Here is a 66,381-nt window from a genome sequence, read left to right on the forward strand (position 1 = left end):
CCCCTCCTCCTCTGTGAGGGCGGTGAGGATGCGCCCGGCCCGCAGCGGCCCGAGCCCCACCTCCCACAAACTCGGGTTCTCCGTTCGGAGGCTGCCCGGACCCTGACCCTGCCAAGCCGGTCAGCCTTCCTGCTGCCCGACCCTTCCCCGGCCGCGGCCTGGGTGTGGGGCGGGGCAGGGCGGAGCCAGGGGCGGGGCCTGGGGCGGGGCGGGGTCAGGGGCGGGGCGGGGCCGGGGCGGGGCCGGGGCCGGGGGGGGGGCCGGGGGCGGGGCGGGGGCAGGGGCGGGCCGGGGCCGGGGGCGGGGCCGGGGCCGGGGCCGGGGCCGGGGGCGGGGCCGGGGCCGGGGGCCGGGCCGGGGCCTGGGTGGGGGCGGGGGCGGGGGGCGGGCGGAGTCAGGGGCGGGGCCGGGGTCCGGGGCGGGGCGGGGCCGAGGGGCGGGCCGGGGTCCGAGGCGGGGCGCGCCCGGCCGCTGGGGGCGCCGCTGAGCAGCGGGGAGGTCGGGTGTTGACTTTCTCCCGGGAAACGGACCCGGGCGCGGCGGCGGGGGGACGTCCCGGCGGCGCAGCCTGCGGACCCTCGGCCGCAGCCGCGCCCACCGCCCTTCCACGCGGCCGCGCGCGCCCTGCTCAGCCTCGGAGCACAGGCGAGTGTGCGTGTCTGAGTGCGTGTGGGCGTGCGTGCATGCGTGTGTGCCTGTGTGGGTGTGCGCGCGAGTGGTCTTTGTCGCAGGGTGCTTGTGCGGGCGTCTGTGTGTTGGACAACAGGTACTGGGTGGGGCTTGTGTGCAGGCGCTCCGGGACCCGAGAGAGAATGTCCCCAGGTACCCTAGTCAGGACTTCAGGTTGGGTTTGGGAAGGGGGGGGCAGGGGCTAGTCCCCAGGACCAACCTCAGAAGTGACCCCCTGGCTTGGGCCGCTGGGGCTCCCCACCCCCACTCAGGAGCCAGGCAAGCTGCCCAGAGCACCCACGTGGAATGGGGGCCTGGGGAGGTGGGCAGAGGTGTGACCTTGAGTTTGGGTGGGTCTCTGGAGATTCAGACAGCTGAGAAGGTGGCCTGTGTGACCAGGACAGGGAGGAAGTTGGGGTGTTTCACCCTCCTGAGGAGTCCTCTGCCAGGAGGAGACTGGAGGGGGGGGTAGAGTCCCTGACCCCCCAGGCCACTCGGCTCCTCACGTGGGTCGCTGAGCAGGGTAAGGGCCCCGTTCTGCAAAGGAATTGAGCCTGGCCTGGTGGACCCTCGCAGACACACCCAGCCCCACCCGACTTCACTGAAGGGTGCTCTGCACTGACACTTGGGTCTCAGTGGGGAAGGGTGCAGACTAACCACACCCCCACCCTAGGTGCCCGTGAGGACTGGGCACAGACGTGATGTCGCCCCAAGAGCTTGTGGCCTGCCTCTGCCAGGAGGGAGACCGGCACCTGGCCCTGGGAGAGCCCGCGCTGGCCACCGCCTTCTACCTGGCTGCCTTCAGCTGTCACGCCCCCTCGGCCGTGCAGAGCGTCCGCGCTGCCCTGGCGGAGGCGCGGGGGGCGCCCGTGGTGGCCACGCTCGAGGCCTGGTGCCGGGGCGACAGCCAGATCCCACCCATCCACTGGGACGGCATGGCGGTCGTCTCGCTCACGGGGACCCTGGCCTCTGCTTTCCTGGCCGCCCTCCGCCCGGACCACCCGGCCGCGGTCCTGCACTCCCTGGCCGGGCTGCTGGCGCGCGGGCGCCACGAGGAGGTGGTCGGGCGCTGCGGCGCCCTGCTGGGCACTCACGGGCAGCAAGCGCTGGAGCTGCATCTGACCCGCGCCCTGGCCCGCGTCCTGTCCGGGCGGTGGGTGGGCGCGGGCGTGGCCGACTATCTACAGGCCTTTGCCTCGAGCGAAGACCGGACCGTGGCCTTTGTCCGGACCCACCAGCGTCCCTACCTCCCCGTGCTGATCAGCACCCTCCAGGCCTACGTGTCAGGGCGCCAGGAGGCGGAGGGCGGCCCCGGCCGGCAGGAGACCCACTGCCAGGGACTCCTGGAGGCCCTGGACCCCGGGGGCGCCTGGAGCCACGCCCTGTCCCCGGAGGCCCTGCTCCGCAGCGGCAGGTATGAGGACTGCCGGGCAGCGTGCAGCCGGGCCCTGGAGCCTGACCTGGCGGGCAGCGGACCCCAAGGTAAGAGCATGGTTCTCGTCCCCTCCGTGCGGGGTGAAAGCCGCCCGGCCGAGCCTTCACAGCGTGCCTCAGGGCTGGTGATGGGGGGGGGGGGGGGGGGGGGGGGGGGGGGGGGGGGGGTCCAAGAGTGGGGACAAGATGGACAAGCCCCTGCCCTTACAAAGCACCCAAGAAAAGGAACAAATAACAAATGTGCTTTGAAAACTGGACCCTAAAAGGTGCTGCTCAAGCTGGGTGATCAGGGGAGGCTTCTTGGAGGAGGTATCATTTGAGTTAACACTGAAGGATTCCAGGCGGCAGAAACAGAACATGGCAGGTCCCTAAGAGAGAAAGAACTTGGGGTGTCCGTGCCACTGAATGGAGCCATAGTAGCCGTCAGGGGACAGGAGCGGGGGCGGGGCACTGAAGAGATAGCTGTGGCCAAAGCCCTGGGGGCCCTGAAGTGACTTTGAACTTTACCCTCAGAGCAGCAAGGAGCCATAGAAGAGTTTTAAGCTATGGAGCAACGTGCTCTAGGCTGCATTTTGTCTGCTGTGTGCAGAATGTGCAGGAGGAGCCAGAGTGACCACAGAAGATGTGAGAGGCTGGGAGGCTGGGGGAGGACCAGGCTGGGAGGAGCACTAAGAGCAGACGGGCAGGGGGGCACCAGGGGATGCTGGCACCCCCCGTTTGAGATACTGCTCTTCTCTGGTCCCTTTAGGTCCTCCTCCAGTGGGGGGCCTGGGGCAGCGGGTGGGCCAGTTCGTGAAGACCCAGGAGCCCCACACCACCCTACCCCAACCCCTCTAAGATCCCCCCTGGCTGTGCAGCCTCTCTGTGCCCCTCCCCATGTGCGCGCAGGGATGGTGGCTGCCCTCGCCTCTGAAGCTTGCTGTTGCAATTCAGTGAAAATATGTATCCAGCCCTGAAAATGGCATCGCCCATTAAGTGGTCAAAAACTTGTGCCGATCACGTGGACGTGGCACTTGGCAGCTGAGCACATGAACCTTGAGATGAGAGGGAGCTTGGTTTTAGGAAGGGGTTTCAGCATCCAACGCACAAAGAAGGGATTCAGAGCCAAGGGTCTAGACAGGGAGGCAGGGGGGCAGCCGGACCCCTAGAGAGTGGAATGCGGTGCTCGCTGAACACGAGGTGGCCAAGCTGCACTTCAGGTTTGATGTGCATTCTCACCTAGCGCACACAGCACCCTTGGGAGCCGATAGCGCTGCACCCCCCAGTGCTATGTTAGGAAGCTAAAGCAATGAGCCACGAGGCACACAGAGAGGGAGGCCCCAACCGTGGCCACCACCAAGCCCCCAGGCCTGGGAGTGAGGCCATCTTACACTTGCCCAGGCAAGCCACCAGATGACTGCAGACATGAGGGACCCCAGGTACGATCAACAGAACTGTTCAGCTCAACTCAACTCAGCCCAGACTGCGAGAGAATCACGGGTTCTTCTGGCTGTTGAAATGGTCATTGTTTTAAGCCACTAATTTTTGGGGTTGCTTGTTATACAGCAGCAGTAACTGATACAACTGCTGAGTCATGGCAACCATTCTTGATGTGTGTTCTAGACAAAGTTCAGAGTGAATACAGGAGTTACAAGTTCATGTTTCTGTAATAATATCATTCACTACCTTCATTAATGGAAGAAGAGCATATGATCATCGCAGTGAATTCAGAGGAGGCAATTTATAATATTTTTAACACAATTTTAACAAATTTAAAAACAAAGAATAGAAGGAAACTTACTTACTTGAGAAAGATACTATCTATCAACACCTTACCGAAATATCAACTTACTGGTTGGTAGAAGTCTTCTGTTTAAAGTCAAGAATGGGGTAGCTACCCCCTCTCCCATTTATTCGTGATTGTACTAGATATTCTAGCCAATGCAACAAGATAAAAATAAATAAAAGTCAGACCAGAAAGGAAGAAACAAAGTTATTCCAGACAATGTGATTAGCTATGTAGAAAGTCAACAGATACGGCAAAAATGTATTAAGTATAGGAACAGAATTTAACCGGAGCACAGAAAGCATTTATACTTATAGACACCAGCAACAAACATAAACTTTATAATTTTAAGATATACCATTTACCGTAGCAACAGAAAAGGATTGATTTCAAAGAGCCATAGAACTTTGTGGAAAAATTATAAAACTGTATTAAAAGACAATAAAGAATACCTGTATAAGTAGATATCCAATGTCCACTGTTAGAAAGATTTGATGCTATAATAGAAGAGAAAAAAAAAACACACAATAGTAGACAAGACAAAGAAGAAGAGAAGGGGAAGGAGATGAGCAGGAAGTGGGGGAGAGATGGGGGAGGGGAGACAGAAGGAGAAGCCGCAGAAGGTGTGGTCTAAAGGTTTCATCTGCCAGTCAGCACAAAGCTATACCAACCAACACGAAAGGTTACTGACAAGGGATAGATAGAAAGAACAATAAAATAAATTAGAAAGGCCAGCACAGACCCACTGGTATCCAGAAGTTAATATGTGAGACTGAGCATCGCAAATCTATAGGGAAAGAGAAGGACCGCTATTCAGTGGATGCTGTTGATTCTGGAGGAAAAAAAAAAAAGTAAATTCCAGTGGATTCTGTGAGAGCTACGTTTTATAGTTTCTAAAAGAAAACAATACCATTATGGTTTCTGTGAGTAGCTGGACTTCTCAAGGTACAAAAAGTGGAAACAAAGGGAAATTGGTTGTTTGATTAAATTTAAGATTTTAAGCTTACATTTTGCCCATGACTATAGAAAATTCAAGGAAAATCCACATCAGAGAGAAAATATCTGCAAAATATACAACAGGCAAAAGCTTAATACTCGGAGTATTTGGAGAATTCCTATATATCAATAAGAAAAAACATCCAGTATGAGAATTGGCAAAAGCATTTCCCATAAGAGAAAACACAGATGGCAAAGAAACATGAAAAATGTTCAGCCTCCCAGTAATGATATGAATGCACATTAAAACAATGAGATACCACTTTCCGCCTGCCACATTAGAAAAAAATAATTCAAGAATTAAATAAATTGGCCTCACTGGTAATCAGGAAAATTAAAATTAAAGCAACAATGAGATAGCATTTTACATCCCCCGCATATCGTCAAAATGTTTAAGTCTAACAATACAGAAGTCGGGCTTCCGTAATGGTGCACTAGCTTGACGGGACTGAGTCCCACAGGTAACGGTGATAAAATCTGGCCAAAATATAAAATGCAATCATTTGAAGGCACTGACCAGCAACCAAATGTGGACAGAAACCAGAAGCTGAGCCTTGAAAAGTGGGGACCGCACACGGCGAGATTCATAGGCTTATGGCTCTTTGCCAGAGGACACCCCTCGATCCATGTTTCATCCGCATAAATCAGGACGCCGCAGTTTTACTGGCTTGAGATGTTATAGGACGGAGTTCAGGCTGAGAAAAGTGGCTGGGAAGTTTAGAAGGAAAATCCTGAACAGGGGGTGGGGGAGTCACAGGAGGTCAGCCCTCAAATCTGTGTATTAAATCCGTTTGAATCCTTGACGGATCACCAGACTACGCATATGTGGGAGAGACTGGGTGGTCTGAAACAGCAGCTGCTGGAAGCTTCAAGAACTAACTGAAGATTTAAGCTGTGCCCAGCAAAGAGAAGACAAAATCTGGGGGTTGATCCTTTCCAGTGTAGCTGCCTGCTAAAACAAAATCCTCTTCAGAGGAACATAACCAAATCCAGAGTCTGTACAAACTACCAACCGGGTGTCTAGAGTATAACAAAAAACAAATTACTAGACATGCAAAGAAACAGAGAAATAAAATGTAAGCCACAGTCAGGAGACAAAAGAAGTCAATAGAAACTGACCCCAAGACGATCCAGGTGTTGAAATTAGCAGACTAAGGACTTTAAAGGAACTATTAGAGATATATTCAAGAACTAAAGGAAAATATGGTTACAAGGAATGAACAGATGTGGAATCTGAGCAGAGAAATGGAAACCATTTTTTAAAAGAATGAAACAGAGACTCTAGGATTGAAAAATTCATAGCACATCGGAGAAAGTGGAAGAGTCAGTCAAGCTGAAGATAGAAGTTATCCGGTATGAAGAACATGAGAGAAATGAGCAGGATCGTGGTGACGGGTGGGACGGTGGAAGGCGGATTGGGTGGTTGGAACCTCGGAAGCAGAGCAGAGAACACGCTTCCGTGTGGGTAAAGGGGTAACAAATCCCACGGGCCCCAAGGGCTCTCCTCCCGCATCTCCCTAGGACATGCCGTATGATGAAAATCAGACGTAGAATAGTTCCAGGAATCAGTGAAGGACGGGACGGGCCCAAAGTATCTTACTTTGCCACCAGGACTAGACAGGGTGACCTGGCTGGTTGGTTGGTAGGTTGGCTGGTTGATCTCAGGGTGCGAGGTTTTTCTTAACAAGACTCTGGGGTGTGGTGTGACGCTTGCCTAAAACGGCAGCAGGGCAGGGCGGTGGCAATTTTGTTACCATGCAGAAGTGAAGGTGTTCCGCCCTCTCCTGTTGCATGTGAAGGACTGTCATCGCCGTGGCGATTGTTAGGTTAGGAGGGAGCGCTCTTGGACAATTGTGAAGGACCCCGTGCCAGGGGCTCTAGAGTGAGATTCTGAGACCCGGGATAGGAGCCCGTGGGGCCTGGGAGCCTCCCCCCCATCAGGACTTTCCTAAGCTGTACGCAACGGTGGGTGCCCACGACCCTGCGCTCCGGCCGGCACCGGGTGCTCTGGGATGCTCTCAACGGGGGGCACCTGTTGGGACTGGGTGGCTGGGCTGTCTTTACCGATCGCAAAGCCCCCTCCTCAGGAGCTCCGGCAATTGCTCAGACATAAAGTGGGGCAAAGTGTGGATGCTGCTGCAGACGGGAAACCTCACTAAGTAAAACGCCCCCAGGCCCTGTTCTCGGCACTAGACGAATCTTAGTCCATGTCATCTTCACAGCCCTGTGAGTGTAGACCGTTTTTAACCCCATTATAAAGCAGAAAAGGAAACCGAGGCACAGCGAGATCCGGTAAATGGCCCAAGTCCCCTGCTGTGTGCGCGGCACTGGCTGTGTCTTCCCCTCTTCGCTGGACCTGCCCCCGGGCTCGGTTTCAGAGGGAAACCCGGCCCAACGCGCCCAAGAAGGCCAGCAGCGAGAGGCTGAAGCCACAGCCGTCCCCTGTCACGTCACGGGGTCAGAACCTCAGCGCTGACCTGGGGGCGCTGATCCCACGAGAGGGAACGCAGTCCCAAAACCCATCATTAAAGAGTAAAGAGGTTTTGTAACTAAATTCCCCTGGTGGCCGGGCGGAGCGACTGGACCCTGGGCAGAGAACACTGCCCGGCAGCTCGGAGCAGCTGCCGCCCGGCTGTCCGGCCCGGTTCTGCCCTGTCGCCAACGGTCCATCCTCCTGATGCCACGGCCGGGCTGCTGGGACGCCTTGGGGAGATGCCATGGGTGCTCCGGAGGGTCCGGAGGGTCCGGAGCGCCAGCGACCCCGGGGGATGGGCCGCAGGCAGGCCCGGCCTGTTTCCCTCCCTAGGTGAGCGTCTGGCTGCGCTGCTGGTCACGCGCGCGGCCGCGGCCTTGTTCCTGGACGGCGGGGCCGCGGACCTGCTGCGGGACCTCCACGAGGCCTTCCGCCGGAGCCCCTCGGGCGCCCGGACGCAGCTGCGGGCCGTGCTCTCCGCCGGGGACCGAGAGCGCGTGCGGGCGCGGGCGCGGGAGGCGGCGGACACCGGCTTCGCCCGCTTCCGGGAGGCCGTGCGGAGCCGCGCCGCGCTGCGCGAGAACTCGGGGCGCGAGCTGCTGGCCCCGGTGGCCCGCGCGCTCCGCGTCCTGCTGCGCATCGCGCCGCCCGGGGCGCGCCCGGCCCTGGGCGCCCGCTTGGCCGAGTGCCTCCTGCTGGCGGGGGACGCGGCGGGCTCCCGGGCGCTGTGCGAGCGCCTGCTGCGGCCTGCGCGCCCCGGCGACCGCGAGGACCCCGGCGACCGCGAGGACCCCCGCCCCGGGCACCGCGAGGACCCCGGCGACCGCGAGGACCCCCGCGCCGGCGACCGCGCGCCCCTGTTGGCGCTGCGCGGCTTCTGCGCGCTGCACGCCGGCGACGCGCGGCGCGCCCGGGAGGACTTCCAGGAGGTGGTGGAGCACGGCACGCCGCACCTGCGCAGCTGCGTGCGCGCGCTGTGCGGCCGAGGGCTGCTGCGGGTGCTGACGGGAAGCGGGTTCCTGGGCACCCTGGACTACGTCACAGCCACCCGGCTGCAGCCCGAGGAGGCCCTGCTCGTCGCCAAGGCCTTCGTGCCCCGGAACCGGCGGGGCCTGCTGCTGACCGTGCTGCGGGAGGAGGGCCGCAAGATGCTGCAGCGGGGGCCGCACCCGGGCCTCGCGGGCGCACCGGGCTGCCGGAGTCGGGCCGCCGGGCCGGACGGCCCCGCCGCGCAGGAAGGGTAAAAACTAGCCCGGCGCCCCTGCCCCTCCCCGCCCCGGGGCTGCTGCTTCGTTCTGGTCCCCTGCGAGGTAGCTGGGTTTGTGTGTCTTTCCATTTTACGGATGAGTAGACTGAGGCAGGAAACGGCGGGGGCGGGGTGCCCCTAAATCATGGAGCGCTGGAGCCCAGGCCTTAGGACCCTCAGTCCCCAACAATGTCATGCTTTGTGGGCCGAACGGTCCTAGAAATTTACGAACTCAAAACTGGGAGCGGGAAAGGACCGCTTGCCCACCACCCCACCGATGGCATCCCTTCTAGTTCCTTCTCTCTGCGCATAGGAGACAGTTCACTAAACCCAGCGTGTGCTCTGTGTGCGCTTTATAGCCCCCGCTTCTGACTCAGCGGATCCTGAACGTTTCCTTGGCCTCCAGACTCCTCCCGCGGCTGCGGCACAGCCTCCCCGGGAGCCCCCCGCCCCCGTCCCTTCCCAGAGCTTTTGCCCTTTGTCATATCCACCATGTTCCGCCCTCAGAACGGGCGCAGCGGCCGGGTTTCTGGGTCAGGGAGCCCCACCGCCCGTGAGGTCTCTGACCTCAGGAGCCAACCGCCCGCCCACGTGGCCACGGCCCGCGCCCTGGCGTTGGCTCGGCAGATGCTTTGCCCGTCTGTTCAGCCAGCGGTGAGCCTGCCGCTGTTGTGCAGTGCGCTTCTCTGCCTGCCGAGAGGGGCAGCAAGGCGCTTCGGCGAAGCTGAAAGCACTGAGCTGGGAGCCTCGTGGGGGCGTGTTTGATGTCAGCTCTGCTGCCACCACCCACCCTGCACGCGCACACACACACACACTCTTGCTCCGCCTCCCGCTTGCTCAGTTCAAATTGCTTTGATGTGCTGCTGAGGGGGAGCTTTCACCTACGAGACTGGGGGGTTCTGCACCTTCTGTCCCGGGAGTGGACGCATTCGAGGCTCCCGCCGCTCCTCCCGGTGGGAGCGCATGCACTTTCCCAGGACACCAGGAACATCCCGGGTGCAGCCTGTGTGTTACCGGACTCTGCCTGCAGCACACCCCTGAGCCCCGCAAGGCCGACTGCCGCCCCGTTCCTGCAGGAGGGGAAGCTGAGGCAGGGTCGGCTGTGGTCAGCCCACGGCGGGTGGCAGGGTGGGGCGGGCAGCGAGCGCCCAGGTGCACGTCAGAGAGGGCGGCCGAGGCTTCCGGACACCGCGTGTGTGACGCGCCGTCCGGCACGAACCAGGTCCCGTAGTCAGGTGGGGAGGGAGCTGCGTGGCCCAGGGGCCCAGGGGTAGACTTGCCTGGGGCCCCCCTCACTGGGCAGGTGAAGGGGGCGCGGGATGGGCTGGGCCAGCTCTCCCCCCGCTACCCTCTCCGCAGGGATGCCCACGGCGTGCACCAGCTGGCCATGCTCCTGATGGAGCTGGACAGGGAAGACGAGGCGTCGGGCCTCCTGGGGGCTGACGCCCTGTACCGCCTGGGCCGCCTGGACGACGCCCACACGGCTCTGCTGGTGGCCCTCTCCCGGAGGCCCTGGGCGGCCCCCGTGCTGGCGAGACTGGCCCTGCTGCAGCTGAGGAGAGGGCTCTTCCATGACGCGCACCAGGTGAGGAGGCCCCGCTGGACCACAGCCCCGCGGGCGGCACCAGGCCTCTGGGCGCTTACTCTGGAAGCCGGCAGAACTTGTCCCAGCCCCGCGTTCTGCCGCCTCGGGCAAGGCCCCTCGCCTCTGTGACCCTCAGTCTCTTCATCTGTGCCCTGGTCTTATGGGTTTCGCTGAAACAGCTGAAGCAGGTGCTCCAGGGTCCAGGAGGTCTCCAGCACGCAGTAGGTGCCTCATAGTTGCTCTTGTTGTGTTATGAAGGAAAAGGGCCAGGAGTTGGGTCTAGACGGAGCTTCGTCCCAAACCTTCCAAGTGAACCAGGCTTGGAGGTGACCGCGCTCAGGGGAGGGGACGGCGGCACCTCCCCCTCAGGTGTGCTCACCTCGCCTCTCTCCTAGACTGCCTGCTCCCAGGAAGAGCAGGACTTCGCCTCCCTCGGGTGTTATGAGGGCTTGGAACTGAGGTCAGAAGGTTATGTCCCAGGAAGATGTCGGGCATTGGGGTTCTGGCCACATTTGGGTTCCTGGCCTCCCCGCCCTGGGCCACCGGGTGGGAGGGAGGGTGCGGGGACCTTCGCTCTGGGGCCTGTGCTTTCAGCGAGCGGCCAGCAGGGGCAGCAGCGGGCCTCTGGGGCACCGAGCGGCTGGAGAGCCGAGGCTGCACGCCCCCCGGGGTCTCGCTCCGGCCAGAGCAGGGGCTGGTCTCAGGGCTTTTGCTCCCCGCCTTCTGAAGGACTCCGGTGCCCTCTGGCACCTTAGGATCCGAAAGCCCCCCCCTTCCCCCACGCTTCTCCTTTGGGCCTGCAGCGTTGCGGGGCCCCGTGGCACGGAGGAGGAGGTGCGGCTCGGGGTCACTGGGACCCCTCCCCACCCCACGCCGCACAGCGCAGAGAGCAGCCCAGCGCGGGTCCCACCTCCCCTCGCTCAGGCTCAGGCCAGGAGGCCTAGCGCGCAGCCCCTGCCCTTGAGCTGAGCCCCGCCCCGCAGCCCCGCCCGCCCCCGTAAGCTCCGGTTCATGGGCCACGTCCCTGCCCCCGTGAGGGGAGTCAGGGTGGAAGGGTCCAGGCTTCCGGCGCCGGAAGGGACCCGATGACTGCTCTGCCCTGCAGCTGGTGAAGAAGGTGGTGCAGTCGGGGGACACGGCCTGCCTCCAACCCACCCTGGACGTCTTCAGCCCCGAGGACCGGCAGCTGCTGCGGGACCATTGCCACGCTCAGGCCCTGGCCATCCTGCGGGCTCGGCCCAGCGGGGCGCAGGGCGACGCCCACACCAGGGAGGCCATCGCCTACCTCTCTCTGGCCATCTTCGCTGCGGGTAGGAGCTGCCTGCCCGCCCCCGGGGTTCCCATCCCGTGCCGGGTCCGCAGGGGCAAGACGAGGCGCGGGGTCGGGGACCTGGGGGACCCAAGCATGCAGGCCTCGCCCCCAGGCCCTAGCTGTCCAGGTGAGCATGCTAAAGCTTGGGAGACCGGCCAGTCCAGCTGGGACCTCAGCTGGGAGCCCCCCACACACACACACCCGGGGCCCTGCGGGTAGGAAGGCCAGACTTCTCCCAGCTTGGCCCCCTCCCTCCAACTGGGAAAAGTCCTGGTTCCGCGAAGCCCTTCCCGGAAATAGCCGGGGTGTGTCTGTAGGAGTGCACCTGGTGTCCCCATTTGCCCAGATCAACGCCATCCTGGGTGACAGCCTCTTGACGTTGGGCCTTCTCAATGTGGTGACATAGGGCACCCATGCTGGAGGGGAGGGACTTCCCCAAGGATGCGCCTCGAATCCCTGGGGTGCACAGGGATTCAAAGTGTGCACTTCGGATCCGAACAGCAGGTGGATTCGTGGCTCAGCACTTACTAAGCATCTCCCCGTTTTCCTCTTTCCAAAGTGGGTGCTCCCGGTGCCGGCGAGGGGGAGGCGTGGGGAGTGAGGGGTGGACAGCGCCGGGCTGCTGCCTGGTGCGGAGCTCACGCCCAGCACGCGCCAGTGGGGACGGGGGCATGATCCAGAGCGTCCTGCAGGGCCCAGGGTGCGGGTCTCTGTGCCCATCACTCGACAGACCACCGGAGGGAGCGTGGTGGCAATCTCCTTGGGGAGGGGCCTCTGTGCCCAGGATTCGGAGGGCTCTTCCCTGCCCGCCTGGCACCGTCATACTTCAGCTGTTCCGTGTCCAGCCCCGAGGACCCGTCCGCCTCCTGGACCCTGAGCTGTCCTCTCCTCAGATGCAGCCGCAGTGCCCCCTCCTCTCGGGTCCCCTGTCTGACCTCCCACCGCCCTAGATGCCACCCTTATGGCTGGGCTCCCTGTGCCCCACAGCCAGTGCCCCGAGGCCAACCCAGACTACACTCAAGGTTGTGTCTTGGTGCCCAATGGTCCGTGAGCTCCCCAAGGTGGCCCCAGAGCTGCTGCACCCCCTGCCCCGCCCCACTGTTGGGCACCAGCAAATGCTGGATGGGGGCAGATGCACTATACCCACCCAGGCCCAACAGCAGTCACGTCCTGATGCCACACCCCCTCCCTCCAGGGAGTCAAGAGGTTGAGTCCCTGCTCACCCGGGCCCGCTGTTACGGGCTCCTGGGCCAGAAGAAGACCGCCATGTTTGATTTCAACTCAGTGCTGCGGGCTGAGCCGAAGAACGTGCAGGCGCTGTGCGGTCGGGCACTTCTGCAGCTGGCCCTGGGCCGGCAGAAGGTACCGGGCCCGCCCTGCCCGCCCGGGACGGGGCAAGCGGGGTTAGGGGAACAGTGCTCTGGGGAAGAGGACCCAGGACACTGCTTTCCTTCTCGGCCCCCAGGGGAGAGGGAGCAGGGTCAGGCGGTCCTGAGCATGAGACCCGTGGAAACCCCTCCTGCACGGGGATCTCACGGGACTCTGATCATCACGTCCCGTCCCAGGTTGAGGAGGTCTGTCCCTTTCATCTCAAGAGTCCCCGCGCCTCCCAGCCTCAGTGAGCACAGGCTGTGCAAGACCTCAGGGCTACTAGACACCCCCTCCCTCAGCTTTAAATAACAAGACCCCAGCTGCCTTCTTGGGGCCACCCCGAGCTGTCTGCACGGAGCCCAAGGCTTCAGGTGGTCAGCGTGCAGGGACCCAGGTGGGAGAGGACCCGCTGAAGCCCGGGGCAGGGGCTTTTCACAGAGAAAACCCACACGCAGGCAGCCACAGCCGAACAGGGCCCTTCTCAGCCAGGAGCAACGTCACAGCCGAGTGACTGAAGCTGGGTGGCCGCCCTGAGGCTCTGCAGCCCGAAGGTGGCCTGCCCGCCATGATGAGGGCGGAGTGCTCCGAAGCAAGGGGAGATGATCCCAGACACTGGGATGAGAGCTTCTGGAGACGGCGCTGGTGCCTGCCCGCCCCGGGGCCGGCCATCCCTCCCTCTCCAGAGCCCCAGCACCATGCTCTGCTCCGGGCGGCTCACTGGCTGGGCCGTCTGGCCATGGAAGGCCAGCAACCCGGCCGTGTACCCCTTCTGGTATCGCCAGCGCCCAGGCACCGGGAGGAACACTTGGCAAACCCCCTGGGACAACTTTTGCACCCCCACCCCCTGCAGGAGGCTGTGGACGACATTCTCACGGCTCTGAAGCTTGACCCGAGCACAGTGGTCCCTGAGATCCGCTCTCTGAAGCCGGAGGCCCAGGCCCTCATCACCCGGGGCCTCTCCTCCCGCTGCCGGGCCCTCCTGAGCCAGGAGCCGGACGCCAGGGCCCCCCTCAGCGACGAGGACGCCCGGGGCCTCATGGCGGCCGGGGAGGCGCTGATCGAAATCGATGGCGGGCAGCTGAGCTGGTACCTCCTGCTGGCGGACGTGCTCACGGCAGCGGGTACGCGGGGCCTGGGTTTGGGGGACGCGGGTGTCCGGCTCCTGTCACTCCTGGTGCTTTTCTGTAAAATGAAAGCATTCGGCGCCTCCTGAGGTCCTCTCCACCCCAAATCCCGGCCCTGTGACCTGGTCCCCGCGTGGGCGCTGGGGTAGAAGCGTCCTGAGCTCTGTCACCTCCATGGCCTCCTGCGGGGAGAACAAGGGAGGGGGTGCGTTTCCATAAAAGGACCCACGGCCGCGCCGGCCTCCTCGGCAGCTCGTGCAGCAGGTGTGCACGGAGCGTCCTGGGACACCAGGCCCTGCCCGAGGCGGGCTGGCCTCACGCCCGGTCCCCGGTCCCTTCCCTCCAGCATCGGGCCTCTCCCTGAGCCAACACGGAGCCAGAGAGGCCGTGGCCAGCCTCACACCCCTACTGATCCCTGCCCCAACCCCACCCTGACCGTCCCTCCCTGGCGCTGACAGGCAGCTGGGAGGAGGCAGGCGCCTGCCTGCAAAAGGCCCCGCTCGCCAGCCCCGCGTCGGCGGCAGTGAGAGCCCGGTGGGGGCTGCTCCGGCTCAAGCAGGGACACGCGGCGGCGGCTGCGCGGGACCTCCGGCGCCTGGCAGAGACCGACGCCCAGGAACTCGGCTTCCTGCTGCAGCTCCTGGAGGCGCCGGAGCGGCAGAGCCTCGGCCAGGTGCGCCCCGGGGCCGCCCAGCGCTCGGGCGGCTCCGCCCTCCCCACCTGCCTGACCTCAGTGGGGGGGTGGCGGGGACACAGCCAGTCTGGCCAACGACCCCGGCTTCTTTGCACGAAGCATATGAGCCACCACAAGTGACAGGGCCTGGGAGGGAGAGGGGACCCCTCCTCGGCCAAGCCAGCCAGGAGCACAGCAGGGAGCCCACTGCCACCCCCAGGTCCGGGAAAGAGAGGCCCCGCCCCTCCCCTGAGAGCGTGGCCGTGGCCGTGGCCGTGGCCATGGCCGGGTGTCGGCTGGGGTCCCCGCCTCAGGGCTGGCTGATTTCCCGCTCCACTGTCTTGGCCGGAACATTCCAGCCGGCGCTGGTGGCGGCTGCTGCCCCACTGAGCGGCTCCTGCCTCAGGGGAGACAGCCGCGTGCTCCTGTGAGGAGACCCTAAAACAGGGCCGTGGGTAACAAGGTGGCACTGGAGGCACAACCTTGATGGGGCAGACGGGCCAAGGCGAAGGCGAGGAGGTAGGAAAGGGTTCAGAAAGCTCACAAAAATCACAAAACGGGTGGCCAGTGCAGCTGGTGTGGACGGAGGAGGGGGTTGGGGCCAGTGGAGAGGCTTCAGGGCCAAGGGCTAGTGGGGGCCAGTCTGACGGAAGAGCGTGGGGTGGGGGCAGAGGGAAGGGGCTGCCCCATCCGCAGAGCAGGCCGGGGAGACGCAGGGCTGGGGACCCTGCACAGCCGACCCTCCCGCCGGAAGTGGCTGAATTGCTCGGCTGCGGAGGGCGGGGAGGGGCCACCCGGAGGGGGAGGCCAGAAGCACAAGCCGACCTTGAGGCTGAGGGACTCCCAGTCCACCCCCCCCGCGGCCTGCGGCAGGTACCCCGCGTCCTCACGCCTGCGAGTGCCCAGGAGTCTAGTAGGTTCTAGCCCTCGGGGTCCCTCAGCAGAACAGAAACCCTACTGGGGGCTTCAGCCAGGGGTTTAAGGGAGGACGTGGCTACACAGGCATTGGGGTGGAAAGCGCAGAATGCAGGCGGAGCAGCTGCCACTTGGGGGGGGGTTCCTGTCTTCAGGACCTGGAGCCCCCAGGGGATCTCTGGGGACAGGCCTGGCTGGGGTCTCAGCAGGGAGGAGGCTGGTCTTGTCCGGGTTCGTAGGAGGGAGCAGAGATCTCTGGGCTCTCAGGAGGGGGTCTGCGGGGGGAGGGTGTCTCTGAGTCAGGAGGAGGGAGCCGGGCGGGGGTCACCGGGAGTCTCCCAGCGGGAAGGGGGTGCTGGCGGGGGCTGGATGGGGGGTGCCAGACAGGACCTGGGTCTCCGAACGGGGTGAGGGGTTGCCGGGCTGAGGGGGTGTCTCCGAGCTGGAACACGGGGCGGGGGGGGGCGGGGCGGCCGGCAGGCTGTTTCCGGCCCGGGTGCGCAGACCACCCACCCCCGTGACTGTCAGCGCGGCGCCCGCCGCGGGACGACCCGGAAGTGAACCCGAGAGGTGGCGCCCCGCTTCCGGCGCGCCCCCGGCGGCACCGCACTTGCTCCGCAGCGCCCCCTCCTGGCCACCCGGACCCGCGCTTTGAGGTTCGCGGACCCCGCCCTAACCCTAACCCTAACCCTCCGAGCCCGGCCGAGCCGCCCCCTCCCAGGCCGACGGCGTCCGTGCGTCTCCCGGGGGCGGACACGGGCGCGTCTCGCCGTCGCCGCGTGGCAGGGGGAGAGGGATGGCGGGAAAGGCCGGCCTCGGGGTGCCGTGTGCTCCCGGGGGGAGCAGATGTGGGTTCTTAGGCGAGGGAGCCCCAAGCAGCCCGCGGATTCGTCTGAGGAGGCGCTGGGGAGAGCCTAGCGCCTGGGGGCGGGTTTTGAGAGTGGGCGTCCTCGGCACCCACATTGGCTCAGAAAGTGAGCGAGGGGCCGGGGGTGTCAGAGGTGAGGCCTGTGAACCACAACACCCAGCGGGGGGGCCCCAGGCCACCTGTCCGGGAGGGGGGGTGCTAGGTTGGAGAGTGCCCGCTGATCTCTGGCCCTGCCCTGCAGCATCCGCGGAGGCTGGGGGTGGGGGGCCCCACATCCGTCTTCGCTGCACCTCTACGAGCCCCGGGGGGCAGCACAGTGAACCTCAGCGCCTGGAGGTCACGGTGGCAGATGCTGGAGCAAGTGCGGTGCAGATTCTCCGCGTGGAGTCTGCTCTGCAGGGTCTGTTGCGGGTCTCGGGGGCTCACTGGCCGCCTTCCTGACCTCGGCAGAGGAGGGGGCTCCAGGACGGAGCTGGGCAGAGGCGGGGCTTGCGAGGGTCCTTGGCCAGGGCAGCCATGGGAAGGTGGGCAGTGTGGGACCCGGGGACGGCGGGGAGGGGGGATGAGGGAGGAGTTCCCCAGGGAGGACCAGTTGGGGGGGCGCGCTGAGCGGGGTTTGCAGGGTGGAGGGCTCGCAGGCCGCGTCTCTGGCCACAGGTCAGGAGCCCGGTCGGCTGTGCAGGGCTGGCGAGGGGCCTGCAGCTTCCTGGGCTGACCGCTCGGCGCCCCTCTGTCGCCTCGTGCAGGCTGCAGCCCGGGAAGCCCAGGCCCTCCTGAACGCAGGGCAGCCCCGGCAAGCGCTGGGCTACTGCTCGCTGGCCGTCCTCGCAGGCGGCAGCGACGCCCAGCACCTGCGCCTGAGGGCCGCCTGTCTGGCTGAGCTGCAGCAGTTCGAGCGGGCACTTGAGGACCTGGACCTGGTGCTCCGGGAGGACGTGGCCGACGGTGACGTCCCGATGCGGGCAGAGGATCTGTGCTCCCGAGGCCGCCTGCTGCTGAGCCTGGGGGATGAGGCCAGGGCCACAGGCGCCTTCAGCCGGGCCCTCAAGCTGGCGCCCACCCTGGCCCGGAGCAGCCTGTGGGAGCGGCCGGGCCGGGCCCCCACCGCCCAAGTATTCCTGCGTCGCGGCCAGTCCTGTCTGGAGGAGCAGCGCCACGCGGAGGCCTGGACGGCGGCGGAGAATGGCCTCCTGGTCGACCCGGAGCACAGCGGCCTGAAGAGGCTGAAGGCGAGGGTCCGGAGGGAGGCGTCCTTGGGCTGCCGGCTCCACTGAGCCAGTGCTCTCCAGGCCCCGGGCCCGGGCCACCCTGTCGTCCCCCCTCCCCGACGGGCTCCCACTCGTTGATGTGCGTCAGACTCAGCAGAGAAGTGACATTGCGGAGTCACCACGTTTCAGGTTACCGAGAAGATGTTCGCGATACGGATAGTGTTACCGCATCGCAAGATGACACAGCTGGAAGTGAATTTTTTAAAGTTCCCTGCATGTGAAACAGCTCTTGGGTCACAGAGATCAAATCTGAAATTAAAAAAATATTGAAAAACTAATCCTGACAAAACGTGTGCAGAGAAGCAGCTGCCAGATGTAGTCTGAGCAGTGCCCAGAGGGAAGGGCAGAGCCCCCAGTGGTACCTGGGGGGAGGGCAGACCCCCCAGTGGTGCCCGGGGGGAGGGCAGGCCCCAAGGAGATTACTAAGCAGTGAAAAGAAAATGAAGTACATTTTCTTGAAGTCCATAGGCAATAAACAAGGGAAGTCAGGAGATAGGAATTAAGGATAAAAGCAGAAATTAAAAAATTAAGAACAGAAGGCTAGAAAAATAAATAAATCTACAGTTCCTGAAAAGTAAAGTCGATGAGCCAACAGCTAACTTCATGGAGAAAGCAGCCGGTCACACAGCTGGGTTGCACTGCTGCGGTCCATCCCAAATGTCTTTAGACTACTTCACGCCAAGAAAAAGAAAAAAGCTTTCAAGTTCATTGTTGAAGAAAGCATAACCTCAACCCAAAGAAAGCTACAAACCAATTGAATTAAGAGTTTGAAAGTCCTAAATACCATGCTCTCCTTGGCGACACACGTGCAAAAATTGGAACAAGACGGAGTTGAGCGTGGCCGCCGCTCAGGGTTGTCTTGCAAAAACCCTAAATCTCAACAAGCCCAAGTCCAGAGGCAGGTTCACGGATCAGCACACCATGAGTGACGTGTACAGCCGTGTGAGGACGGTTCACGATGGGGGACGATGCGGTCACCGTAGGACTAGAGCTACGAAGAGACCAGCGCAGTGGCCCTTCTTGGGGGCTGCAGGGGCAGGGAGTACAGTCACACTTGACAGACCCTTCCTACACTTTTGGATTCCTTCTGTGACGCGAGGAAAGTGCTGGCATCTCTTCATTCACTAGGGACCACGGGTGCAGATCGCACCCAACCACAGGAACCGGCAGAACCGCGGTGAGCTGGCCACCATCTCCACCGTCTACACCTGCAGACTTGTTCCCGCACAGAATTCCCAGGGTCCCCCGTGCGAATTCGTGCAATCTTGCAATTATTGGGGCGCCTGTGCTATTTCCTCCAGGATTAGACTGTACCCGCCCCCTCCCCCATGCATGGGTCTGGTGTCCATGGGCGAAGGAGGGGGGTGGAGGTTGAAGAGAATGCGTGCCCTCCCTTCTAGACACCTGACCCCATGAGGCTCTCGGGGTTAATGATGAAGCCTCCAACGGGAGGATGGGCTGCATCCCCTGGAATGGGCCTCAGGGGGCTTCAGGGGGCTTGGGGTCCAAGGGTCTCGCCTTCATCAAGCCCCTTCCCACTTCCAGGGTTCCATTCCTTCCCGCGGGAAAGCTGACGTGGCTGTAAATGCGACCAGCGTTGTAATTACACAGCTCACACAAATTCACGTCGCGTTTGACTTTGAGCACACCGGCCTGTGCGGGTAACTGGGCCCTCCCGGGCTAGGACCTGCGCTGGTCATTTCCTTCCCACGTGTCTTCCAGGACACTCGGGAGAGCCCACCCCGTGCCACAGTCCCTGTGGCCACCGTCACTACAGCAACAGCCACGTGCCACAGCACCCGGGCTCCCACGGCCCCTGGGGACGCGTCACAGCTGCCACAGTGTCAGCCCATCGGTCGTGAAGCCCCGGCACACCACGAGTCTCCCTTCCCGGGGAGCCCGGCCGTGCGGGCAAGCCCAAGGGCACGACCAGGCCAGGCCCCAGACGCGTCCTGTGGGTCCGGTGGCAGGGCCACTTTTGGCACCAGCCGGGGTCCACGCTGGAGACAAAGCACACCGGTGACTCGAATGGCGAGGGCTTAATATGAGGAACCGCTGATCAGCTGGGAAGGGGTCGGCCACGTAGCGGGGGTAGAACTCCGGGGATGGTGAAAGCAGCAACCAGAGTTCAAAGACGGTTGAGTGGCCTCCCGGAATAAGCTGCCGTCCATGCCCCACAACCCGCCCCTGGGTGCCGAGCTCCCGGCGCGTGCCCACCACGCCTCTGCGCCTGGCACGGGACACCCATTCTCTCACCCGATCTGTGACAGTCTTCTAGGTGAGGGGACGGCCTGGCCTGCTGGCTCAGGGACAGAGACCAGGGACAGCCCCTCCCCTCCTGTGCAGGGTACCCAGGGCCTGGCGTCAGGAGGCAGCTGTCAGGGATGCTGTTGGGGGGACCCCCACAGGCCGGGCTCTCACCCCAGCTTTGTGAGCACTTCAGAAATGTCCTCAACTTCCGCCAGCCCAGTTGTCTTCCCTGTGCAGGGCGCCCCGCACCTGTCCGCAGCACGGGTGGGCAGCCCCGCGGGGAGACCCCATCCCTGCCCCACGGAGGCCCAGAGCCACCTGCCGGGGGGGCTGGCCGTCGTGCACAGGACAGGAGCTGCCCCAGACGATCCTGCCCGAGAGCAGGGGTGGGGACAGTCAAGGGCAGGTGTCCGCCGGGCCTGAGGGGCAGCCCCCACCCCGTAGCAGCAGGGATCAAGGCTAACCCCTAGACCTGCCTTGGCCCAGGGCTGCTGAGGGAGGTGGTGCCCACCCCTCCCCCCATGGGGGCTGGTCTCCAACCCCCCGCAGCTCACATCTTTTGCCCAAAATCCAGGCAGGGGTGAGCAGGGAGCCCCCTGCCCCTGGCTCCTGAGCTCACCTAGGGAAACGGCTTCAAATCAGACTGTCCTGGGCAGCGATGGGGTGGGGGCTGGGACCGCCTGTACCCAGGGACCCGGCCGGGCTGGAGGCCCGTAGCTCCTTGGCCTGTGGAACCTCTTCCTGGGCCCCTCTTGACTGCCACCCTTCCCCTCTGCATCCAGGCGGCCTTGGCGGTGGTAAGAGGAGGTGCTCTGGCCGGGCTGTGTCACTGTGGGGTCCCCAGGGCCATCATGCTCTGGGAAAGAGCTTCTAGCCAGCCGGCCCGCCTCAAGCTCCCCCGGAAGGGCAGTCCCCTGGGGGCCCTCTCCCCTGACCTTGACCTCATGTTTTTTCTGGCCAGCAGCCCAGGTGGCCTCCAGTCAGGCTGCCAGCCCCTCACTCTGGGTGGGTTTCCGGCTCTCAGATGGGGGGTGGGTGCTGGGAGAGGAACGCTGAGTAGAGCCCAGCCTGGGCTCTGGGGGTGTCGGGTATCAGCCCGCCCCCCCCCCCCCCCGCCAGCACTGCCCTCCTCCCAGGGTGGGGCCAACCAGAGAGCTACCCCAACTCGGTGTGACATCGCCCAGCAGGGCCCAGGGTGGGACACCCTTCCACGGTCCTAGGGGCCTGGGGGACCACTTGTTCTGGAGGGTTCCGAAACAGAAGCAGAACCGAGTTGGCCTGGGTTGGAGGTGGACCCGCTCTGCCCAGAGCCCTCGGCCCGTCAGCGGGGTGACTGGTTCGCGCTCTGAAGCACTGGGGCGCCTCTGTCAGTCCAGAAGCCTCTCTCCTGTTCCCCTAGCCAGGAGCGACTGCCTCTCAAGAGTCCCCAGGGACAGAGGGGGGCCACTGAGCCCCAAGCTAGCGGAAGGGGGTGTCTTGGGTAGGGACCCCCACGTCCCCTTATACCTGGCGAGGCCCCAGAACGCTATGGAGACTAAAGGGCAGAACCCACGGCAGGGCCCTGGCAAACCTCACGGCCAGTGTGGGTCTCTGGCCCCCACCTCTCAGGCAGGGCGGGGAGAGGGCGCCGCCTTCCTTCCCCGCAGCCCCTGCAGCCCCCTTTGGACGGTGGGGCCAAGGAGGGAGGAGGATGCAGGCCCAGAGGCCCGGAAGGGGACCCTTGTCCCTGGAGCCACCCTCTGCCCCTCCCCCAACACCAAACCAGATGGAACTCAGAGTGGGGGGGCGACCTCCTCCAGGGAACCCTCGCATCACAAAGGAGGCCCCAGGAGCCTTGCTGGAGCCCCGCTGCTCTCTAGCCCTGGGAGCCCCCCACCCGGCCCCAGCTCACCGCCTCTGGCCTTCCCGACCCAGCCTTCTGAAACCTGCCTGTGGGGTGCGGCCCGCCGTTCCCGAGTGACCTGAAGGTGGGCCGAGAGCGGGGGCAGCTTTCCCGGGCAGTGCCCCCCCCTCCCCCGGGGCCGCACAGAACACTTTGTGTGCACACCGACACCGGTCCCCTCCCGTGAGGAGCCCCATTTCCGTGGCTGGCCACGATGGCCCCGAGAGGCCACGGACATGCACCAGGAAGGCCATGGGGACCCCCTTTTCTGATTCCCTAGCACTCGGCTTTGCCCTCAGGCCGCATATGACAGCTAGTGTGCACGCACCTTTCTGCCACACTGAGTCCCTGGAAGTGAGCAGGACAGAAGGAGAGCGTGAATTCACTAGTTCTGATCGAAGACAGAAGACACAGGAGGGACCAGAGCCACAGACCCGAGGCCAAGGCTCAGACCCATTCATTCATTCATTCATTCATTCATTCATTCATCATTCCGCAGATGTTGAATGCCTCTGGGGTGGTGGGCACCAGTGTGGGTGGGTGCTGGGGACCCAGGCAGCCGGAGCCCCCACCCCATGGGCTGACATCTCCCGTGTGGAGGTGGACAGTAGAAATAGAAGGAAGGGGCATCGAGCCTGAACCACACGTCTGGTGACGAAACAGAAATCAGGTCCAGGGGTCAGGCTGGCAAATACCGACCCAGGGAAGGCTTCACTGGGAAGATGACCTTGAGCAGGGACTTTTGGGGGGCAAGGGGGTAGAAGGGGATCTTGGGGGAAGGACAAAGCCTCTGAGGAGGGGTCTGCCGGAGGCGGAGGGTGGAGGACTGCATCTGGGTCACCGCCTCTGGGTGACCAGAGAGGTGACAGGGGCCATGGAGGGTCCTGAGATCAGAGCAGGCCTGGCTTCTCTCAAGGCAGGTCATGGGGCAGGTGAGGCCCAGAGACAGGCCCATCAAGGACTCCCCCACCCCCGTGAGCCAGAGACAGAACTCAGGCAGACCCCTGGGTTAGCAGGTAAGGATGCCTGAGCCCCAGCGTGTCTCAGCAGCTGACACTTACCCGCCCTTGGGCCAGACAGGGTCCTCTTCCTCAGGCTTCTGAATTCGCAGCCCTGCCTGGGACAGCGTGGGTACCAGAGCAGGGATCCGGCGGGCGCTGGCGTCTGAGGGCTGGGAGTCCCTGGTGTAGGGTGGGTACCAGAGCAGGGATCCGGCGGGCGCTGGCGTCTGAGGGCTGGGAGTCCCTGGTGTAGGGTGGGTACCAGAGCAGGGATCCGGCGGGCGCTGGCGTCTGAGGGCTGGGAGTCCCTGGTGTAGGGTGGGTACCAGAGCAGGGATCCGGCGGGCGCTGGCGTCTGAGGGCTGGGAGTCCCTGGTGTAGGGTGGGTACCAGAGCAGGGATCCGGAGGGCGCTGGCGTCTGAGGGCTGGGATCTGATGCACCAGCCAGCAGGCAGCCGTTCTCAGCCCCACAGGCAGTCTCAGGGGCAGGGCTGGGTGCCAGCAAAGAGGTGCGTGTGCACACGTGTGCACACCTGCTTGTAGAAGGGAGCACAGACAGAGCCCGTGGGGTCTGCTGTCCCCGCCGGCCCCCAGGCAGCGCGCCCTCCCCTGTCTGCAGCAGCCTGAGTGTCCTCCACCACTGCCCACCCCTGGAGTGGCGGGGGCAGGGGGGGTGGGGAGGGGACCCAGGAATGCCCACCACCCAGGTGACTGCTGGGGCTGACCTTCATGATCCCTGCCTGCATGGACACCCTTCTTTCCAGTCTCCCCACTGCCCACTCCTGGGATCTAGGCAGGAAAGGTGGGCAGGGAGCCCAGTGGCCCACGCCACCTCCCAGAGGGATTTCCTGACCCAGCACCCAGGCCCGTAGCTCCAGGACCCCCGCCCCAACCCTGCCACTAGGGCCCAAGGCGGGCTCCACTGCCGTAGCCCCTCGGCAAGCCTGGGGAGCTGGGCCAGCTGGGTCCCTAGTGCCAACCCCCAGCTGTGAGCAGAGTGGTCCCTGGACGAGCCCTGCTGGAGAGCGCGGGCTTGGAGAAGCTGACCTTGGCCACCGCCCCCCCCCCCCCACACACACACCCTGGGCACTCCCCTGGCCTGGGGAGACTGGGCAAGCCGGAGCCAGACACAGGCTGAGGGCCGGGGGTGGACTGGGCAATGGGGAGAGGAGCCCAGCACCCTGAAAGGACCGTCGCCAGCTCCCAGCCTCGGGCAGGGCCCCGGGGGCTCCTCGGGAGTCTCCCCGCCCTGACGGACACAGCCCCTGCCCTTGGCCTTGGGCTTTCTCAGCTGTGCACTTTCCCCCCCGTCCAGAGACTTGGCGATGGGGAAGCCCGAGAGCCCAGTAGGGACGGTGGAGACGGCCGGCTGGCCGGGACCCAAGCGCCGAGGCCTCCTGGAGGGGGGGCTGCTGCTGCTGCTGCTCGGCCTGGGTGGCGCCCTGGTGGCCCTGGGCCTCCTCTACGCCGCCAGCCGCAGAGGTGAGTGAAGGTGCCCCCGCCCACCCGCCCTGATGAGCCCGCCTTGTCAACGGGGCAGGCGGGGCTGGGGTCCTCACCTGGCACTAACCTGCAGGGCGCCCTGGGCCGCTTCCAGAAGGCTCTGCCCAGGGCCCGCAGCCCCGGCCAGCTCTGCGGGCTCTGCGCCGGCCCCTCCCCTCCGCAGCCCGCAGCGCACTGCAGGGGCCACGCTCCTTCCCGCCCCTCACCTGTGTCTCACGGTGGCCGCCCTCCTCCTTACCCCCCACCTTGCCCCGCTGAAGTGCATATGGAGGGGCCGTCCCCAGCTGGGGTGAGGGGCCTGGGGGGTGGGGCTCACGTGTCTGCACCTGGGCTGCACCCTGCTGCTCACAGGCGCCACCCCTGCCGGTGCTCTCCACACCCACCCCCAGGGCAGCAGGCACAGGACTCGGGAGAGGAGCTCGCATTAGGGGGTCTGGGCCTTTGTCACCCTGTTTCCTCACTGGCCTGGCCTGGGGGCCGGGCGCACCGCTGGGAACCAGCCCCCAAGGCTATCTCTGGGGACCAGAGTGGCAGCCTGTGGATGTGATGGGCGTCCCAGCCCAGGGCTGCTCCCTGACCGCGTCCAGGCGCCTGGCGGGCCCCCCTCCCGCCGCCTCCCCCCCCCCCCCGCCATCTGGGTCCCCTACCTCCCTCTGCCAGGGAGGGGGGCACTGCCAGCTCCAGGGAGCCCAGACCTCAAGAAGCCCAGTTCAGGCCCCCCGCCCCCCCCAACTGCGGGGCACAAGGGGACCCCTCCCCTCTCCCAGGTGGCTTGGAGCAGCATGAACCCACCCGACACAAGGGACCCTCCCTACCCCGCCTGCCTTTTCCTGTGGTCCCTGCTGGGGCCCCTCAGTCAGAACCCCGGCGCCCCCACCGCCCGCTGATCTTGGCCTCAGACCCTGATGAGTCTGAGGAAGGATTTGCACGCAGCCTTGCTGTACATTTCTCAGTGCTTTTGCATCTCCACTCTGATTTTTTTCTTGGATTCATGAGTTATTTCAAAATCTTTTTTCTTTTTAATTTCCAGATGCATGGAGATTTTACTAGTTACCTTTTCTTATTGGCTCCTAACATAACTGCGTCGTGGTCAGAAACCACGGTTTACGCAATGCTGATTTTTGGGTATTTGCCGAGGCTCGATTCGGGACTAACTCGTGGCCAGTTTCGGAAATAATCCATGTGTGTTCCTGAAATTGGAGATACAGATGTATCCACGTCAATCAAATCTTCTATATAATTGGGTTTTTTAAATTTTCTTGTGTTAAAGGGAACTGCAGTTTTCCTCGTAGTTATGCCAAGTATTAATTTGTCTGTTTTAAGGCTACATTATTCTGTGAATATGAGTCTAGAATTGGTGTATCTTCCACAAAGTTAGACCTTCTGTGTTAATTTCTTTTACCTAAAGTTCTGTTCTGTGTGATGTGAATACAACCACTCGTTGTTGGCTCAGCCTATTTTCTCCCAGTCTTTTTCTCTCGAAGTTTTTGTGTCTTTAGCCTCCTCTGTGTCTCTTGCGACGGTGTGAATCTGGACTGAGTTATTCGTCTCGTACCTGGAGGATTTAGTCTCACTGGCAGTCATTATGATTACTGTCTGCCTTCTGTTGGGTTGCTGGATTATTTTTCCCTCCTCTGTTTTCCCTCAGCTAGTTTGCAAGTTTTAGATCACTGTCCATTTAGGGGTTATCTTTGATTTTTTTGTCTTAAGAGCTATTTTAAAAGTTATTGACCAGCGCTTTTGAAAAGTCATGTGTTTTTCTAGAAATTATAACATGGGGGGTGCAGCCCCGTGTCTGCGGCCCTGCCCTCCTGGAATCCTTCGCCTATAAGCAGACACAGTCACCACCCAGCACAGGGGCCAGCAAACTATGGCCCATGTTTTGTTTAGTGAATAAAGTTTTATTGGAACACAGCGGTGCCCACTCATTTATGTATTGTCTATGGATGTTCTCATGCTACAAGAGCATGAGAATTGGTCAGGCAGAGTCCATATGTGGCCCACAAGCCTAAAATATATTTCCTGCCTGGCCCTTCATATGAAAATATCACCAACCGTTGGACTGAGGTGTCTTCCCACATCTAAACCTTGACTTTGAAGCTTTTTTTATTATCAGTGTTGGATTGTGAGGAGGCGTTATAAGGCTGTGGTTAATGCCCAGGCATGGCTAGGCATGCCGGCTCCCCCAGATCCCACCTGCGTGACCTTGGCAGGTTTCTTTCATGCTTCTGTCCCTCAGTTTCTCCATCTGTAAAATGGAACGTAGCATAGTACATACATAAGAGGCTTACTTAAGGGCCCAAGATTTAATGCATCAATAACACTTAGAAAAATGCCTACATCTGTCATGCTGTTCACGAGCAGATTTAATGACAAAATAGCAGATTTGTCATTTACCCACTACCGGTATGGTTATTGACGTGCTGAAGGGAAGGCAGATTCAGCTCCCTACACAACCCAGACCCTGCCCTCCCAATACAGATGCATCCATGCTTTGGATAAAGCCATGGTCACCATCTACCGTAGTTCTGAGTGTCGTTCACGCCTGAGCTTTGAAGAGTAGTTGGGTCGCCTTTCCTCTCTGTGCCGTTATCTGGTTTCCTCATCATTAATAGCTGCCTGGTTCCAGAGGCTTCCCTTCTTTCTGTCAAATTATTTCATTACCAGCCTGTCTTTACTCTTCTCAAATATCACCCTCTTGCCCATAGGATAGATTTTCATTGATTACGGGATGGGGCTTGAGTACAAAGTACTGATGGTTCCGCAACAGTTAGTCATGGCAGATGAGTCTCTTCCAAGTGACATTTCTAAATCTTAAAGTTCCTTTCCTAACCTCTCTGATCTTTTCTCCAAATAATTCTTCAAAAGCGAGCAAAGCAGCCTCTACTGTTGCTCAAGTAGCTACACTTGTGGTCTCCTAAATGAAAAGGTGGGACACCAAAGCCTTACTCCACACGCCCTCTGGCTCTGCTCTTTCATCAAGAGGACAGGTCGCTGAGATCCTGTTCATCTCTAGGAAAGCCAAAGAATCTTTAAATCTGCAAAAAAAGAGTAATTCTGGCCCCACACAGCAGTTATGAGGTGGTAATGTGGTTTGAGCCTACACAAATAGACGGTGTATAATTCTCTTTCCAGAATTCCGTGAATTCTGGGTCTGGGTGAGCCTTACCAGGCTTGCTTACGTGTTGGTTTTCTTGTTTGTTTGTTTTGTTTTTGTTTGTTTTTTTAGAGAAAAACCATTCTGGTGATCCTCATTCTTTTCTCTTTCTGAGGATCCAAATTCTGGCTGGATGCATCCTCCTCCCTCCCGGAGAACCTCCATTAGCGCCTGTCCTAGGCAGGGGTGCTGGAAATGGACTTCCTCCGCTGTTGTTTCCTGGAAAAAGCCTTTTTTCATCTACAGGTTGAAAGATTTTATCTCTGAGCAGAGAATTCTTGGTCAACTAGTTCGGTTTTTCCCTCTAGGTCACTCCGTGGCCTTCTGGCTCATACAGCCGCTGAGGGAAAGTCCTCCGAAATCTCCGTCTTGGCTGTTTCTCCCTTTTCTGATGCCCTCGAGACTTTTCTCTTTGACCTTGGCTGCGGCGTGTCCCGGGGTGGGGGTGGGGGGCAGGGCGTGTGCATTTAAGTATTTTGGTCTCCGTGCTGTTTGTGTCCTTTGGAAGCTGGGGATTTACTTTCTTCCACTAATTTTGGGAAATTCTCAACCAGTATCTTTTCAAATGTTTCTTCTGACCCCTTCCCCCCACCCCCCCACATATCTGTGGAGTCTCTTGACAGTTTGACACTCTCCCACAATATTTGGGCAGTCTGTTGAGTGTTTTGGGTTTTGTTTTGGTTTTTTTCACCCTTTTAGTCTTTGTGCTGTGGTTCAGAGTCTGACCCAAATTCGTCTCTACGTTCACTGGTTCTTTCCTCGGCCGTACCCAGTGCGCTGGTCAGCCAGTCAGGGAAATCCTTCACCTGTAGCAATATGCTTTTTATTTGTTATTTCCACATGACTCCTTTTTATAGTCTCTGTCTCTTTGCTGAAATGCCGTATCTGTTCGAGCATGTTATCCACCTTTTTCATGAAATCCTTTGAGGAGTCAACCACAGTTGTGTTAAAGTCCAGCTCTGATCGTGCCAATATTGGGGCTGTCTCTGAACCCAGTTCCTTTTCTAATGTTATTTATTGTTGAGAGAGAGCGCGCGAGAGGGAGCGGGGCAGAGAGAGGAAGGGGGATAGAGAATCTGAAGCAGGCTCTGTACTCACAGTGAGAGCCCAGCGCGGGGCTGGAACCCACAGACCGTGAGATCGTGACCTGAGCTGAAATCAAGAGTTGGACGCTCAGCTAGCCGAGCCCCCGGCGCCCCTCTGTGAACCTAGTTCGTTCGATGACTTTGTCTTGTGGCAGCGGACTGCTTTTTCTTGCGTTTCATGTACCTCATGCATTTTCACTGAATCCTGAATATCGCGAGGAAGAGTAGAGACCAAGGCAAATAGTATTTGCAGCTGGAAACAGGGACCTGTGTGCTGTCTGCAGGCGTGTGGGCTCCGACTCGTCGAGTCAGCAGTTAGCTTCCGGCTTTTGCTTTTGCTCTTGTTGCCCTCGATGCACCGCAGAATCGGAGCCCTCAGCGATGGGCTGCTGTTACCTTGTGTTTTCCCCTCGGCCTCACTCAGGGTGGTCCCCGGATGCCTGCGACACAGTGGGGTCTGTCTCCGCGCCTTTGTCCCTCCGCAAAGGGTAGGTGGTCATTGCTCATGGGTGGTCGGCTCACGCTGGGGGCAGGGGGCTCTGATGTACCGGCCGCATCTGGGCCCTGGAGTGGAGCAGCCCTGACCGATCCCCACGTCCACCAAATTTTGCTTCACCCTGAGTTGTCCTGCCCTTCCCCCAGAAGCAGCAGCTCTCAGCTTGATGTCGTCCTAAGATCCTGGGGCCACAGGGGTGTCCTGTCCCTCTCCCCTGGGGCTAGAAGGGGACTTTTAGTTCTGACCCTCCCCCCGACCAGTGGAGTCCTGCCTGGTCCCCGGGCCAGGGAGAGGGTTTACCACCTTTTCCCCAGAGGCTCACAGCTCTTGCTCCCGACAAGAGGAAGGTCCAGGCGAGCAGGGGGAACCCGGCCCGTGTGCCTCAGAGGAAGCAGACGACCCCTTGCACGCCTGTCCTCGGAGGGGGGCTCTCTCTGGCCTTCTGAGAGCTGCGCCCCGTGTCTCTCGTCGGCACCTGCTGAAGGCCATGTGAGCGAGGCAGCATCGCCTCCGGATGCTCCAAACCAGCAAGCTAAGGCACACGCTGGCCTTTAAGAACGCGTGACGGTTGTACCTCAGTCCCTCTGACCATGTGTATGGTGACCAGTCTCACTCCTGGGTCCTGTGGGGGGTGGGGGTCGCTACCGTCCCTCCTTGGAGGGTCATCGCTCTCTGAAACTCTGTTTCCCAAGTTGCCGCTGACCTCGGGCCCTAGACCGGCTGTAGGGACGCTGTGCCGTGTGCGGACCGTCTGGCTCCTCATGTCATCGGGGCGGGCGCGGTGCCGTGTGGGGCTGTTGACGTCCCAAGCAGGAAGCAGACCGGCTCCACCTGAGACTGCCGTGCGCCCGGTTAGTGGTGAGGCGCTCGGTTCATGGACCCTCCCCACATCTTGCAAACAACGCGCCGTTTAGAGCAGAGCGAGTCTCTTCTACGCCGACTCCATGTTCTCACCGCGCTCACTTTTCCCGCCTCGCGCTCGGTTTCTCTGTTCTTCCGCCTTCCGTCTCAGGCAGTCCTCACGAGACCGTTTCTCTCGTCTCCAGAGCGCGTACTTCTGGAGCCTCCTATTCAAGGTGTGGTTTGTGGACCGGGGGCGTCAGCCTCCCCGGGGAGCTCGTCAGATCTTCAGAGGCCCAGGGCCCGGCCCAGGCCTCCTGGGTCAGAATCTGCCTTTAATCCCCAGGTGGGTCGTCTGCACCGGTTTAGACAGCGTTTGCTGAACTGGCTTGATGATCAGAATGACCCGGGGCAGTTCTTATACCTGCAGACCCGGGGCCTGGGCGGCTTCCTCAGCAGACGGCTCGTGCTGTCCGTTCTGGAGGATGGAAGTCCGGGATCAAGCCACCGGCCAAGTGACCTCCTGGAGAGGACTCTCTTCTTGGCTTGTAGCCGGCCACCGTCCCGCTGTGCCCTCGTCTCCGTGGCGGAGAGAGGGCGCTCTGGTGTCCCTCCTTGATGACCGCACTCAACCTTCGTCACCTCCTCAGCCAGTCACGCTGGGAGCCAGGACCTTGGCCTGTGAACTGGGGTGAAGCCGCACTCAGTCCCCCATAGGCTTCAACGTCTGTACGATGAGGGACACTTGAAGCGTTTCTCGTGGTCAGGCAGGCGTGGGGAGCTCCGCGGTCACAATTCTTCCGTGGCAGGGGCGCCTGGGAGCCTCAGTCGGCTAAACATCAGACTCTCGATTTTGGCTCAGGTCACGACCCCAGAATTATGGAATCAAGCCCCACACTGGGCTCCATGTTGATCGTGGAGCCTGCCTGAGATTCTCTCTCTCTCTGCCCCCCACCCCCCATTGCGCATCCTTCAGTGATAGTTTAGCTGGTGAGACAAATCTGGACCCAGTTCTCCCTCGACAGCTTGAAGATTTGTCCTCGGGGTTTTCTGGCCTCTGCAGCCGCTGTGCAGAAATCTGGGCCCATCTAACTGGTTCTTTGCCCTCCGAGCTGTGCTTCCGTTGTCTCTGGTATTTTTCACTTTCACCACGAGGCATTGAGCTGCGAAAATTTGTGTTTATTCTGCTGTGGACACATTGTGATTCCTGAGGCTCAGCATCAGTACCATGTCCGCACTGTGGGAAGTCGTACACTCTCTTTCTGGATACTGTGTCTCCCTCGTGACCTCTCTTCTCTGTTGTAAACTCTGGTTGCGTGTGTCCTCAACCTCCCGTTGTACCCTGCGTGCCTCTCTGGGAGGGTCCGTCTCTTCGTCCTGCATCCTGGGTGAATTCTTCTGGACTAAAATCCAACCCACTAAAGCTCTCTTCACCTGTGTTAGAGCTGCAGAGATTCTCCCCAAGATTACCTGCAATGACTTGGAATAACATATCCTTTAGGACACCGCCTTCCCTCAGCTACAAATTAAAATGTTGGCTGCATTTTGCAGAATGTTGATTCTCCAAAAATATATCTGAATATGTCTGCACCTGCAGCGCGTAAAGGTTTCGACGAAACCGTGTAATTACAGCGATGCGCCGTCACTTAGGTTTCAGTTGGCAAAATAAACAGGGGAAAAATCCAGAAATGCAATCTCGGCAACTACATTCTTTTGTGTTTCTAGAATTTATAATTTATTCTTTCACACGCTGGTTCTTTTTAAATGCTTCCTGCCCTTGTTTTTAATCGTGTCCTTTACTTTTTCAAATATACTGGGATTCGTTTCTGCATCAGCCAGGGTACCGCTTCCTCACAAGGTGCCCCGATGCGCGGAGGCTGAAATAGCATCGTCTACTGGGACGCGCAGAGGCGCACAGCCGGGTGGGAGTCAGCCCACCCGGTCGACTCTGTTCCGTGTGAACCGCACCCGCTGCGCGGACCAGCAGTGGGCCTGGGCAGAGTCAAGGAGGAAGGCTTGAAGCCCTCGGGCCCCAGGGCCGGGCTCCGTACTGGACTAGCATCCCTTCCATCTCACTCTGTTGGCCCAGAGGCCAGCCCACAGGCCAGGGAGGGAGCAAACGCCCTCTGGCGACAGGATGGGGGAGGAGTCGAGCTTTGGGGCCCGCGATGCCCGGGCATTTGGGGTCAGAGCCCCAGAACACGAAATCCTCAGGGTTGACGGTTCTGCCGTGCTGTTCACACCCATGGAAGCCTGTCGCTGTCAGCGTGAATCCGTCTGCTCGCACCGCCTTTACCTGCGGGGCCTGTGTCTCTCGGGCCGAGCAGTTTCCCTCCAGAGAAGGCGTGTTTGTTTCCATCAAGCACCTGGGGAGGCCACCTGCTTATAACGCGGGTCTCAGCTTGACGTTTCCGTGGCCACACGGTCGCGTGAGCCCCCACGGGCACCTGCCTGACGACCAGCCTGTGCTCGTTCTCCAGGGAGGAGGGATCTTTTCCACCTGAGATTTCTGTGGCCTTTGTTGAGACAGAGAGACAGGACGTGGTGACAGAGAGAGGGAATAGAAGTCATTCCAGTCAAGGCCAACCTTTATATATTTTTTTAGTGTTTGTTTTTTGAGAGCGAGAGAGTGGGGGAGGACACAGAATCTGCAGCAGGCTCTGCACTGACAGCACAGAGCCCGAAGCGGGGCTCGAAACCACCAACTGTGAGATCGGGACCTGAGCCGAAGTCGGACGCTTAGCCGACTGAGCCCCCAGGCGCCCCGGTGACTGTTAACTAGGGCTCTACTTTGTTCAGACGCCCTCCGTTCTGCCCTCGGCCCTGTTCTGTCCCAGGGTCCTGCAGGGTGCGCCCTGACGTCATTCATGGAATCTTCGCCGGCTACTCTTGGCTGTGAACCATCAGCCTCCCCTCGTTTCTGTGAGCTGGACAGTTCCAGGACAGGCGACCTGGCCACGTATTTTGTAGAATGTGTCTCAGGTGGGATTTTCTCATGGTTAGACCGGGGCGATGTGTTTTGGGGAGGAAGCCCGTAACCGAGGGGTCCATACTTACGATGACTCATCATGTCACGACCATGACCACGTGGCTTAGGCATAGAATGTCGTCCGTCAGGTGTCTACACCATAAAGTTACTTTCTTCACTCTCCCTACCGTCCCCTTGGAAAGGAAGTCACCAAGGACAGCTCACACCCAAGGGGTGGGGAGTCAGAATCCACATCCCTCCAGGCGGAGCACCTCCGTAAAGCATTTGGATTTCTTCTGTACGGGGGATTTATCTATGTCCCCCACTTATGTGTTTATTCAGTGATGCAGCTATGTCAGCCTGGACTCACACACATGGAGCTTATACCCTGGATTAGAATCCACTTCTAATTCGCGTTGTTCAAATTGTTCCAGCTCTGGCCGCGGAGGCCGCTATCCGCTGGCTTCGGTGCTCCTCTGACCATCCCCCATCGCTGCGGCCTTGGGATTCCGGAGAAGAGGACTGTTGAGATGTTCCAGGCTCGTCCTGTATATTTTTTGTCCCTGTTAGAGAACCCGGCCTTTCTCCAAGGACCCCAGCTCCCTTTACTGGGTGACAGTGTTAAAAGCCACTCTCGGGTTCCTAGATGTCATCGTTGCTGCTGGGTCATTTTGCTTCCAGCCACTCTCAGCTGACGGGTGATGACGTGTGTGCGTGCTCATCGCGTGTAGGAACCGCGTGTGTCTATGTCAGTTCCTTCCAACCCCCCCAACCCTCCCACCCCGTCCTTGCCGATCTGCCCCCCCCCCCCCCCCCCCCGTGGCGGTGAGGAGTCTGGCCTTCTGCCATCCACTGCTTACCTAACTCAGTCCCAGTGTTCATGCATCCTGGTCTGAGGATTGCCAACCTGCATTCCCACGGGGACCAACTTCACTGACGACGGCTGCGCACTGATGGAAGGCTCCTTTTGCCTTTTTTTTTTTTCATGTTTGTTTATTTTTGAGAGAGTGAAAGAGCACAAGCAGGGGAGGGGCACAGAGAGAGGGAGACGCCAAATCTGAAGCAGCTCCAGGCTCTGAGCTGGCAGTCAGCACAGAGCCCGACGTGGGGCTCGAACCCACGAACCGTGAGATCATGACCTGAGCCGAGGTCGGATGCTTAACCGACTGAGCCACCCAGGCGCCCCTGGCTTATTTCTCTTCATTGTTTCACAATAATTCCACTGTACGATGTGATACGGTTTATTTCTTCATGACTCTTCTGAAGGACCCCATGGTTGCGGAATTACAAACAAAGACACCTGCTATAAAATTCACACGCAGGTTTTCGTGTGGATGTCAGCTTTCCCACCAGCTGGGGAAACACCTTGGCGTGGAATTGCGGCATCACACCGCTTCTCTTTGGTTCCGTGGCGAGTTGCCAAGCTGGCTTCCGAGCTGGCTGCACCGTCTGGGGCTTCTGCAGGCTCTGCTCTGCTCCGTGGGTCTTGCCGCTCTCCGCTGGGCACTGGTCGGGGTAACTTCTGTCGGTGCAGACCCTTCCCAGTGCAGGTTCAGCATATTGTGACGCCGACAGAACAAATTCTTCGCTTCGCTTCTTTCTGGTCATGTCCGTGTATCTGCTGACGTGCGCCATGTACCTCCGTGTTTCCCATCTTTTGTATCAGATCCTTTAACCTCGTTAGCATAATCGCTAAGGACTGTCACCAACTCTGACAGCTGGTCCCCGAGTCCGCTTCTGGGGAGTGTTTTGGGGTTTTCTGGATGATGGGCCGCGTTTGCCTGTAGCTTCATCTTCACGCACAGGGATTTCTCTCGGCCTCCCTGCCCCCCGGGACAAGCACCTGGCGGGTGGCAGAGCAGAGTGGGACCCCATCCCTTGCGCCAGCTCCAGTGCTGGGGGCCTTACACACTCCTCCAACCTGGCGCCCCTTTGAGGAGGACCACCCTCCTCGCGCCGTGGCTCCAAGGGGAGCGCGGTCATAGGTCCCTGTCCTCGGGGAGGGCGCATCCCTTTCTGGAGCTTGCCGGTTCTGCGGGTTTCCCGTCTGCAGCTCTCGGGTGGGCGCCTACAAACCCCTGCATCGCGGCTTCTGCAGCTCGTTCTCCCGGCCAGGGAGGGAGTCACAGTCTCTTTCAACTTTCTGCGCACTAATCAGAGGCAAAAACCCCTTCTCCCCTTCGTCGTGTCTTTCACCGGAGCTCAGATGTCTTTGTCCACTGTCACTGAGGGTGCGGCCCTTTGGGGTCCGAGGTCTAGCTCTTGTCCCAAGGCTCTGACAAACCCCGTGGGCCAGCCATGCCTGAGCACCCACTTGCTGCTGCATTTCCGCTTCCCATCAGCGCCGCTGTCCTTCCCCACGGGGCCAGGGCTCCCCGAGGCAGGGCCCATGCCGGACTCGTACCTGAATGCTCGGTGCCCGGCACCGGGGCAGACTCGTAACAATCAGCAAATGTCGGGCTGATGGGCGCACAAATGGTGGGTGCAGAGAGCCACAATAGCAGGTGGGGGAGAAACACCCCCAGACCCCACGTTTCATAAGTGTGTCTTCCCATGGCCAGGACCCCAGGGAGCACCCCACATTCCGGGAGCTTCCCGCGCCCTCTGACCTGCATGAGGTCCCGTCCCTCCTTCCCGCCAGGTCTCCACGTGCCTCCCTAGTAGGAGTGACTGGGCCACAAGCTGGGTCTGTAGGTGGCCAGGCCCCGCAGGCCTTCTCCCTGCACCTCGCCTCCCCTACCCCATCCAGGCCGAGTCCCCACCCACCCGGAAGATCCAGACGCTGCCCGGGTGATGCCCCTGCCCTCTGCGGGGGACAGATGGAGGGTGGTGGCCAGTGAGGCAGAGAGTGAAAGTGACATCCTGTCCCCTACACAAGCTTATTGTTCCTGCCTCGGTTGGACCCCAGCAGCTGCCCACCTTGCGTAGGTGTGGCCCACGACCTTGAGATAGAAGAGGAAGTCAAAGGGGACTTCACTGAGGGGAAGGAAGGCAGACTTCTGCCTCAGGAGCCCTCCGGACCCAGGCAGATGGGGGTGGGTCTGGAGAGTGGGGGTGGGCAAGCCCGGGGAGCCCCCGGGGAGCCCCCTCCCCCTCCCACTCAGGGATAAGTTCTGCTGGGTTCCCTGGTGATACGTCCTGGCTACAGGGAGGCAGGCAGCCCCCCAGAGCGCCCTGGACTCCCCACCCCCGCACCGCAGGAAACCCCCAGGGTGCCCCCAGCAGGGAGCCCCAGCAGGGGAGGCGGAGGGCTGAGTGCTCTGTTTCTCCCCAGGGGAGCAGCCGACGCCCTCTCCTACCCGGCTTTGCTTCTCAAAGGAAGAGAGGACCATTGTAAAACGAAAACCCCGAGGTAGCTTTGCCTTCCCTTCCAAAACATGGCCCAAGCAGGTGGGCTGGAGACGGGGCCTCCGTGGGTGGTGTGCAGCAGGGGCCCCCGAGTCCCACGGAGACAGGCCAGGGGCAGGGGTGCAGCCACCGGCGCCTGCACAAGTCCCCTGCTCCCCAGGCTGGGGACGTCGTCCCTGAGACCAGGCAGGTGCACATTTATACGACCAGCTAGGCCCGCTGGGGGGCCAGGGGGGCATAGTGTGCAGAGACGAGCACCACCGGCGCCCTGCCTGGAGGAGGTGCCCTGACGGGGGCGAGAGCTGGCTGGCGGACAGGCAGGGAGGCAGAACCGCCAGCCCGGGGGTCAGCCTGGGGGCGTGCAGGGCTCAGCTAGCGTGCGGCTCATGAGGGCCCCAGTCCTGTCGTAAGGCCCCAGCCCTGGGCCACCTGGGGAGCACCCCAGATTGGCCGGCCCTCGGGTGGTGGGTTGAGCTGGGGGTGGGTTGAGGCCCTGCCCGCCCCAGCAGACCCACTTCACCTGTGCCCCGTCCCTCCGCGCCCCCACTCGCTCACGCTGCATCTTGCCCACAGCCATCCAACGGCCCCGGGCGATGGGCGAAATCTGCACCACCCCTGGCTGTGTGATAGCAGGTAAGCCCTTCCCCCACACCTCCCATGGCCCTGCCCCAGGGCGCAGGGCCCCCCAAGGCCAAGGGGAGCCACCCCAAGACACGGCATGGGGCTGGTGGGCAGTGGGTGAGGAACGCAGGTCTGTTCCCGCTGCCCAGCGCCGTGCCCCCCGCCCCCAGGAAGTGGCCCCTGCGCCCACGAGGCCCCTGTGACAGGGAGGAAGGTAGTTCGGGGCCAATGGCTCCTTCCTGCTGTTACAGAAAGAAAGGTCACATGAACATACAAGTTTCCTCCCACAAATTTCTCTTAACATTGGGGGCCACATGTTGCTATTTGCAGATGGAAAATAGTGAAAACCGTCTGAAGAAACATCAGTAAAAATCTCAGAAATGAGACTTTTCTGCCCACGCTGGGGTGGCGGACGAGCATCCGCGCTGGTGGGTCCCAGCCAAGTGGGACAGAGGGCGAGGGAGGGCCCTGGTGTGGGGGGTGCCCAGTGCGGAATCCGGCCTCGAGCCTTCAGCCGGGAACCAGACCACTGACGCTGCAGGCTCCTGACGCTGGGCAAAGGCATCTCCTCTGACAGCAGACAGACTCCCCATGACGGATCAGGGCCCCCCACCTGCTGCTGCAGACCCTCTGAACGCCTCCTGGGGGCCAGGCAGCCCTGGCCGCTGCCCCAGCGTCGTACTTGGGGCGTCCTGGGAGAGGTCACGGGATTCTAGGTCACATGGCTAATAAGTCATAGACCCAGAACTTGAATCCTGCTTCCAACCTCACCGAGGCTCAGAGAAGGTGACTAACACCCCCAAGGGCGCACAGCCATTATCAAATAGCAAACAGTGCAGCAGCCACCCACGACTGGGTCCCCCTCTCCCTCTCCACCCCTTGGGGTCGAGCAGCCGCCAGGATCCTCCAGAACATGGACCCATCCATGGAACCATGTAACGACTTCTACCAGTACGCGTGTGGAGGCTGGCTCCGGCACCACGTGATCCCCGAGACCAACTCCCGGTACAGCGTCTTCGACGTCCTTCGAGACAAGCTGGAGGTCATCCTCAAAGGTGAGATGGCCGTGACCTTGGGGGTGGAGCTGGGCGAGGCTGTACGTCTGCCCCACTCAAGGGTGTCCGTGGGGCCATTGGGGCCAGGGGAGAAGAAATCCCCTGGGACAAAGACATAGTGGGGGCAGGGGGCCCTCCTCTCGCTGAATGGGGGTGGGGGGGTACCAGGACCTTTGCCTGGCTCTCCCGGCAGCTGCCTCAGGCCGCTGTCCTGCCCCCTCCTCTGCACACAGGGGTGCTGGAGAAATCCGCCGCCAAGGACAGGCCAGCTGTGCAGAAAGCCAAGATGCTATACCGCTCCTGCATGGACGAGAGTGAGTCGGGGGGCTCCTGCATGGACGAGAGCGAGTCGGGGAGGTTCCTGCATGGACGAGAGTGAGTCGGGGGGTGGGGGGGTTGCTGGACCCGCCAGCCCCCCCAGCAGAGCATGGCAGAGGCCACTCGGGACTCATGGCCACAGAGGCTCTGCCTCTACCTGGCCGCTGGGTCCGGGCTCCTGGGGGGGACAGGGACTCACTGCCAGCCACTTGCGACCCTGTTTACACCCTGACCCCAGCCCGGGTCATACTGTCCAGGCAGGGGGACAATGGTGGGGGTGCACCTAGAAGCCCCAGGGAAGGCGCACATGCATGTGTGTCCGTGTGTGTCTCTGTGTGTGTGTCTGCGCGTCTCTGTGTGTGTGTGTGTCGGTGTGTGGACACCCGGGCGCTGCTACGAAGCTGCTCCGTGCTCTGGTTCCCAGGAAGAGCTCTCCCACACCCCACACCCCTCTGGCCTGTCTCCCCTCACGCCCCCGCCTGGGGGTCTGCAAGCCCCGCTCCCAGTGTCAGCTGCTCTGCAGGGACCACTCGCCCTTCTTAGTATCAATGGTTCCCTGTTCTGTCCCCACCTCTGACTGCGGAGGAAGCCGCGTGCGGCCCCCAGTGTTCACGTGGGGCTCCTGCCTCCGGGAACCCCGGCCCCCCTGGGCCCACCTGGAACATTCCCTGTTTCCACCATGAGGCTCCCTCATGCCCCTGCCTCCCTGTGAGTCTCCAACAAACCAAGTGACCCGGCGGCCCCACCTCTGCACCCCGACCTTCACCTTATTTGTGACCCAAGTTCCCGAGCTCCCTGCCCAACCTTCGATGCCGGGCAGAAGTTGTTCGCGTCCAGTCCGGTGTGCTCAGCTGGCCGTGGGCTGAGCCCCCAACCCCGTGCAGCACCCCTGAGCCACGGGCTGAGCCCCCCCACCACGTGCAGCACCCCCAGGCTGTGGACTGGAGCCCCCCACCCCGTGCAGCACCCCTGGGCCACAAGGCCTCCAGCGACCTGGCTCCCCCACCACCCAGCTGCCTGCCCCCCTCCCACGTCCCGTGTCCTGCCAGTGTGTCTGCTTCGGTCAGTCCCCGGCCCCATCACACCCGCGTCCATCTCTGCTCCTCCCAGGCCCTTCCCTGTCCCCGTGTGAGGGGGGCCGAGCTCTGTGCCGGGCGTGCCGCGTCCCCACGGGTCTGTGCAAAGGTGGGCGTCTGGGGGTGACTGCCCCCTCCTTCCCTCTCAGGCGTGATAGAGAAACGGGACTCGAAGCCCCTGCTGAACATCTTGGATCTGATGGGAGGCTGGCCGGTGACCATGGACAAGTGGAACGAGAGTGTAGGTAAGGCCAGGGCCGGGGGGCGGCCTCGCTCTGCAGACAGGCGGCCACCGCTTGGGGCTCCTTGGGGCCGAGGCCTCGCAGGCTCAGGCGGGCGAGGTCGCACCTGCTGCCGGCGGGCTCCCCACTCTGCAGAGCGCCGGCCTCCACACCCCTGTGGGGGGGACTCACCTCCCAGACCCAGGGCGCGGGGGCGGGGCACGGGAGGCACCTGTTGTCCCCAAGCAGGCCCTTGGCGCCAGGGCCCGCGGGCGTGCTTGCCACCGCGAGCCGGGCAGGGTCCCCGATGTCCCCCGAGCTCTGGGTTAGGAGGCTGGGGTTCACCACCCGGTGAGGGTCTGGCTGGGCCCCCCGGGAGCCCAGTGGGTGTCCAGCATGAGGCGCCGCCCCCCCAGGGCCCAGGTGGGAGCTGGAGCAGCAGCTGGCCCTGATGAGCACGCAGTTCAACAGGCGCGTCCTCATCGACCTGTTCATCTGGAATGACGACCAGAACTCCAGCCGGAACATCATCTACGTACGAGCCGCGCGGCAGGGGGCGGGGCAGGCCGGGGGCGCTCCCAGGGCTGTGGCCAGGGGCACGTGAGCCCCGGGGCCATTCGCAGGGCCCTGCTCTCATCCCTGTCCCGCCCGGGGTGTCAGCTGCGGGCTGAGCAGGCTCCCCCAACCGTGTGTTGGCGCCAGGGCAGGGAAACGGACCCCAGAAAGCCACCGCTGGCCACAGCGAACCCACCCCATGCAGGGAGGGCCCGCACGTGGCCCGCACCCCGTGGGTCACCTGCTCAGCGCACCCCTCAGCGTGTCCCCAGAGGCCGTCCGCCCGTCACTCACAGAGCAGGGCCGGGGTGCCAGGTGTCCACACACGCACGGGCCTGTCCCCTTCCGGGCGGAGCCCTGTTCCCACTGGGCACCACAGTGTGCAGGGAGTGGAGAGAGCTGCCGTCCTCCTCAGCCAGGCTGTGGGGACCCCAGCCCCTGCCCGGGGTCACACCCTCTGTGTCTCCAGATAGATCAGCCCACCCTGGGCATGCCGTCCCGGGAGTACTATTTCAACGAAGGCAGCAACCACAAGGTGAGTAGGGTGCCCCCCGCCACCGTGGCTTCAGGGCCCACCTGCCGCCCCTGCGGCCCCTTGCCCCCTGCCCCCCCCCCACACCCAGCAGCCTTTGTGAACACCTGCCGGGTGCTCTGAGGGCTGTGGACAAGCAAAGCCCAGCCTTCATCGTCACCATCATAGGGACCGTCCCTAAACACCACGGGCCACGTGGGAGGGCAGACTCAGCTGAGCCGGTGGCCCCGAGGCCCACACCCTTCGCCCCGTCTCACCGGTGAGGACTGCGGTCCACACTGCTGGTCTACTGCGTAGGGCCCGTTGAGATCTGAACTCAGGCCACCTGAGCGCAGGGCCTGCTCTCATAACCATTCTGCTGCTGACCCAGGAGGGAGGGACACAAGCAGCGGGTAGCGGCAAGCCGGGGCAGAGGGAAGAGCCATTGTGAAAGGGCCCACGGCCAGGAAGCAGCATGGTGGGCCTCCAGGTGGAGGCGGGCCGTGAGCTGGGCCGTGAAGGATGAATCCAGCCAGGAGCACAGTCGAGTGTGGCTGACAGAAGGAGCCCTGGGTGGGCGGGTGGAGCTGAGAGAGCCAGGCCGGGCAGCTGCTGCGCTGGAGACCCGCCCGGGGCCGTGGGTGGAGGTGTGGCTTCTGTGGATCCCCCTGCGGAGGAAAGCCCCTCCCTCCCTCCCGGGATGAGGCAGGCAGAAGGCAGGGCCAGGCAGGCGCAGACCCTCAGGGCCCAACGCCCGAGCCTCTGGCCGAGTCAAGCCTGGCTAGAGCGGCCCACCCTCAGCCCAGCATCTGACAGCCCTGGCCCCGCCCCGCTGTGCGCGGCCAGCACTTCGTGCCCAGGTCTCTCTGGTCCCGTGGAAGTCCACGGGCACGGGGATCGGGGCGGGGAGTGCAGCTCTAGGCGGCAGGCCGTGACCTCCGTCTGGGGCTCGCGGCCGCCACACGGCTCGTCCGGGAGCGGGAGCGGCCGAGCCTGGCCCGGGAGGGCGCACAGGTGCAGGGCCCCGACCCCGGCCCCCGCGGGCCCTGCCGCCGCCTGCTGGCCCCCGGGCGCCTGCGTCCTGTCCTGGGCCCACCCCGCCCCCACCCAGAGCCCCATGGGGGCCCAGGCGGCTGAGGCCGCCAGACCGCGAACTGAGCCCTCCGGCCCAGGTGCGGGAAGCCTACCTGCAGTTCATGACGTCGGTGGCCGCGATGCTGCGCGCAGACATGAACCTCCCTGAGAACAGCTACCTGGTGCAGGAGGAGATGGTGCAGGTGCTGGAGCTGGAGACGCAGCTGGCAAACGTGAGGCCCCGGGGCGGGGGCGGGGGGGTGGGGGCCGGCTGCCCCGCCCCCGGTGTGACCACCCGCGCCCCCCCCCCCCCCCCCCCCCCCCCCCGGGCAGGCCACGGTCCCCCAGGAGGAGAGGCACGACGTCACCGCGCTGTACCACAGGATGGGCCTGGCGGAGCTCCAGAGCAAGTTTGGCCTGAAGGTAAGGCCCCGCCCCATCAGCCCCTCAGGAAGATGCGAGCGCCCAGGTCACGCGGCCAGGGACACTCTCCCCCGGGGGCGGCAGCTGCTGTTCCCCGGGCCGTCCAGGCGCGCAGGGCCACCCCATCTGGGAGGTGGGTGCAGGGAGGGGCTGCCGACGTGCCAGAGCCAGCCGACCCCTGCCCGGCGCACTCTGTCCCCAGGGCCTGCTGGGAACCCTTACAGGACTCTGCCCCCTCCCCTCCCCCGCCAGGCCCTCCCTGCTGGCCAGGCCTTCTGCCCAGGGTGCTGGGGAGGGGACCGGGGGTGTGCGCCCTTCCCAACCCCGCACTCAGCTGGCTGACCGCCCAGAGCCACCGGCTTGTCCAGGGCCTCCGGCTGGAGGGAGAGAAACGCAGCAGCTGAGGCCCGAGTCAGGGGGCAGGGGGGTTGGCGAGGGCAGAGCCAAGTCAGGGCCGAGGACAGGGGTGGGCTACACACTGGGGCTCCTGACTCCTGACCAGAAAACCCAAGTGCCTAGAGCCAAAGAACAAAGCAGAACTCGGGAGACTCCTGCCCAGGGTTCATGGCACTTGGTGTTCCAGAGGCTCTATGGCCCCTGGATCCTGCCCTCTTCCTTGGCACCTGCTCCCAGTGGCCAACCCAACAGCCCGCCCAGCCCCCAGCGGGCACCTTGGGGGACCATGGAGGGGGTGGGGCAAGGCCAGCCAGGAGGGGCTGCACCACGAAGCTGAGGTGTGAGAGACGTCTTGGAGGAGGGACCGACTGGGACGTGTGGCCCAAACAGAGGGGCAGCCAAGGGCAAGGTAGTGAGGCAGGGGCTGCAAGGTGACCGGAGGTCAGATGAGGCACGGCGGGTGAAGGGGTGGACGATGCCAGACCTCCTCCGGGGCACCGGCTCGGGTGCTGCATGACAGGGCTTTGGGGCACAGTCTTGACTCGCGCTGAGGACCAGGCGGTAAATGGTGGCAGGTGGGGACAGCAGGCGCGGTGAGAGGGGCGGCCTCCGGATCTAGTTGGAAGACAGGCAGCAGGATCTGCAGATGTACTAAATGTGGGAAGTGAGGAAAGAGGCGAGAAGCCCAGCGGCCTGCAGCCCACGTGGCGCAGAAGCGGCCTGGGGGAATGTCCTGGAAGCCAGGCTCGGGCCGTCTGGTGTGGGCTGCTTTTGTAACGCTTGGGCCTGTGTCCGCGCGCATGTCCACACAGCCCTTGCTCAGACTGACACCCTCCCCGTGGCCCTTCCCCCCACCCCCTCGGACCCAGGTAGGTCTCCTGCCTGCACGGGGCTCCTCTCCTCCTGCGTTTTGTAGAAACGACGTCTCAGCGTCATTCACCTCATCTCACTGGGCGGCCCATGCTGACTGACGCGTCGTCAGTTCTGAGAACACAGCGGTGCGGGCCCCTGCTGTACCCGTTTTTTAATGTTTATTTATTTTTGAGAGAGAGAGAGCGCGCAGGGGCAGGGGGAGAGGAACAGAGAGAGAGGGAGACAGAATCCGAAGCAGCTCCAGGCTCCGAGCTGCCAGCACAGAGCCCGACGCGGGGCTCGAACCCACGCACCGTGAGATCCTGACCTGAGCCGAAGTCGGACGCTCAACAGACTGAGCCGCCCAGGGCCTCTGGGCCACATCACGCTCTGGACTCCTCTGACTAACGTGGCCGTGCTCATTCATGTGCGTGTCTTTTGGGGTGTCCCTGCGTGCACCTGGGAACGGGACGGCCAGGCCACGCACGGAACACACATATGTCCCCTTGAGCGGTGACGCCAGACCTTCGCCTCTAAGTCGTTGTCCCCAGGGGACAGAGTCGCCGTCCCCAGCTGCGGTGTATGAAAGGTCTTCCGAAGATGCCTTCATCTTCCAGCAGACGTGTTCTTAGCCCTTCGGTTTTCGACGCCGTTAGGAAAGGTCTTCCTGTGTAGTGGACCTTGGGATCGTTTGCTCTCGTGTGCAGGGCCCCAGACAGGGCAGTTTTACTCCGTGCACGTGCTCGCTCTCACACGTTGTCCGCGGGCCCTGTCAGGTTGTGTGCACCTGAAATCACGTCCTTTGTGAACAGTAAGTCTTATTTCTTCCCTTTCAAAACCTTACTGATTTTCTGTCATTTACTTGTCTTACTGAGGAGGTGGGGACACCAGGTCACCAGAGTAGAGGCCTTGTCCCCTTCCTCAAAAACACACAACATTGTCTCATTGTTACAGTCGCGGGGACAGTTTTGTTTTTGCTGCTGCTGCTGTACGTAGATTCCCTTCACCAGATTGTTGAATTTACCTTCTAGTTCTAGTCCACTAGGACTGTTTATCATGAACAGACGGCAAAATTTATTAAACGCCTTTCTTCCTCATCCACTGAAATTATGACGTGATTGGGGCACCTGGCGGCTCAGTCGGTTGAGTGTCCAGCGTCAGCTCAGGTCACGGTCTCACGGTTGGTGGGTTCCAGCCCCGCGTCGGGCTCTGTGCTGGCAGCTCGGAGCCTGGAGTCTGCGTGGGATTCTGTGTCTCCCTCTCTGTCTGCCCCTCCCCTGCTTGTGCTCTCTCTCTCTCCCCCTCTCTCTAAAAAAAAAAAAAAAAAAAAAAAAAAAAAAATTTAAATTTAAAAAAAAAGTAATTAGGACGTGATTTTCCTGCTTTATCCAGTTATCATGGTGAATTACATGATTCGATTTTCCAATTTTACACACCAACCTTGAATTTCTTGAATATCAAATTGGGTTGTGACGTATTATCCATATTATATAGGTGTGGATAAATCCTAATTGCTAATATTTTCCATAGAATTTTTGTATCTATGATCATAAACGAGACTAGCCTGTTACCTTCTTTCCTTACAATATTCTTATTTGGGGGTTAAACTTTTTCTTGGCCTCATAAATCAGACTGAGAAAAGTTTTCTCTTCCTCTCTGGGAAGCTGGGTAAGATCGGCAGTCTGTCTTCCTTACATGTCAGATAGCATCTGCCGGGAAAGCCACACGGGCCTAGGAATCTCTACATGGGAATGTCTTAAATTAAAGATGGGTTTATTACACATAAGACAGTATTTTCTACGATTCTTGTATTCATTAGATATATATGTATTCTATTTCTCTATATTCTTATTGTTGCTAAACTGTTTTTTCAGGAATTTTTCCATCACACTTAAGTTTTCAAATAGTTTGGCATAATCTCTGTTCACAGCCTGTAGGCTCTGTGGTGGCGTCACCTCCCTTCACCCTGATTCAGGCCATTGTGCCTTCCCTCGTCTTCCCCGAGTGCCCTGGCGGGAGCTGGGTGTCCTCGATGCCCGGGAGCTGTGTCTACCTCTCTGTCCTCTCCCTCTTCTCCACACGCCCTCCTTCCCAGGGGTTTAACTGGACACTCTTCATACAATCTGTGCTGTCCTCTGTCAAAATCAAACTGCTGCCCGATGAAGAGGTGGTGGTCTACGGCATCCCCTACCTCCAGAACCTCGAGGACATCATCGATGTCTACTCAGCCAGGTGGGGTCCCCGGGGGGTCCCCGGAGGCCTCGCCGTCTCGGCCGCTGCTCCCACGCCCTCAGCCTCTCCTCACGGGACCGTCCCCGGGGAGCATCTTCTCTGGGCGGGCGGGACCCCAGAGGCGTGGGGTGAGCTCCCTGCTTGCCCTGCAGCTGCGGACCGAGGGCGCGCGCCCCTCAGCCGCTGAAGGCCGGCCCCCCGCCCCCCCGCAGGACCATGCAGAACTACCTGGTCTGGCGCCTGGTGCTGGACCGCGTCAGCAGCCTCAGCCAGCGGTTCAAGGAGGCGCGGGCAAACTACCGCAAGGTGAGTGGGGCCCGCGAGCCGGCTCCGCCCCCGCCCCGTGGTCTCCACCCAGTTCCCCGCGCTGCCCACCTGCTCTGGGCCAACGCCAGGGTCCGCGCCAGGGGCGGAGCGAGAGAGGCTGACCGCGCCGGCCCTCCTGGGGCGGCCGACGACAGAGAGAGATCTGCTCTTTCAAAAGCAACAAGTAGGACATGACAGGAAGGGACAGGGCGGAGACGGCCTCTCCGCGAGGGTGACGCTGGCGACCCCGAGGCGAGAGCGACCCAGACACGAAGAGACTGGGGGCAGGTTCCTGAGGCAGGACCCCCCAGGGCCACGTGGTGGGAAGGAAGGAGATGAGGTCAGGGGGAGCCCGGGGGGCCGCAATCGTGGGACGAGCAGAGCGTGGGTTCCGTGCGCCCCGAAAGCCGCCGGAGTGTTAAGAACGGGAGCCACAGTCTGGTGTCCTGCTTACGTGGTCATTCTGGCGGCTGGAGGGGGGTTGCGGTCAGGGCAGAGGCAGGGGACCCACCGGGTGGCCCTGTAGTCACGGCGGTTGCTCCAAGACCACGGTCAGAGGGGGCGTGGAGGCAGAGTGCAGACGGGCGCACCGTCCAGGCAGGGTGCCGGGGGGACCAGGGCGTCGGCAGCACACAGTTGGGGTATGAACGGGGGCCTGAGGGGCAGGGGAGTCAGGCGGACCCCGTGGTTCTTCACTAGAGAAACGGGACGGACAGAGGTCCTCCAGCGCACGGGAAAGATGGGCAAGTCACAGCCTCTGCCTTGGTGGGTCGGGCGGAGACACGACTGGCCAAGCGTCTCCACTTTGGTGATGGGAAAACCCATCGGGGCCCGGAGAGCTGGCGGCTGGCGGCTGAGCCGGATGTGGCCCCCGTGGCCCCCAAGAGTCAACGCCTGCCTGTGCTTTGGGGTGGGGCTGGTGTCCGTGAGGTCAGAATTGGGCTGGCCAGCCAGGCCAGGGTGGCCAGAACAGGGGGCAAGGGGGCACTTGGGGCTGAGCAGGGCCCTGCCCCTGCGCCGGGGCAGAGGCCAGACTCCCAGCCTGGGTCGGGAGCCCACCCCGGAAACCGCACACCCCGTCCGTGGCCATGCCCACTGCCAGCACTCACCGGGGAGTCCGAGTTCATCCGCGCCCCTGGGAGAATGGCCGCTGGGCGCCCGGGCCGAGGGCCGGGGAGCAGTGGCGCGTGAGTGCGTGACTGGGTGCCGGCCACACAGGTGCTCTACGGCACGACCGTGGAGGAGGTGCGCTGGCGAGAATGCGTCAGCTACGTCAACAGCAACATGGAGAGCGCCGTGGGCTCCCTCTACGTCAGGGAGGCCTTTCCCAGAGACAGCAAGGATTCGGTGGGTGCCCTGCGCTGGCACTGCCCGTGGCCCCTCCCTGCAGGGTCCCAGCCGCCCCCCCACAGGGACCCCGCTGGCCACTGGCAGCACGTGTGTGCCCAGGGGCACTGGGGAGCACACGTTTGCCCTGCGCCCCGTCACATGGGGAGGCCAGAGGCCCCACCCCCAGCCCTACAGGCCTGCCTGGGAAAGGGGACTGGCCCTACAGGCTGTGAGTTCAGGGGCGGGCAGGCCCTAGGCCCACCCAGGAGAAGGACCAGCAGTCAGGACCCCGGCCCGGCCCCAGCGGGGCCCCAGCGCTGGCATGCAGGACAAGGGCCGTGTGCTCCTCAGGTCAGAAAGCTCATTGACAAGGTGCGGGCGGTGTTCGTGGAGACCCTGGATGAGCTGGGCTGGATGGACGAGGCGTCCAAGAAGAAGGCCCAGGAGAAGGTGCGCGGGTGGCCGGAGCCCCGAGGTCAGGGCGTCCTGCCCAGAGAGGGCAGCCCCAGCAGGGGGGCACAGGGTGGCCGTCATCACACCCCTTCAGAGACCAGGACACCGAGGCTGGGTGTGGCTTGCCGGAATGGGGCTGTGGGCAGAGGCGGAACTAGAAGCCAAGTCTGGGAGACCCCCTGGCACCTGGGAGCGAGCGGGAGTGAGCGGGAGTGGCCGTAGCTACGGCCTCAGAGCAGGACCCCTCAGAGGTTAGTGTCAAGTGGAGACTGTACCACCCCACCCAACCCTCGGCCGTCAGACCTCTGGCTGGCTGTCGGGTGGGAGTCTGGCCTCGGGCTGAGCTGGTCCACCCCTGTCCCCGTTAAATCTCCGCACAGCCTGCAAGGGGGGCCGAGTCCCTCACCCCCTACCCATACAGCGGTGAGCAGGGGGCAGGGGGCCTCTCCTGGTGGGGCAGTCACCGACCGGTCCCAATGTCCTCCCAGGCCATGAACATCCGGGAGCAGATTGGGTACCCAGAATACATCCTGGAGGACAGGAACAAGCACCTGGACGAGGAGTATTCCAACGTGCGCCCCCCCCACCCAGAGGCCTCCAGAACCTCACCTGTCCCCTCACCCCCCACCCGCCCTGCCCTCGAACCAGCCGTGTGAGCTATAAGCCATTGATGCCCTGGCAGGTGGTGCCGCCTTGCCACCTCCCTGGGCAGGCGGCTCCAGAGTCCCCTCTGTTACAGATGGGGAAACTGAGGTTGGAGGGAGAAGAAACGCGCTCCGTTGCATGAAGGCCCAGAGCCAGCACTGGCCCCTCAACCCCAACCCCTGCACCCACCGCCTGTTGGCCTCGTGCAGGACTTCCCAGGCCATCCCCAGGCGGGTCCCCAGCCACTCCTGACCTCCCCCGCCTGCACACCCGGCAGTGACCTCCCCCCCTCCCGCAGCTGAACTTCTCGGAGGACCAGTACTTTGAAAATGGTCTTCAGAACCTCAAGGCTGGTGCCCAGCGGAGCCTCAAGAAGCTTCGGGAGAAAGTGGACCAGAACCTGTGAGTGGGGGCGGCACTCGGGAATCGGGGACCATGAAGGGCAGCTGGCCTGACCCAGAGCCCCGCCCAGGGAGGCCCCAGGCCCCAGGCCCGGGGAGGATTCTGATCCACAGGTTGCCCAGACCCTGCCCCGGCTGTGGGCAATGCTGGTCTCCTGGCACGGCTACTGTGACGTGGGCCCTAAGGGCGGGGGCTCTGGTCGGCCAGGAGGGGCCTGCAGGGAGGGCTCCGGGACACGGGCCCCAGGTGACCGGCCCGCTCACCACAGCTGGATCATCGGGGCGGCGGTGGTCAACGCGTTCTACTCCCCAAACCAAAACCAGATCGGTACGTGCGAGCCCCTCCGTGACCCACCCAAGCCCTCCACTCCCTCTTGGGGGGACCTCCAGCCTGTTCTCAGGAGGAGAGAACCTCTCCCCACCTAGGGACTCCAGCCCTCACCCCATCTGCCGGAAGCTCCTCACCTCTGAGTAGCAGGGCCGGATTTTAGAGAGAGAGGCAGCAGACCCCGGTCCCGAGGGCAGCAGAGAATGGGGGTGGGGGGCAGCAGACCCCAGTCCCGAGGGCAGCAGAGAATGGGGGTGGGGGGCAGGAGACCCCAGTCCCAAGGGCAGCAGAGAATGGGGGTGGGGGGTAGCAGACCCCAGTCCCGAGGGTAGCAGAGAATGGGGTGGGGGGCAGGAGACCCCGGTCCCGAGGGCAGCAGAGAATGGGGGTGGGGGGCAGGAGACCCCAGTCCCGAAGGCAGCAGAGAATGGGGGGGGGCTAGGGTCTGCTGCATGCTGGCCCTGGCCTCTGACCTCAGGGGCCTGGATTGTCTTGTCTGTAACGTGGGGGTGGTGGCAGCCCCGCCTCCGGGCCATGTGGTTTGATGCAGGAGCCCCAGGGTGGCTGCCCGGGGCCTCACATCTCCTCCACCCCCTCCGGGCAGTATTCCCCGCGGGGATCCTGCAGCCCCCTTTCTTCAGCAAGGAGCAGCCACAGGCCTTGAACTTCGGGGGCATTGGGATGGTGATCGGGCATGAGATCACTCACGGCTTTGATGACAACGGTAGGGAAGCTGCGTGGGGAGGGTCACGCCCCCTCCTCCCCTTCCCACTGAGCAGCAGTCATGGGAGGTGTCCGTCCAACCCCTTCAGGACTCAGGTGGGGACGCTGAGGCCCAGGGCAGAGAAGGGGAGCTACGGTGGCAGAGACGCGGGGGAGAGGACATGAGGGCTCCAGTGCCAGACCCTGACCCCAGCTCACAGGCGGGCCGCTCCCCACCCCCCCGCCCCCAGGCCCCTGGATTGGCAGTAGCGACACTATCTGTGCGCTTCTCAAGCTCCAGGTCCTGGGCTGGCATCACTCCAGCCCAGAGAAGTGCTGACCTGACATTCCCACCTCCTGCCACGGGGTGCGGCCCCCTGCCTGGCTCTAGCAGCCTGTGACCACGCCCAGGGGCTCCAGCTGCCCCCCCACACCCCCGGGAAGGCTGGCTTTCCCACAGGGCTTGGCCATCGGGACCTACGAGGGCAGCCTCGTGTCCCCCAGGACCACATGCTCCCTTCCCCGGGGTCCACAAAGTTTGGACATCACAGCGGGGCCATCAAACCACGGTGTCTCTGGGACCCTGACCTTGAGGGTGGCCTAGTAGACCACCCGAGCCCCCCTCCTGGGCCTCAGCAGCCCGCTGGCCTTGTGCCAGCCCTTCAGCCAGGCTGGTGCCCTGAGGCGGCCAGTTTCCTGCTCACACACGAGCTCTAGATATTGGGGCTCCCGGGAGGGCGTGCGGTGAGACCGGCGTCGGGCAGGCAGGGCCGTGTGGGCAGCCCGCCTTTGCCCGCCTCTGCCCGCCTCTGCCCGCCAGGCCGGAACTTTGACAAGAACGGCAACATGCTGGATTGGTGGAGCAACTTCTCGGCCCAGCACTTCCGGGAGCAGTCGGAGTGCATGATCCACCAGTACGGGAACTACTCCTGGGACCTGGCCGGCCACCAAAATGTGAGAGCAAGCTGTCGGCTGTGCCGCCGCCGCCAGGGCCCCCCGAACCCCAGCCCGTCCCGCGGGGAGCCCGGCCGCCGACCGTCGTGTCCTGTGCGCAGGTGAACGGGTTCAGCACCCTCGGGGAGAACATCGCCGACAACGGAGGGGTGCGGCAGGCATATAAGGTGGGTCCAAGCAGGGGCCCCTCAAGCGTGTGGGGCACAGGTGCCTCAGTGAGGCAGAGACCGTGCCCTGCGCAGGCCGAGGCACGCCCGCTACCCTGCGCCATCTGTACGGAAGGCCCCGGGGAGCCAGCCTGGCCGCGGGTGGCTGTGCTGCCCACATTTTACCCCGACCTTAGCTAAACATTCAAGCCCCGGGGGAGCCACTGTCCATCCCCAAGCACGATAGTGACGTTCACCACATCCCCTCCAGCCGTGGCATCGTCCCGGTGCCTGCGGCCTCGTCCTGGGTGGGCGCGGTGTGGCAGCGAGAGGGGAGCCCCCCAGGGCCCAGCTGGTGTAGCCTGGAGATGAGCACGGGGCAAGTAGGGCAGAGCCCATCCCCGGGGTGCCCAGAGGGCCGTAAGGTGCTGAGGCCGGACCTCCGTGAGGACTGGGCCGGGAGCCAGACCCCCATTCTGCCCGGACCCGAGACCGGCGCCGAGCCCAGGAGCCAGGACGGGCCTGGGCCCAGCCCCTGCGTGGTGTCTGCAGGCTTACCTCAAGTGGATGGCGGACGGTGGCAAGGACCAGCAGCTGCCGGGGCTGGAACTGACCTACGACCAGCTGTTCTTCGTCAACTATGCCCAGGTAGGAGCCATGGGCCCCTCCCCGCCTGCCGCCTTGCCAGCCGGGCACCGGTTTCCCCCTCACGCTTCTGGAAGGCGTCCGCTTTGGGGTACTTCCGGGGGCACGTTGAGTGGGCAAGCCAGGCAGAGCCAGGGCTTGTCAGCCTGGAAGGCTTCCTGGGGGACAAGGATGCAGAGACTGGAGCTGAGGGGCTTCAGATGTAGCTGGGGGCGGGGGTGGGGAAGTGGCTCCCCTCCCCCCACCTGAGAAGGGGCAGCCTGGGACAGGACAGGAGGGACTCCCCTGTGCCTAGAAAGAAATGGGAGCACTCGCCCAGCGCTGCCACCCCAGGCCCACCCCACCCCCGCCTGGGTCCCCTCAGGGCCCCCCTTATTCCTCCGTCCCATCCCCCCCAGGCCCGCCCCTCCCCCTCCCATGGCCACGCCCCTCATGCACCCACAGGTGTGGTGTGGGTCTTACCGGCCTGAGTTCGCCATACAGTCTATCAAGACCGACGTTCACAGCCCCCTGAAGTACAGGCGAGTAGCCCCTTGCATCCCCGTGTGCATCATGCTCCCCCCCCAGCACCTGCCCCCAGCGCCCAGGCAAGCTGGCTCAGGCCCCTGGCTGCCCGCAGGGTGCTGGGCTCGCTGCAGAACCTGGCGGCTTTCTCGGACGCCTTCCACTGTGCCCAGGGCACCCCCATGCACCCGCACGAGCGATGCCGCGTCTGGTAGCCATAAACGAGCCGCACTGCGTGGCCCACGGCCCACCTGCCGCCAGAGGCCAGGCGTCCCTGTCGCGTGCAGCAGGAGCAGCGGGCAAGGTCCCCGCGCGTCGCGGCCCCAGCGCCCAGGGTGAGCGGTGACTGCCCAGTGCCCTCCGTGCCTGCGGCGAGGGGCACGGTGCCCCAGCCCTGTAGACGCACCCACTGTCCAAAGCGTCCCAGTCAGCTGTCCATGAGCTTCAGACTTGAGCTAAGTAAACACTTCAAAGAAGCCATCTGCCTCGTCTGTTTAGGAGGGGTGGGGGGAGTGCCCGCAGCTGTAAGCACCCGCCGGTTCACGGTTCGGTTCGCGGACATCTGGCTCTGCGCTGACTGCTGGTGGCCAGATAGGGAGCCAGCAGGTACTCCTGGGGTGTCCCTCCGGGGTCTCTGTGCTGGGGGCACAGCAGTGACCAGGACGCCCCCAGGTACTGGCCCTCAGGGACCACCGGTTCAGATGGGAGGAGGGGCCGCTGACTCAGGAGCTGGCTGAGGTCAGGAGGTGGGCAGAGGGGACTGGGGAGCCATAGCTCAGAATCTAGACTTGGGGTTTTATGTAACTAGAGGCCAGGGGCAGGGTTAAGCCACAAAGGGACACTGTCACCTGCCCTGGTGTTTTAAATGACCCCCAAGAGTAGTGCTGAAGGGGGCGGGGGGAAGGTGGGAGGAAGCTGGGAGCCACGGTGGTCATCCAGGCCAGGGCAGGGCGAGGCGGGTAGAGGACAGGTGGTGAGGCCATCTGAACCCACCCAGACCAAAAAGCCCCTGACGCAGTGGGGCAGGGGTGGGTTTCTGCTCTGGACACTAGGTTCCAGGTGCCTGTCACCTGCCCCCACCCACCCACCCGGGCAAGGAATGGTGCGGGGCGGGGGCGGGGGTGTAGCTGAATGAACCGGCTGGGGCAAGACTCCCCTGGCCAGCCACCCCCAGCCGGGTACAAATGACAGACCTCATCGGAGAAGGTCCTTCCAACGGACTAGACCCCTCACTGTCCACCACGCCCCAGCGGCTGCATGGAAACATCTCCCTGGAAACCCACCTAATATGAGCGCTGACCCTGACGCACCCTCACCTCCCGCACCCTGCGCCCATCCTCGGACCCCTGACCCTCATGTGCCAAAGGCCTGAGGCCCTCCGGGAGGCTGCAGGGCCATCTCCTCCCCTCTGCCAGCCCCTCCTGCAGCTTGCGGGCCCAGAACTGTGCCCCGGGCAGGGAGGAAACCAACGTGCACAGAGACGGGAGCTGCCCAGGACGAAGGGCTCAGAGCCAATGAAGACACGCTGCCCGGAAACGAGTTTAATGCTCATTGTCACCGAAAGCCCCAGGCAGAGTTTGGTGCCCAGTCCAGAGATTCCGGAAAGGCTCTTCCCATCCAGCTCCCAGGATGCTCAAGGCAGCAGACGCCTCCCAGACCCTCCGAGGCCTTGGTCTTCACCTTGTGCATGCCTCTTCGGTACACTGTGGGCACAGCAGGGGCCCCATCAGGCCAGGCGAACTTCCCAGAGTCCCAAAGCAGCTGGTCTGCGGTCCAAGTGCTAGACGCCCCCCTCTATTCAGGACACAGGAAGTCAGCCACCAGGACCACACTAACGCTGCCTGTGGTCACCCTGGACAAACTGTGACCCTCCCAAGGCTGAGAGGACAGGCTACAGCCCCGGGCAGCCCCCCGCCCTCTGGGGAGGGCCCTGCTGTGCCAACCCTGTCTGGCCACCCTGCCCCTGGTTCCCCTCTGTCCTCAGCCTGCTTCCCTCTGCAGAGTGGGGGGTGGGGGAGGGAGACAGTAACATCCTGGGCTGCCATGAGCACAAAGGTACCTCAACCTTGCAAGGTGCAGCCTGGCACCTGGCCGCACCCTGCACTCAGCCCAGGGGAGCTGCTGTTCTTGGCAGGCGGCGTGCTCCCCAGGCCCGGGCTCACCTGGGGTGACTCGCTGGCACCGACCTCCGCAGAGATCCCCAGGGCCTGCAAGATGCTCTCCCGGGGGACATAGTCTCCCGGAGAGTTCTGGACGAAGTGCAGCAACACTCTGCCACCACCTGCGGAGGCGGGGAGGCGGTCAGGACACCCCCGCGTGCCGGGAGGAGGAAGGCAGCCCCACCGGCCGCGACTCCACCTGGTTACCCTGGTCCCAGCTAAGCCACCACGCAAGAGCTGGGCCACTGCACAGAGAGGCCTTGAGGAGACCAGCAAGCCAGCGGGGGAGGAAGAGAGGGTTGGGACATGCCAGCAAGGTCAGCAAGACCTTCCCAGCTGAGGATGTGACCTTGGCGCCCCACGCAACCAGGCACCGGCCTCTGACGCCCCTCTCCCGGCCCACCTTTGGCGACCACCAGCAGCCCTCCGCTCTGCAGCAAGTCCCCGGACAAGTTCCCCTGGATGCCAACGGCCTTGGCCTGGAAGGAGGGAAGCAGGTCCGGGTCAGCCCTACAGGGGAGCCCCATCTCGAGTCCCACCCAGCCTTGGCCGTCACAAACCTTGAGGGCCACATCGCGCACGGGCTTCCCCAGGGCAGCCGGCAGGATGGTCAGGCTGTTGTACCTGTGAAGACACAGCTGGCGAGTCCGGGCACTGGCCCTTCGGTGAAGACTCAGCCCAGCACCTGTCCCCAGTCTCTATAAGACCCCCACACCAGATTGTCACCAGCAGGCCTCACCGCTTCTCACCAGGGGCTCGGAGGGCTGGGGCAGCCAGCCTGGGGGTCAGCAGGCCTGGGGCCCTGCAGAAGATTTGGGGAGTGTGGGCTAGACCCCAGGCTGGGTGAGCCCAGCGATCTGGCTCAGCTGGCACCACTAGTCAGGCCAGGCAGCCAGCCTATAACACAAGCATCCGAGGTGGCTGGAAAGGGGGGAGATGTAGACACCCGGCACCCAAGGGAGAGTCCTGTCGAAGGACCGACCAAGCACTGGATGCCCCCAGAGCCTCGTGCCCAGGAAGATGGCAGCAGGGAGTAGATGAATGAGGCAGTGGAGGCCCACACGCTCACCGCTTGAAGCCCAGCTCCTTGTAGAAGCGCTTGCTCTCATCCAGGTAGAGCTCTGGAAAGCAGAAGCCACAGGTGTGTACCCAGGCCCACCCACCACCCAGCTCACTCCTGCATCCAGCCCCTGCTCCCCTTGCTTGCTCACCCGGGACGTGGGGGCAGGGCAGGACTGAGTATTCCCACTAGTAGCAGGGGGGCCGAGGCCCAGAGGTGGCAGGGAAAGGGAGGCACAGGACTGGTCTGGACTCTGTCACTGGCCCAGGACCCTGTGAGGGCATATCATGCGTGCCAGGGAGAGGGGTCTAGCAGGGTGGGCTCTCGTCCAAGCCATACTCCTTCAGGCTCCTGGGAAGGTGGGGCGCTTGCTGCCACCCAGTAAAGGCCCTTGGTGATTCAAGGCCAGCATCACCACTGGGCCCTGCCTGTCCCTGGTGGGAGGGACATAGTGCCTGGGGGACACAGGTAGGGTCAACAGGGGGCGAGCCCCGGAGACATGACTGGAGCTCCAGGAGAGAGAAGGGTCAGGCCTGGGCAAGGAGGGGATGGCCAATGCCCTGAGCTTGGGAAGGGTCTCAAGGTAGCTGGCCGGGCTCCTGCGGGAGGAGGGAGGAGGCGCACAGGTACCTCCTGCGAAGTAGCCGCCGTCCAGGAACTCCCGCAGGCCCAGGGCCTCGGGCCCCACGCCCACTAGGCGCACGCCATTCTGGTCCAGTAGCCCCCTGAGGCCGCTGAGGTCCCGGGCGATCCAGCGACACACCGAGCAGCCGAAGCGCCGCAGGCCGGCCACCACGCACGCCTGCTCCCGCCACAGACTCTGCAGCTCCACTGCCTGCGCCGGGCGGGCGAGGGGCGCCGCTGGGCCACCTCCCACGGGCCTCGGCGCCCCCAGCCCCGCGCCGCGCAAGCCGGGTCTGCGCTCCCGGCCCCGCGACCCGAAGCCCGCCCCGCAGGCCACTGCCCGACGCCTGGGCTGGGGCCAGGGGCCCACTCACCACCCGGCGCTCGTCCGGCCTCACCTCTCCGGTCACCGCGTGCTTCAGGACACACGCGCCCACGCGGGCAAGGTCCACGGCGCTCATGTCCACCTGCCTCCGGGCTCTGGGCTGCGCACCCAGCTCCCGGCCGGCTTGGCCCCGCCCCCCTGCTCCGCCCCCTGCGGCCTCCCATCCAGGCCGCGCCCCCAGGTCCCCGCTCCTCCGCCGGCCACGCCGCCAGGCCGACTCTCCTCAGCGTGCCCCGCCCCCAGGGCGACGTCCCTCTCCTGGCTCCGCCCCACGCCCCGCCCATGGCAGCGCGGGCCGTGCCCTGCCACTTGTTTTGCATATGCATAAGCCTGTCAGCCAATGGCGTCGCTGCGCTGGCGGCCGGGAACTCTGAGCGGTTGGACAGCGGCCTCGCGTGGCGCCTGCGCACAGAGCGGCCCCACGTGGGTGGGCTCCGCTAGGCCTGTCAGGTGCAGAGCGGAGGACGGCCGGCGGGGGTTCCCCGCCCTAGGTCCCGACTTTGGGGCCCGGGGTCTGCGGTCCGAGCTCCGACCATTTACCCTTGGTCTTATTTCAACTTTAAAATCCACGCGAATGCTTCGCTTTCTCAATTAGATATCTGCGTTGGCTTTAATCATGACCCTGGCAATGTCCTAGGAGCAAAATCTTTTAACCCCCAAACTTTGGGTAAAATGCACCTGAAAGAGGGAAGAGTAGTTTACCACGTGCTTTGGGACTTTGCCTTATTTATTGCTCACCACAGCCTTTGGCAACTGTGATCACCCGGTTTTACGGATAAGGGCCAGAGACATTGGGGTGAGAAATGAAGCCAAGCTTTAACCCGGATAATGGGGCGCGCAGATCTGTGGGCCCCAGCACTCAGCCTCGCTCCTCAGGTCCCACCGAGAGCCCCTGGGCTAGGCTGGGGACTACGGAGTCTCCCAGGTTTGGGAGAGTCGTTGAAGGCCTTACATGTGTAGTAGTGGTGTTAATCATCCTATAGACTCTTTTGTTTAGTAAGCAATCAGGTAATTGATGAGGCGCTTTTATGGCAACAAAAAATATATAGATTAATGGTTAGAGGAAATTATACATCCAGTGTGTGTCTTGTGTGTGCCCGTGAGATTTACAGATGTCAGGCTTGGCGTGGGAACAGGCAGGAATCAGATGGACTTGTCTGGTTGGTAACCCGAATGTCTCTGGTGGTCCTTGTGAATGGCCCACAGAGATTGCATACAAGCTTTATGGCAGTTTCTCTGAAGTTTACCCCAAGGTGTCCAGCTTCGGCAAACAACGAACACTTAAGGACAACCAGAAGTAGAATTTAACATCTGCAGAGATGTGTTATTGAAACCTAACTTTTCTCTCCCAAATTACCCTTATTTCCAGAGATAGCCAAGACTAATTTGTTTGTAGACCAAGTCCAATTTTAACAAACTCGGCCTGATTACTTACATAAGCTCAGCTCGAATAGCAGATTGACCAAATAAATCTTTTAAAATTTGCCTTGCTGGCGCTTTTTATGAGAAATCGCAGTTGAACTTTCAGTAGCCTCTCAAGGCCAGAAGCCATGCCAAGTGCTCGCCATCACACAGCCCTGCAATACCTGGAGAGGCGAATTCCTCTTCACGAGGTCCCCCAGACACCCTGAGGTTCCTGCACCTGCCAGGAAGTGACCCTCACTCACCTGGGGAGGCTGCTGGGAACGCCTTAAGCAGGTATCCGGTCAACATTTCTAAGGGGCCTTATAGGCTCTATGTTTCATAAAGTCAGCCTCGATTCCTTTAAACTGTCTGCTCATGTCTGAGTCTATGCATGTCTCTCCCAAATATGACTTTCCACTCAAAGCCTTGGTGACATAGCCAACATTTCCAAGGACATCCTGTTACACGAAGAACAGATTCACATTGAACTTATGTAAATTATTATAATTTCCAGGAAAGAAAGAATACTGGGAGTTTCTGAATTTCGGAGGGTTCAGGTAGAGGGAAAAATTAAATGCTTTAATTTGTCCATGGAAGAGTATTTTCTCATACTTGGTTATATTGCAGACATCTTAATAGAAGGTTCTCTCAGTCCAGAAGAGCAAACGCTGGAGAACCGGTCACATTTCAGAAAAGAGCCATAAAAACTACAGCCATCTTTTCTAGCTTATTTAGTTCCAGGTTACTAGTTTTAGTTCTGTTTGAATGCAGCTTTTTCTGCTAGTTCTGGAAATTCTTAACGGTTCCAGTTTTATGATTTTAAAGAGATCAAAAACCCGCATTTGTTTAAAAAGTCCTCTTTATGAGATGAAACTCATTTTGTAAATTGCAAAAGACTGTAATGCAATTGAGAGGGGAATTCAGTTATTTCTGTGACATAACATTTCACAATACATTAAAATGTCAGGAACTTAGGGGCGCCTGGGTGGCTTAGTCGGTTAAGCGTCCGACTTTCGCTTGGGTCATGATCTCGCGGTTCGTGGGTTCGAGCCCCGCGTCGGGCTCTGTGCTGACTGCCAGCTGAGAGCCTGGAGCCTATTTCGGAGTCTGTGTCTCCCTCTCTCTCTGACCCTCCCCTACTCACGCTGTCTCTCTCTCTCTCCTAGAAATAAATAAAAATATTTTTAAAAAATAAATAAAATGTCAGGAACTTTACATATGTATATTTGAAGTTCTAGTGTTTACACAGGCAATACAAACTGAGGTTTATCATTATTTGCTAGACAGGGCTTCCCAAATAACTTAACATACCAAGTAAACAAGCCCAGTTGGTTAAAGACTTCATTTGCAATTTAAATATTGGGGAAATTTATGTAAAACTTCAGAAAATTATAAAGCACATGCCTAGATAGAATTACAGATCATTACAAGACTTAAAACTTAATTATTTACTTAACCAAGGTGGCAATAAGAGATTCCAAAGGCAAATATGTAGGGTTGTGTAGTGGTTAGCAAAACTCCGCTCCTTCAATGTTGATGAGTTTTAGTTCTTAAGTAACCAAAGACTCAATAAAGACAAAGCCTAAAAACCTTGATTTTTCCAGGGAGACAAAAGAGAAAAAAACCGTTGGGGCACCTGGGTGGCTCAGTCGGTTAAGTGTCCAAGATCTCGCGGTTGGTGAGCTTGAGCCACGCATCACAGCTCTGTGCTGACAGCCCAGGGCCTGGAGCCTGCTTCAGATGCTGTGTCTCCCTCTCTCTCTGCCCCTCCCCTCCCCTGCTCGTGCTGTGTCTCTCTATCTCTCAAAAATAAATAAGCATCGGGGCGCCCGGGTGGCGTAGTTGGTTAAGCGTCCGACTTTTGCTCGGGTCATGATCTCGCGGTTCGTGGGTTCGAGCCCCGCGTCGGGCTCTGTGCTGACTGCCAGCTCAGAGCCTGGAGCCTGTTTCAGTCTGTGACTCCCTCTCTCTCTGACCCTCCCCTGCTCACGCTGTCTCTCTCTAACTCTCCTAGAAATAAATAAAACATTAAAAAAAAAAAAGAAAAAAAATAAATAAGCATCAAAGTATATATCCTTTAAAAACTGGGCCCTTGGGTGGCTCAGTCAGTTAAGCCTCTGACTTCGGCTCAGGTCATGATCTCACAGTTCGTGGGTTCGAGCCCCGCATCCGGCTCCGTGCTGACAGCCAGCTCAGAGCCTGGAGCCTGTTTCAGGTTCTGTGTCTCCCTCTCTCTCTGACCCTCCCGTGCTCACGCTGTAACTCTCTCTCTCTCTCTCTCTCTCAGAAATAAATAAAACATTAAAAAATATTTTTTAAAGAAATGTAGAATTTTAACCTTATACCAGTGTACTTTTTAAAAAATATTTATTTATTTTGAGAGAGAGAGGGAGAGAGCCCAAGTGGGGGAGGGGCAAAGAGAGAGAGGGCAAGAGAATCTCCAGCAGGCTGCACGCTATCAGCACAAAGCCCGATGAGGGGTTTGATCCCATGAACTGTGAGATCATCTGAGCTGAAATCAAGAGTTGGACACTTAACCGGCTGAGCCACCCAGGCACCCCATACCAGTATATTTTTAAAATATATTTAGGGGGCCGCCTGGGTGGCTCAGTCAGTTAAGCGTCCGACTTCAGCTCAGGTCATGATCTCGAGGTTTATGGGTTCGAGCCCCCCCATCGGGCTCTATGCTGACAGCTCTGAGCCTGGAGCCTGTTTCCGATCTGTGTCACCACCCCCCCACCCGACCCTCACCTGCTCACGCTCTCTCTCTCTCCCTCTCTCTCAGAAATAAATAAAACATTAAAATATTAATTAATTAAATAAATTAAATAAATTTAGGGGCAAAATCACGCATCATTTCAAGTAATTCCTTTGCTAACAAACTGCAACAGAGAGAACACGAGCTTATTTGATCTTCAATAAACCTGGGTAGAAAAACTTTCATATTTTTGTTAATAACTCTGAAGATACCTCTATCATAATTGAACCGACACATTAGTGGAAATGCCAAATATGTTCCACCTGAGTCCACCTAAAACTCTATCAGTTTGTTCTCCACTGTCAACTTTTACCTGGGGCCCCGGGAACCCTGGATGTGCGCTGCTTAAGCCCAAGGGGGTGCCCTTTGCTCCTCGGCATTGAGGAGGACGAGCTGGTGGCACCGGATGCCCCAGGTCGGCGCTGGAGCCCGTTAAGCAGGTCCCACCCAAGGTGGTGCTGAAACTGGAAGGGGGAGGGGCCGCGGAAGAGGTGGGGGGCAGGGAAGCCCGAAGTTGAGAAAAGCCCAGAGGGCAGAGAAGGAGCTCCCCGGGTCCTAAAGCCCGTCATCTCAGACTGATGAGCACCTGCAGAGTTTTTCTCCCCCACGAACAAGCGAAAATGGGCAGTCGTGTGGGGCCAGAGAAGGCAGGGAGCTTCCCTGAAACCAAAGGCATTTCAGCAGCTGCTCGGGAATATTCCTTAAACTCAAGCCCCTAGGTAGACTAGCCAGAGCCGATGGGCTCCAGCTGCCAAACTCAGGAACCCTGGGAATGAAGGAGGGAGAGGCCCCCACATGCAGCTAGAGAAGCCCAGACTGACTGAGCCACCCAGGTGCCCCAGAAATAAGAACCCATATAAACAGGGGCACCTATTTAAACACACACACACATACACACCATATACATAAAATCAGAAACCCACTTGGGCACAGTAAGAGGCCTTTGACCACCCCCACCCCCACCCCCGCCAAGGTGGCCATAACATTGGGTTTGACTGTACTGTCACTATTCCTTGGAATATACTTGGGGATAAAACTCACGATATGACACACTACCAAACCATGTAGAAAAATGTCCAAGATCTCAGGTAAGGAGCTCTCTCTGATACCCCCTCCATTAGTACAAGGGACCAAAAGTTGCAACCCCAAATCCTGTCAAATCCTTCCATTCCAAAGCCCCTACCGCACCCTAATTCAGCTTGCAATCGTTTCCGAAGGTGGACCTCCACCCCTGTTCCATAGAAATGGAAGGAGGGATTGACCATGGAATCCATGGAGTCCAATCCATGGAGTCCATGTTGCTATACTACCCTTTTAACTTACTGGTTAACAACTTCTGTGTAGCCCTGCACGGAGGCATGTGACAAGTAAGATTTACAGTCTGTCGGGAAGAGCAGTGAGAGTGTCAGCGTCCCCTTCACCAGGGACGGCCTGTTTCCTCCGGCAACCCGAGCTATGCACACCGGGCCTGTTGAGACAATCATCCAATAGATCAGATGGGAGTTGATCACCCTGGTCACTGGCCAAACACAGTCTGCAAGAGGCCCTTAGATCAAGGTCCTGATTTAGGGCCATTCAGGGCTGGACAGAGGGAGCCTCAGACCACTTGGCCCGTTTCCTGCAGAAGACATCTGGCTGATAAGTGGTACTGGAGCTTCACCCCCAGGTGACATCTCCCGCAAGGTATGGCACAGGTTCCTGGTGTCAAAGTGACGGAGGCGTCCCTCAGGCAAAATCACTATGATCACCAGGCAGCCGAAGAGGCCCCATAGGAGGGATGCCAGCGTCTCCCCTGTCCCCGACACATTCTAGACTGGAAAATGGGTGTCTGCATATGGACCAAAAATTGTGCCTTGCCTTGCCTTTCCGTGTAGGCCGTGCCATTTTTAACACATGGAAAACACCAGGAAAGTTTTGTAAGGGGAAATTATCCAATTTTGTAATTTCAGTAGTCAGTAGGGGACACTGATGAAAAAATAGTGAAGATAGAAATCCTTCACAGTCTAAGCAACATTCCAGCACGTGTAGCCTTTTACAGCTAACTTCTCTAGGGAACCAACCCCTGTTGGGCTTTAATTCAGTTGGGTACTGGTTTTGGCCGGCTCTGAGCCAAAATCTGGCCACCAGAAATGGCTAGACCAGACCGGAGAGCATCATGTTAGATCGTCCAATGAGGAGGAAACCTCACATGTCTTTAAGATTAGCAGCCACCCTGGGGACTTAGGTGGCTGTCTTGTGCCCAAAAGACAATTATGTATAAGAATAGGAATAAAGAGGGGCGCCTGGGTGGCTCAGTCGGTTAAGCATCTGACTCTGGATTTCAGCTAAGGTCGTGATTTCACAGTTCATGAGTCTCAGCCCCAATTTCTCTCAGCCCCTCCTGGCTTGCTCTCTCTCTCTCTCTCAAAGAATAAATAAACATTAAAAAAAGAAAAAAAATAGGAATAAAGAGAGGGCATCAAGTTTCTGGGTCTTATTACCATTCCGGCCAGGGTACTAACTTCCAGCTAAAAGGCAGGCTTCCTCCTCCCCGTAGAGCAGCCATGGGCCAGAGGAGTGCAGCCTGAGCAGCTAACACGGAAGTGTTCCAATAAGACCAAACTCCCTGAAAAGCTCCTGAAAAAAGTAAAGGGCGAGAGAGGAAGTACTCACCAAGTTTGCCCCGAGGCTCAGAATCCAGATGAAAAGACTCAGAGCTCCACGTAAGGGCACCAAAATGATATTGAAGGGGGGTTCATGAGTGAATGGCCAAGAAAGAATTTTTGAGACAGTTTTTTGGTGCAAAAAAAGGTGATTCTATTATAGCACAGGGACAGGAGCCATGCGTGGGCAGAGAAAGAGCTGCTCTGGGATTGTGAGGAGTGAAGGACTATACGCTGTTTAATTAGTGGGGGTTATGGACAGTGTAAGTGTCTAGGGAGTTCGGAAGCAAGGCTTTCAGGACCTTGAGGGGCTAGCTGCCGTTAAATAAGGTTTCCCATTGTCTGTAATACAACATAAACATTAAGGCACCAATGCACCATGGGGTCCTGAGGAAGGTCACCCTCTGCACCCTCTGGGGTCTGCCAGTGGGCGGCAAGCTGTAAGGAGAGTTTAATTTAAGCTACATTTCTCTTGCCTTCGTTTCCCTCATCAGCATAGGTTAGTCCTTCTTTTTCTTGCTGGTTGTTTTATTCCTGTGAAATATATATTTTTTTCATTATTTGAATTTCTACTCTGTTTTACAGGTTCGCATCCAGGCCTTGTTGATTAGATCCAGTTGTCTTAAACAACAATAAAACGGCCAGTTACTTTATCAGCAAATACCGCGTAGACTGTTCAAAGCGCTACTGGAAAAACAGGGTGAAGCATAGTGGCTTCTCATTGGCTGGGCCGCGACTGCTTCTCATTGGCTGAGCTGTGAGAGTCTCTCATTGGCTAGGCTGTGACACTGCTTCTCATTGGCTAGACTGCGGCTGTTCCTCATTGGCGGGACGGTGAGAGTCTCTCATTGGCGGGACTGTTGCCGGGTCAGAGGACGCGCTCCCTCCTCCGGGTGAGGCGTGAAGAGGTAGCCTCCTCCGGAGGGTCGGCGCGCCCTGCGGGGTCTGCAGGTAGCCGCCCCTCCCTGCCCCTCCTGGCCTGTGGGCTGCGGACAGGCCCGGGCAGGCGGCTGGCAGGCGGCCACGACCCCTGCCTGCTTCCCGGGCGCCGCCCTGAGCGGCTCCTGAGGTGCCGACGGCGCGGGGGCCGCGCCTGCCTCCCACGCAGCGGTGCTGGCCGCTCGCCCCCGCCCTGGGTCCCGGGGAGTCCGGGGGCGCCACCGCCAGGGCACGTGTCCGCTGTCCGCCACAGCTGGACCTGGAGCCCTGCGAGATGCGTGAAGACTGCTTGCGGGCCTGGTAAGACCTCCTGATCCGCGTCCAGGACGCCCGCCGAGACCCGGACGGGTCTCCTGCCCCCTGGCCTCTGGGCAGGAGGCGCCCCGTGGGTCACAGTGCCGCGTTCACAGGGAGCCCCCTCCCCCACCCCTGGGCACCAGGACCCCTGCGCCTCAGAACCAAGCTGCCCGATGAGAGCACACTCACCGGGGACGCCGGGTGGTACCCCTCCCCGCCCCCCAGCACTGGAAACCAGCCCAAGTGGAGCCCCTTGTGCCCCGGAGGGAAGCATGGGGCCGGTGAAGGGAGGCGCAGGAAATGAGCCAAGGGCGGGGGGAGCCGTCGGGGAGGGCGCTGCCATGGGAGCCAGAGGTCCCTGGAAGAGAGCGGTCAGGGAAGGGCTCGGGGCTCAGCCAGGGACCGAGAGAGAGCAGGGGTGGGGGGACATGGGGGGGGATAGAGGGAGGTATGGACCCTGGTTCCCCAAGGTTGGGGTGCAGCTCCAGCATTTGGGCTCCTACAAGGAGATGCCTGCCCTGCCCCCACCCCCACCAGCTCAGCTGCAGAGAAAGGACCCACCAGGCCAGCGAGGCGCTCTGAGCCCTGCTGGCCAGAGGGAAGGGCACTGCTGGCAGAAAACAGCTGCTCACCGATGGACCCAGGGCCGCTGGCCTGGGTGGCCCTGCTCCAACCCCTCCAGACACTGGGCCCGAGGGAGGGGCTGAGGAGCTAGAGGTGGAGGCAGAAACAGACACAGGGGTGAAGTGGTCACAGGGGTGGGGCTTGCAGGGGGGGGGGCACTGTGGGGAGGGGCTCGCAAGGCCTGGGAGGTGGCCTGGTGATGCTGTGTGTGGAGTCCCTCTGAGCGGGGACCAGCCTGTCCTGACCTGTCCCGTGGCTTCCCTCTGGAAACCTCTAACTCATTCAACCCCCAGACTGGCAAAGTGGGGGCCGCTCTCAGGAGCACAAAATAAACACATTGGTTAAAGAAACCATGACTGCCACTGCCTGTGTCCCCCTGTAGTCATGAGCTCCTGGCTGAGGCTCTGGGCTGGTCTCTGGGATCCTATGGGCATCTTCTCCATGGCCGTGTTTCTTAAAAAAAAAAAATAGGTGCCTAATAGAATTGGGCCAAAAAAAAAGGCTAAGATGGCCCAGTGAAGGGTGGAAGCCTGTCCATCGCATGCACTGTCTGTAAAGATGTGCTCTGGGAGATGTTACACTTGAGTTCTGTGCTGCTTTCGAAGGTTACGCCATGTGCCTGTGATGTGCACGCATCTCACTCCAGAACTGGCACCCCACTAGTGCATCAGGTGGAATTTGCGGGGCTCCTGGGCATGCTTGGCTGTCATCCTGCACAGGCGAGCCCGAGGGCACCCCGAGCCCAGCCCTGGCGCACCCCACCTTTCTGCTGATCCTCGCGGCCCACCACCCACCTGGTGCCGTTTAGATGCTGGGATGAGGCACTATGTTCTGGTGGCCCCCGTGGCTGTGGGCAGACAGGAAAGTGACCTGTGTGGACTTGAATGGAACCCTCAGCGGGGACTTTCTGGGGGTGCTTTGGGCTGATGTACACCGAGCGCCCGCATGGGAACGTTCAAAGGGAAGTTTCACGGTGACCCTGTGCCTGGATGGAGACCCCTTCCCAAGGCCCCGGCCTGGGGCCCGCCCTTCTAGGAGTGGCCTGGTGGGCTTGCGGGAGAATGCTTCCGGAGCTGGTGTGGGGCTCTGCAGGCATCCTCGTCTCCGGGCTGAGGATTCTCGGGACACGGAGCAGGGACTGTGCGTCAGAAAGGAGTCAAGTAGCATCTTGTCGGGCAAATCTGGGACGTGTGCCTCAAAATAATGACAGTCTTGTGTCGGAGCCCGTGTAGGAAGCACTGGAGCCGTGGACAGCGTTGCACCGCAGAGGCTGACTCAGTAGTGTGAGTGGGGGGAGGCACGTCCCCGACTGGAAACCCTCACAGTCGCCTTTCAAGCAAAAATCAGCAGGGGCGCCTGGGCGGCTCAGCCAGTTAAGTGGCCAACTTCCAACTCAGATCATGATGTCGAGGTTGGTGAGTTCAGGCTCCCAGGTATGCTCTGTGCTGACGGCCTGGACCCTGCTTGGGATCCTGTCTCCCTCTGTCTCTGCCCCTCCCCTGCTTGTGTTCT

The 66,381-nt window shown here is 61.1% G+C and overlaps 4 protein-coding genes and 1 long non-coding RNA gene across 7 annotated transcripts in view; 3 read left to right on the forward strand and 2 right to left on the reverse strand.

The window, feature by feature from the left end:
* The window catches only part of LOC120242523 (basic proline-rich protein-like), a 9,764-nt gene extending 9,658 nt beyond the window's left edge, over nt 1-106 (forward strand). Inside the window, exon 13 of the mRNA XM_039248309.1 lies at nt 46-106. Within this exon, the coding sequence (XP_039104240.1) occupies nt 46-106 (61 nt within the window). The remainder of the gene's footprint in view (nt 1-45) is intronic.
* Nucleotides 107-1,367: 1,261 nt separating this feature from the next.
* On the forward strand, nt 1,368-18,127 carry TTC34 (tetratricopeptide repeat domain 34). Its single transcript, XM_039248450.1, has 8 exons — nt 1,368-2,151; nt 7,671-8,577; nt 9,943-10,168; nt 11,274-11,478; nt 12,676-12,842; nt 13,702-13,972; nt 14,434-14,648; nt 17,178-18,127. The coding sequence occupies exons 1-8, from the start codon at nt 1,371-1,373 to the stop codon at nt 17,703-17,705; spliced, it is 3,300 nt and encodes a 1,099-aa protein (XP_039104381.1). The 5' UTR covers nt 1,368-1,370; the 3' UTR covers nt 17,706-18,127.
* A 2,001-nt stretch (nt 18,128-20,128) lies between these two features.
* Nucleotides 20,129-21,579, reverse strand: LOC120242590. The gene is made up of 3 exons (XR_005531114.1): nt 21,456-21,579; nt 20,569-20,778; nt 20,129-20,319 (listed from the first exon to the last, which is right to left on the reverse strand). It is a non-coding gene; the product is annotated as an uncharacterized LOC120242590 (long non-coding RNA).
* A 229-nt stretch (nt 21,580-21,808) lies between these two features.
* Nucleotides 21,809-52,453, forward strand: MMEL1 (membrane metalloendopeptidase like 1). 3 transcript variants are annotated; one of them, XM_039248299.1, is made up of 24 exons: nt 21,809-21,916; nt 24,149-24,315; nt 36,157-36,234; nt 36,804-36,863; nt 37,745-37,906; nt 38,140-38,220; nt 39,450-39,545; nt 39,938-40,056; nt 40,546-40,611; nt 41,760-41,894; nt 41,995-42,084; nt 45,428-45,564; nt 45,777-45,870; nt 47,089-47,217; nt 47,551-47,649; nt 48,141-48,224; nt 48,596-48,699; nt 48,968-49,026; nt 49,631-49,750; nt 50,549-50,682; nt 50,784-50,849; nt 51,381-51,476; nt 51,918-51,994; nt 52,093-52,453. In XM_039248299.1, exons 2-24 carry the CDS (start codon nt 24,159-24,161, stop codon nt 52,190-52,192), a joined length of 2,343 nt encoding a protein of 780 aa, XP_039104230.1. In that variant the 5' UTR covers nt 21,809-21,916; nt 24,149-24,158; the 3' UTR covers nt 52,193-52,453. The 3 variants fall into 3 exon arrangements, with proteins under 3 accessions (XP_039104230.1, XP_039104232.1, XP_039104233.1); XM_039248302.1 differs by lacking the exon at nt 21,809-21,916 and adding an exon at nt 29,003-29,066 and having other exon boundaries at nt 24,274-24,315; XM_039248301.1 differs by lacking the exon at nt 36,157-36,234.
* Nucleotides 52,454-53,496: 1,043 nt separating this feature from the next.
* On the reverse strand, nt 53,497-56,349 carry PRXL2B (peroxiredoxin like 2B). The gene is made up of 7 exons (XM_039248306.1): nt 56,219-56,349; nt 55,827-56,031; nt 55,206-55,257; nt 54,697-54,760; nt 54,540-54,615; nt 54,140-54,258; nt 53,497-53,680 (listed from the first exon to the last, which is right to left on the reverse strand). Exons 1-7 carry the CDS (start codon nt 56,279-56,281, stop codon nt 53,654-53,656), a joined length of 606 nt encoding a protein of 201 aa, XP_039104237.1. The 5' UTR covers nt 56,282-56,349; the 3' UTR covers nt 53,497-53,653.
* Between the last annotated feature and the right edge of the window lie 10,032 nt (nt 56,350-66,381).

Source organism: Hyaena hyaena, unplaced genomic scaffold, assembly GCF_003009895.1.
Source record: "Hyaena hyaena isolate Hyena2069 unplaced genomic scaffold, ASM300989v1 scaffold_308, whole genome shotgun sequence".
NCBI classification, from domain to species: domain Eukaryota; kingdom Metazoa; phylum Chordata; class Mammalia; order Carnivora; family Hyaenidae; genus Hyaena; species Hyaena hyaena.

What these genes read in the sequence shown, in the direction of transcription:
- TTC34 (XM_039248450.1), top strand. Translation starts at nt 1,371, where the DNA reads ATGTCGCCCCAAGAGCTTGTGGCCTGCCTCTGCCAGGAGGGAGACCGG. An exon ending in GGCCCCGCCGCGCAGGAAGG is followed by an intron (nt 8,578 to 9,942) that starts GTAAAAACTAGC and finishes CCCTCTCCGCAG; the next exon opens with GGATGCCCACGGCGTGCACC. An exon ending in TCTGGCCATCTTCGCTGCGG is followed by an intron (nt 11,479 to 12,675) that starts GTAGGAGCTGCC and finishes CCCTCCCTCCAG; the next exon opens with GGAGTCAAGAGGTTGAGTCC.
- MMEL1 (XM_039248299.1), top strand. Translation starts at nt 24,159, where the DNA reads ATGGGGAAGCCCGAGAGCCCAGTAGGGACGGTGGAGACGGCCGGCTGG. An exon ending in CAAGTGGAACGAGAGTGTAG is followed by an intron (nt 39,546 to 39,937) that starts GTAAGGCCAGGG and finishes CCGCCCCCCCAG; the next exon opens with GGCCCAGGTGGGAGCTGGAG. An exon ending in TGGAGACGCAGCTGGCAAAC is followed by an intron (nt 41,895 to 41,994) that starts GTGAGGCCCCGG and finishes CCCCCCGGGCAG; the next exon opens with GCCACGGTCCCCCAGGAGGA.
- PRXL2B (XM_039248306.1), bottom strand. Translation starts at nt 56,281, where the DNA reads ATGAGCGCCGTGGACCTTGCCCGCGTGGGCGCGTGTGTCCTGAAGCAC. An exon ending in TGCGCGATGTGGCCCTCAAG is followed by an intron (nt 54,616 to 54,696) that starts GTTTGTGACGGC and finishes CCCTCCTTCCAG; the next exon opens with GCCAAGGCCGTTGGCATCCA. An exon ending in GCTGCTGGTGGTCGCCAAAG is followed by an intron (nt 54,259 to 54,539) that starts GTGGGCCGGGAG and finishes CCGCCTCCGCAG; the next exon opens with GTGGTGGCAGAGTGTTGCTG.